The sequence below is a fragment of the Crinia signifera genome, chromosome 19 (genome assembly GCF_055691185.1).
Source record: "Crinia signifera chromosome 19, ASM5569118v1, whole genome shotgun sequence".
Taxonomy (NCBI): Eukaryota; Metazoa; Chordata; class Amphibia; order Anura; family Myobatrachidae; genus Crinia; species Crinia signifera.
The window spans coordinates 126,568,811-126,640,899 of NC_139226.1; the positions used below are offsets into that span (position 1 = coordinate 126,568,811).

The 72,089-nt window shown below is 45.3% G+C and overlaps 1 protein-coding gene across 2 annotated transcripts; it reads right to left on the reverse strand.

Moving 5' to 3' along the window:
* Window positions 1-2,388: 2,388 nt before the first annotated feature.
* GPR157 (G protein-coupled receptor 157) lies at window positions 2,389-34,316 on the reverse strand. Of its 2 annotated transcripts, none has more exons than XM_083163298.1 (5): window positions 34,048-34,316; window positions 31,009-31,409; window positions 17,829-18,042; window positions 4,795-4,992; window positions 2,389-3,169 (listed from the first exon to the last, which is right to left on the reverse strand). In XM_083163298.1, the coding sequence occupies exons 2-5, from the start codon at window positions 31,389-31,391 to the stop codon at window positions 2,951-2,953; spliced, it is 1,014 nt and encodes a 337-aa protein (XP_083019424.1). In that variant the 5' UTR covers window positions 31,392-31,409; window positions 34,048-34,316; the 3' UTR covers window positions 2,389-2,950. The 2 variants fall into 2 exon arrangements, with proteins under 2 accessions (XP_083019424.1, XP_083019423.1); XM_083163297.1 differs by having other exon boundaries at window positions 34,147-34,315.
* Between the last annotated feature and the right edge of the window lie 37,773 nt (window positions 34,317-72,089).

Consider the following 72,089-nt stretch of genomic DNA (forward strand, 5'->3'; position numbering starts at 1 on the left):
GGTTTTGCCCATTTTGAGAACACATTTGTACTGCAATCTGAATAAGGCCCACAGTAAAGCAGTCACTAGTAAAATGTGTGTCACAGCATTTTCTGTGAATCCATGGCTACCGAACATGGTGAACGTAGCAAGCCATGCGAGGGGACGCGGTACACTTCGATGGCGTCTATGTCCATCTACATCACAAAAAAAAACCCATAGAAACATGTTGGCAAGCTGACCTGTCTGCATGGTAAATGTGGGTATTTTGACCATGTATGTCAGTTGACCAGGTCATTATAACCCCTTGGGTGGTATGTCTGGAAACTTTCCACTAATATAGAATAGGTGCAGTGGTGTCCAGGTGTGCACCACTGGCGCAGCACCTCTAGAGCACCCCCCCCGCCCAACCCTTCCAGTCCCCCCGTCACCTTTGGTCCGGCGATCAATACGCCAGAGCTCTTCTGACCCGCCCGCAAGCCAGCCGTCACTCATTTTACAGTGACGTCGGCGGCAGGCTCGGGGGGACTCGGGAGCGTTCAGCTGCCGTGAACATCCCCCAACCTGGAGCGGAGGTGAGGGGCTTCCAACTTTCTGTGGTGGGTTTTGCTGGGGCAGGACAAACCTGCCCTGGTAGGTTTGTCCTGCCCAGCAAAACCCACGACTCAAGGGGTTAATGAATGTCTGTATATTGATCATGTTGGTATTTTGACTTTCGTTATGACAACAAATCGGTAAAACGTCCATTGATAAATCATATTGAACCCTTTTATAGTCACCCAACCCTTCTAAACCTGATCCAGTGCACTAATGATGAGGCAACTTCCCTATACCGCAGCTCATACAATATCAATATAATATAAAGTGCATGAGTAAGTGTAAGTACCGCACGACGGTCAGGTACCTAGAGTAATAGCAGATTAGTCCACTGTTTATGGAGCCCTCATTGAGGATATTGCTTTGCTTTAGTTATTACAGAACACACACACACAATCACTGTACTGTATATAAATATTTGCTTTAATATTGCATAAGTCAGTTCATTGATAATCAAAAGTACAGTACATAACAGGAGGCACTTTTCCTGTCTAAAACACCAGGAGTTATTTAATTCTTAGAATTGTTCTGCTTATCGTATACAAGATTGTCATTTTCTAATCTCACCACCCAACAAATACAGATATGGATTGCCAGAATTCCACCAGGAGAAGCGTTTTGCGCCCTTAATATTTATAAAATTTAAATGAGGTGATTTAGGTTATAAAACGGGGATATACCTCTATCAGCATCTGGTTACCACAGCACAGAAAACCTGGGATTACAACGCGGAAGACGCTGCAGAGCTGAAATTAATGGTCACAATTCACAAATCGGATTGGCTGGCAATTTGTGTACGGTCACTGCTACCGCGTGAACGGAATCCTGCGTACCCCACAAGTGTAATCATAACAACAACTGTGTAAATTGTAAGGGATTCTGGGCCAGATTCTCTAAGCTTCAAAAGTGATAAAATGGAGAGTGATAAACAGCCAGCCAATCATCTCCTACCTGCCATGCCACAGACTGTTTGAAAAATGTCAGACAGGAGCTGATTGGCTGGCTGTTTATCACTGTCCATTTGATCACTTTTGAAGCTTAGAAAATCTGGCCCCAATATTGTTATTATAGCTTAGTCACCTCAGATGCCTGGGACTTGTATATAAGCACTCAGCGTGTAACCTTATGTCTGTACATGGTCACAGAACATTTTGGGCACTGCTACAATATAATTTAGATAAAAGGAATACGCTACCTCATGTATTTCTCTATACATAAATGCCTCACACACAATTGCGGCTAGCAGTGTAAATACAAACTGCGCCACTGAGCTACAAGCAACATTTGAAGGGGCAAAATAATAAAGCCAGATATAATGGACACTTCTATATAACAAATCCCAAAACTATATAATAACGGATCAACATAATAGTAATGTCATTGGTGGCGTGCGCCATCGCGTGGCCGTTTGCAGGCAAAACACTTGCATTCCCCCCCCATAGAGTTGAGGAGCAGCGTTAGTCTTTTATTACATAGGATGAACCAATTTCCAGAATATAAGGGATGACCTTTCTGACCCAAGGATCAGCTGTGACATACGGCGCATGCACTGATGATTTTATACAGGCGCCATCGATGTAAATGAAATATATAATGATAGTATTTTTCATTTGCATTGATAGCTCCCGATATAAGATTATGCACTTGCTTAGCTAGTATTAAGTCACTTTAAATATTCTGGGGGAAATTTAATAGGATGAGAGATTCAGAAAGTGAGAGATTTGTTAAGAAATCTCCAGGGTTTTTTTAAAGCGGCAATCATTTACACTGCAAAATCAAACTGCTGTTGCCGTGTAAAAAATTGCCGCTTTAAAAACCTGGAGATTTCTTACCAAATCTCTCACTTTCTGAATCTCTCATCCTATTAAATTTCAACGTCTGTATGGGCTGCCATCAAGGCACAACTAAGGGGTGCTAGAATCTTATTAAAAGCATGTATTGGTATCCAATCAGTTTCTACCGATTACAATAGATCATCCCTCTTTGTACCGTAGTACTGAATGAGCCCCCTTGCATACAGGAGGAACAAAATGAGACTTAAGTCATCTTGCTCACAGAAGGGTCTATGATGTACTGTAGAACAGGGTTTCCCACGGTGCACACCATCATTCTGTATGTTGATCATTGTATAGAAAATGACAGAAGTGTAACCTCAGGGTATAACACTACCCTGAACACGTTGTACATCTTGCATATTGCTGGCTGCATCTCTACTCGCACAGCAAACTCTTAACCAGCTATTTTGTCTAGGTTACCACAAGCCTTAAGCCAGTGGAAAAGGCAGTCTTCCTGTGCATGATAAAGTCTGAGAAGGCAGGTACACAGGATACCTGCGGAGCCTCGGAATGGGCAGATGGCAGGTACAGGAGCAGGATCAGGTGCTGGGTAGATGTGCAGACCACTTCTGGCTGTCTTGTGTTTCTGTTGTGGAGCCGTAGCCAGGTGTGTAGACCTCAGACGCAGCATTTTCCCTGAAGTCAGAAGACTTGCAGCAGCAGCACCGCAAAGTCGCCAGCAGACGCGACCTGATGACACGTGTGCACAGCACAAACATAATGCAGTTCGCTCCTCCCTGGAAGCTATTTCCAATACCCTGCAACACAGAATGAATTAAATCACTTATTGAAGAATGGAGTCAATGCAGCGCTGTACAGAGAACATGCATCAGTCCCTACTCCACGGGAGCTACATTGTACAGGCGTGGAAGAGAATTTAGATCCTAACGGTCTTATAATAGTTTGATCACAATTTGTAAAATCCCCCATAAAACCCTTTTCTTAAATTTAGACAAAATAAGAACCTCATTGAATTTCTCTTATATTCTTTACAGTTAAACAGATTCCGGGTGGTGCTAGGCCTGGATTTAAGCAGAGGTCACTTAAGCCTGAACGAAGGCAAAAGAACTAAAGTCATGCAAGGTTGATGCATGTATAATCGCCATGATGAGGGTGGCACAACTATTTCATCCTAGGAAAGGAAGTAGTGGGATGCTGCCCATCAGTGGACAGATTATAATTAATGCAGAGATGCTAGGCCAGTGATGGCTAACCTTGACACTCCAGCTGTTGAACTACACATCCCAGCATGCCCTATATCCTTTTCAGCATGTCTAAATAGCAAAACTGTAGCAGAGCATGCTGGGATGTGTAGTTCAACAACAGCTGGGGTGTCAAGGTTAGCCATTATTGTGCTCGGCAGTCATAGAGGACAGTAATTAATAATTATATTAATAAGCAATAATTATGGCAAAGGACACCTCTTGCATTAAGAGCTGTCCTTTGCGGTGAGAGTCAGTGGGTCCCGGCGGCTCCCCCCCTCCCTCCCCCGGTGCTGCTGCTGCTGCTGCACCGGGCTCTCCTCCTCCCTGCACCCGGAAGAGGATCATAGTGCAGGGAGGAGGAGGTCACAGGTCCGGGCAGCACAGCTTTGTACTGCCTGAGCACAGGTGAGGGGGAGTCAGTGCGGGCGGCGGTGGGTCGCGTTAGAAGCCCACCAAATTAACCCTAGAATGTCTGTGTGTACGTGTGCATGTGGTAGGGAATATAGATTGTATATGTGTGCGCTAAATACGAAACTGTTAATAAATAAATTAAATAAATAAGATAGTGGCAAAGAAATGTATTTTGGAGTGTGTGTATACTGTGTGTATACTGTATATATGTATTACACACACAAAATGATGGATGGATGGCATGCCACAGATTTTTAAAAGACCACCCCTACAACAGTTGGATTATGTTAATGTTTCAATTGTCGTCATGAATAAGCCTTGGACAGAGGTAAAGTGGAGAGACAGAAGCACCAATCAGCTCCTAAATGTAATTTCTTGAGCAGTCAGTAAAGTGACAATTAGTAGCTGACTAGCTCTTTATCTCCAAGGCTTTATACATCTCCCTTAAATTCCCTTCCACACACTTCACCTACCAGTATGGTTTTATTCTGGCTTTGTGGGAGGAAAGCAGACCACAGAGAAGCAAACGGGAAAACCCATAGAAGCCCACACAGGGCTTTGGAGAGAACTGCTGTGAGGCAGTAATGCTGCCCATTGTGTGACTATGCTGCCCTACTCTCTAACACTAGTAGGGATGCAGGGTACATGACCGCTCTCGTGTGCCAACATCAGTGTAGCTTTATAGCCATCATTGTATGCTGCCAATCTGTGAGTCAGTATAAACACCGGCCATACTCTATAAGGATGACGTACAGGATCTCACTTACATGCAAGACAACAAGGACGGGGTTGTGAACTGCTGGAGATTCGCAGAGAGTCAGAATGAAACGTATGGTGCTCCAGATACGGAGGAAGATAAAGATGACGGGGATGAAGACCAGCTTCCTGTCTGCTATGGTTCTGGGCTGGTACACAGGAGCAGCAGCAGCGGACAGAATTGGACGGTATTCAGACAGAGCCCGATGCTGTGGAGAAAAGGCAGAGGCCACATCACGGGTGCTGCATGCACACTAACACCCTATTTAGTCATGTGCAGAGACTGGGAACTCCTATCATAAAGAAACTATTTCTTCATCCACAGGTCTGGCACATGCCAATTACAGTACATGCAGTGAGAATGGCTTTCTTGTGTAACACAGTACAGTACGCCTGATTTGTTTTCAGCTCATAGGGGCCAGATGCACTAAGCTTCAAAGGGATCAAATGGAGAGTGATAAAACAGCCGGCCAATCAGCTCCCACCTGCTATGTCACAGGCGGTGTTTGAAAAACGTCAGGCAGGAGCTGATTGGCTGGCTGTTTTATCACTCTCCATTTTATCACTTTTGAAGCTTAGTTTATCTGGCCTAAGAACTAAGTAGTAAAAATACCTATTTCCAGTTACTGGAAAAAAGAAAAAAAAAGGGACATTACTTTATTGAGCAGCTGTTTTGTACTGGTTTTCTCTGTAGATTTATGGTATTTGCCTCTATTTAAATGTACCTTTGCCATGTTTTACTATGCTCACAATTATATTCTATAATCATTTAAACAAACATATTCATTTCATCCCCTTATGAAGCTGAAGTATTGTATTAGCCAGTCCAGGTTTCCTAACCGAGGCTGGGCTGATTAAGCAGAACCTCTGTTCTCCTGATATAAGGGTTTCCAGCTCCCGATGGTGGAATAGCTGTCCAAGTGATAGGCTCAGGTGTGGGCTCCAGTGAGGACCCACTGGAGCTTTCTGAAGGGTTTGTACTATGCTGTGACACCTGTATGCTGCAATGCTGTAATAACCATTCTTGCTGTGCTGGTTTACCTGGTATGCTGTTCACCTAACAAATCACAGGAGGACAGAGTGTCCTGCTTGTGAGAGCTTTCATTGGTGAATATATTTAAATCAATTCAGAAGAACAGACAAGTCAACATTTACTAAAAGGCATAATGCAATTTCACTACACATTGGAAATGCCCTATGTTGTCATCAAAAGGCAGTGTGCTTCTTCATATAAACCAGGGGAGACCCCCACAGGCCAAAATGGGTGTGGGTCAAAGGATAAACAGTGTCTGGGTTGACAGACAATAGGTCGACATTGCCAAAAAGTTGACATGCACTAGGTACACATTGCTAAAGGTAGACACATAAAAAGGTCGACATGCTTTTCACTTTTTTTGGTATTGGTTCCCAGAGTCCACGTGGATGATAAAGCAAGAGAAAACGCCAAAAAATAAGAAAGAATCATGAAAAACTCACATCGACCTGTTCATGTGTCAACATTTTGTCAATGTCGACCTAGACACTTTTGACCCATCACACTGGATACCTGCACTCCTACAAATTCTTTGCTGCTCAATTCTAAATTAACTAGCGCCCCCTAGTGCTACTCCTGGGTATATAAAAGGAGGATTTTAAAAACTTGTTCTGAAAATGGTATGCGGCCCCTGGGTTGACGAGGTCTAGGTCGATCATTAATGGTAGACAGTGACTAGGTTGACACCCAAGAATGGTCAACATTGACAGAAGGTCGACACAAGCTTGAAGCTGACCCACATAAGGGGGGTGATTCTGGTTTGGTTGCAAAAAGCAAACTCCTTTAATGGTCAAAACCATATTCACTGCAGGTGGGGCCGATGTAACATGTGCAGAGAGAGTTAGATTTATGTAAGTTATGTTTCTGTGCAGGGTAAATACTGGCTGCTTTATTCTTACACTGCAGTTTGAACACACCCCACCCAAATGTAACTCTCTCTGCACATGTTACATCTGCCCCACCTGTAGTGCACATGGTTTTTGTTTATTAACCCCTTCCCGACATTTGACGTACATTTACGTCATGGTCGGGAAGTACTTCCCGACACATGGCGTAAATGTACGTCATGGCTTGTAACTGTCACCGCGTCTATAGACGCGGTGACAGTTTCAACATGTCTGCTGTCCCTGACAGCAGACATGTCCCTGCATGCCCAGGGGGGGCTGCGATGCCGCCCCCCCGTCGGCGATCGCTGTGATTGGCTGTTCAGTGTGAACAGCCAATTACAGCGTTTTCTGTGTCACCGGCGAATAACGTTCGCCGGTGACACGCGATCGGAGGTGATTGGTGCTGTAAAGTACAGCACCAATCACCGCGGGGTGTAAGGGAGACACTGGTGTCACCCCACCTCACCCCGCCCGCCCCCAAAGGCCGTGATTGGTTCGTCGGACCGACGGACCAATCACAGCCAAGGAGGGGGATTTAAACTAACGGTGACTGCACTGCAGACGCCATTCCGGTCTGGAATTGCGTGCAGTGCGGTCACCGTGCCTAGCTGCCGCAGTATACTGACCTGAACCGAGCAAAATACTTACCTGATCACTGCTTCATCACTGCTTGTAGTGTGCTGGATGCTTCCTGGATCCTGTACTTGTGACTTCCTGTGTTGTGAACTTGTGCTGCTGCAGTGTAATAGCGTTAGATAGAGAGAGAGATAGATAGAGAGAGATAGAGAGATAGTGTCAGAGAGTGCTATATTTTGTGCTGCTGCAGTGTGATATAGTTATAGATAGAGAGATAGATAGAGAGAGAGAGAGATAGAGAGATAGTGACAGATTGTGCTATATATTTTTTATATAACTGACTGCTGCCCCCCCTTTTGTGCTGATCAGTATAAATTAACTGATCAGCAACTTTTTGGGGGCGCAGGGTTTTTTTTATATATATATATACCTGTCAGTGCTGCTGCTGCAGTGTTATAGAGTGATAGATAGTGAGAGATAGAGAGAGATAGTGACAGAGAGTGATAGAGACTGCTATATTTTGTGTCTGCTGCCCCCATTTTGTGCACCCCCAGCAACTTTTTGGGGGTGCAGGGGTTATTTTTCATATATATAACTGTCAGTGCTGCTGCTGCAGTGTCATAGAGTGATAGATAGTGAGAGATAGAGAGAGATAGTGACAGACATGTGATAGAGAGTGCTAAATTTTGTGTCTGCTGCCCCCGCCTTTTGTGCTGATCACTATATCTGAGGTGATCAGCAACTTTTTGGGGGTGCAGAGGTTTTTTTTTTTTTTATATATACCTGCCAGTTGCTGCCAGTTGCACTGTCAGTTGCACCAAAGGTTGTGCACCTGCTGCCCCTCACTGGTAATCAGTGTCGCATCACTGATCACCTTTTTTTTTTTTTGAGGCTGCTGTGGGGTCTTTTTTAATTTTTTTTTTTTACACACACTGTGATTTTGTGGGTGTCCTGTGGCCACTGTGCGCTGATCAGTGACGTACATCACTGATCAGCTTTTTCGGCACAGGGTTGATCTTTTTTTTTTTTTTTTTTATCAAATTCCTGTTGCCTTTGAGCGCTGTTCAGTGACGGACGTTACTGACCAACATCTGTGCTCAATTTTTGGCGCAGGACCTTTTTTTTTTTTTTTTTTTTTTTAACCCCTTCAATTTTTTGTTTTTTTTAACCCCTTCAATTTTTTTTTTTTTGTATAAAGTATTTTTTTTTTTCTGCACTACATACACACTACACACTACATACCCCCCGGGTTGAAATAAAGTTTGTACCCCCCCCTACACTATACACGTGTTGAAACATTTCACTACCAGTAACACAAAAATAAAAATGGCATCCCAAATGTCATCCCAAATGTCATCCAGAAGAATGCATTCAGCGGAGGAGGCATATGCCATGCTTGCCTCTGACTCTGACACAGCCAGTGATGCAAGCGGGGAATTTGAAGGCTTCGTCTTAAGCTCCTCTTCCTCCTCTAGTGATGAGGGACCCCCTCAAAGACGCCCCCGTAGAGCAGCTGAGACCCCCCCCCCCCAATAATTGATCTCGTATGGACCCCACCACCAGACAATTTTGAGCCCCAGGTTCCTGAGTTTTTGGCCATGCCAGGAATCCAATTTGATTCCACAGGTCTCAGAGAAATTGACTTTCAAATTATTTTTCTCTGATGATTTTATAAATTTAATGGTGGACCAAACTAATTTATATGCCCAGCAGTTTATTGCTCAAAACCCCACGTCATCATTTGCTAGGTGGACCCCTGTAGATGCAGTAGAGATGATGACGTTTTGGGGTCTGGTGTTTCATATGGGCATAGTAAAAAAGCCAGAAATTAGGCAATATTGGAGTACAGATGTTCTGTACAGCACCCCATTTTACCGTATGGCCATGCCCCGGGCTCGATTTGAGACGATCCTTAAATTTTTGCATTACAACGATAATGCACAGTGCCCACCCAGAGATGATCCCACCTTTGACCGGCTATTCAAAGTCAGGCCGGTCATTGATCATTTCAGTGCCAAATTTGAAGAGATGTACATCCCAGATAAATTCATTTGCATAGACGAGTCCCTTATACATTTTAAAGGAAGGGTTAAATTAAGCCAGTACCTTCCCAGTAAGAGGGCAAGGTATGGCATAAAAATGTATAAGCTGTGTGAAAGCACCTCAGGGTACACCCACAGGTTTAGGGTATATGAAGGGAAGGATTCAAGAATTGAACCGCCAGAATGCCCCCCCTCCCTCGTAGGTGTTAGTGGAAAAATTGTCTGGGATTTAGTGCACCCCTCCTGGATAAAGGTTATCACCTCTATGTGGATAACTTTTACACCAGCATCCCCCTGTTTAAGGCCCTTGGTTCAAGAGGTACAGCAGCTTGCGGTACTGTGCGCAAGAACCAAAGAGGCCTCCCAAAAACGCACATTGCCCAAGTAATGAGAAGGGGTGAAAGCAGGGGATTATGCACCGAAAATATGTTGTTGGTCAAATATAAGGACAAGAGGGATGTCCTTATACTGACAACAATTCACGGAGACAGTACCACCTCCGTCCCTGTACGAGGTACCAGTACCCACACCTCAAAACCTAATTGTATCCTGGATTACAATAGGTACATGGGCGGAGTGGATCTTTCAGATCAGGTACTGAAGCCGTACAGTGCCCTGCGGAAAACAAAAATCTGGTACAAGAAGCTGGCCGTGTATATCATCCAGATGGCACTGTATAACGCTTACGTGCTATTCCGTTCTACCGGCCAGAGGGGGACATTTATGCACTTTCAAGAGGAAGTCATAAAGGGCCTAGTATTTGGGAACCAGCAGGCAGAGGGCCCCAGTACTTCTAGTACTGGCCCCCGTATTGTACCAGGGCAGCATTTTCCTGATGAAATCCCCTCCACTGGAAAAAAGGGCAGGACACAAAAAAGGTGCAAAGTTTGCTATAATAATGGAATAAAAAAGCAAACTATTTTCCAGTGTGACACTTGCCCCGACAAACCCGGCCTATGTATAAAGGAGTGTTTTAAAATATACCACACATCTATGGATTTTTAGGTTCATCATTTCACCGTGCTTCGGGGGTCTTGCTAATGCCACATAGCACCCACCATTCATTCCACCAGAATCTGAGCCGCAAAATCCAAAAATCACTCCTTCCCTTCTGAGTCCTGCCATGCACCCAACTGGTATTTTTTGGTCACATGTGAGGCATTGCCGTACTCGGGAGAAATTGGGGCACAGATTTTGGGGTGCTTTTTCTCCTTCATACCTTCTGAAAATGAAAAATTTTGAGCCAGAACTGCATTTTTGTGTAAAAAAATTTAATTTTTCATTTTCACTGCCCAGTTGTATCAAAATTGGTGAAACCCCTGGGGGTTTGAAATGTACACTATACCCCTAGATGAATTCCCTGAGGGGTGTAGTTTGCAAAATGGGGTCACTTGTGGGGGGGTTCCACTGTATTGGTGCTTTGGGGGTCTTGCTAATGCGACATAGCACCCACCAACATTCCACCAGAATTTGTGCTGCAAAATCCAAATATCACTCCTTCCCTTCTGAGTCCTGCCACTTTTTGGTCACACATGAGGCATTGCCGTACTCGGGAGAAATTGGGGCACAGATTTTGGGGTGCTTTTTCTCCTTCATACCTTCTGAAAATGAAAAATTTTGAGCCAGAACTGCATTTTTGTGTAAAAAAATGTAATTTTTCATTTTCACTGCCCAGTTGTATCAAAATTGGTGAAACCCCTGGGGGTTTGAAATGTACACTATACCCCTAGATGAATTCCCTGAGGGGTGTAGTTTGCAAAATGGGGTCACTTGTGGGGGGGGTTCCACTGTATTGGTGCTTGGGGGGTCTTGCTAATGCAACATAGCACCCACCAACATTCCACCAGAATCTGAGCTGCAAAATCCAAAAATCACTCCTTCCTTTCTGAGTCCTGCCATGCACCCAAATGGTATTTTTTGGTCACATGTGAGGCATTGCCGTACTCGGGAGAAATTGGGGCACAGATTTTGGGGTGCTTTGTCTCCTTCATTCCTTGTGAAAATGAAAAATTTTGAGCCAGAACTGCATTTTTGTGTAAAAAATGTAATTTTGCATTTGCACAGCCCAGTTGTATCAAAATTGGTGAAACCCCTGGGGGTTTGAAATGTACACTATACCCCTAGATGAATTCCCTGAGGGGTGTAGTTTGCAAAATGGGGTCACTTGTGGGGGGGTTCCACTGTATTGGTGCTTGGGGGGTCTTGCTAATGCGACATAGCACCCACCAAAATTCCACCAGAATCTGAGCGGCAAAATCCAAAAATCACTCCTTCCCTTCTGAGTCCTGCCATGCGCCCAAATGGTATTTTTTGGTCACATATGAGGCATTGCCATATTCGGGAGAAATTGGGGCACAGATTTTAGGGTGCTTTTTCTCCTTCATACCTTCTGAAAATGAAAAATTTTGAGCCAGAACTGCATTTTTGTGTAAAAAAAATGTAATTTTTCATTTTCACTGCCCAGTTGTATCAAAATTGGTGAAACCCCTGGGGGTTTGAAATGTACACTATACCCCTAGATGAATTCCCTGAGGGGTGTAGTTTGCAAAATGGGGTCACTTGTGGGGGGGTTCCACTGTATTGGTGCTTGGGGGGTCTTGCTAATGCAACATAGCACCCACCAACATTCCACCAGAATCTGAGCTGCAAAATCCAAAAATCACTCCTTCCTTTCTGAGTCCTGCCATGCACCCAAATGGTATTTTTTGGTCACATGTGAGGCATTGCCGTACTCGGGAGAAATTGGGGCACAGATTTTGGGGTGCTTTGTCTCCTTCATTCCTTGTGAAAATGAAAAATTTTGAGCCAGAACTGCATTTTTGTGTAAAAAATGTAATTTTGCATTTGCACAGCCCAGTTGTATCAAAATTGGTGAAACCCCTGGGGGTTTGAAATGTACACTATACCCCTAGATGAATTCCCTGAGGGGTGTAGTTTGCAAAATGGGGTCACTTGTGGGGGGGGTTCTACTGTATTGGTGCTTGGGGGGTCTTGCTAATGCGACATAGCACCCACCAAAATTCCACCAGAATCTGAGCTGCAAAATCCAAAAATCACTCCTTCCCTTCTGAGTCCTGCCATGCGCCCAAATGGTATTTTTTGGTCACATGTGAGGCATTGCCGTACTCGGGAGAAATTGGGGCACAGATTTTGGGGTGCTTTTTCTCCTTCATACCTTCTGAAAATGAAAAATTTTGAGCCAGAACTGCATTTTTGTGTAAAAAAATGTAATTTTTCATTTTCACTGCCCAGTTGTATCAAAATTGGTGAAACCCCTGGGGGTTTGAAATGTACACTATACCCCTAGATGAATTCCCTGAGGGGTGTAGTTTGCAAAATGGGGTCACTTGTGGGGGGGTTCCACTGTATTGGTGCTTGGGGGGTCTTGCTAATGCGACATAGCACCCACCAACATTCCACCACCAAAAATCACTCCTTCCCTTCTGAGTCCTGCCATGCACCCAACTGGTATTTTTTGGTCACATATGAGGCATTGCCATACTCGGGAGAAATTGGGGCACAGATTTTGGGGTGCTTTTTCTCCTTCATACCTTCTGAAAATGAAAAATTTTGAGCCAGAACTGCATTTTTGTGTAAAAAAATGTAATTTTTCATTTTCACTGCCCAGTTGTATCAAAATTGGTGAAACCCCTGGGGGTTTGAAATGTACACTATACCCCTAGATGAATTCCCTGAGGGGTGTAGTTTGCAAAATGGGGTCACTTGTGGGGGGGTTCCACTGTATTGGTGCTTGGGGGGTCTTGCTAATGCAACATAGCACCCACCAACATTCCACCAGAATCTGAGCTGCAAAATCCAAAAATCACTCCTTCCTTTCTGAGTCCTGCCATGCACCCAAATGGTATTTTTTGGTCACATGTGAGGCATTGCCGTACTCGGGAGAAATTGGGGCACAGATTTTGGGGTGCTTTTTCTCCTTCATACCTTCTGAAAATGAAAAATTTTGAGCCAGAACTGCATTTTTGTGTAAAAAATTTAATTTTTCATTTTCACTGCCCAGTTGTACCACAATTGGTGAAACCCCTGGGGGTTTGAAATGTACACTATACCCCTAGATGAATTCCCTGAGGGGTGTAGTTTGCAAAATGGGGTCACTTGTGGGGGGGTTCCTAAATTTTAGCATCTTATGGTGCCTAGAAACCTACATGGTGCCTAAAAAATAATCTCATAAAAAGGAGGCTCCAAAATCAAGTAGGTGCTCCTTCTATTATGAAGCCTGTGGTTTGGTCAACGTGCACACTAGGGCCACATATAGGATATTTATGAAAACAAAAGAATTGGGGGAATCAATTTTTAGTCACATTTCTCTAGTAAAATGTACTGTGTTCCTTAGAAAAATGTATTAAAATTGCAAATCTGCAAAAAAAGTGAAATTTTGAAATTTCACCTACACTTTGTTTTAATTCCTGTGAAACACCTAAAGGGTTAACAAACTTCCAAAATGCTGTTTTGAATACTGTGAGGGGTGCAGTTTTTGAAATGGTATCATTTATGGGGGTGTCTCACATACAAGTCCCTCAAAGTCACATCAGAACTGAACTGGTCCCTAAAAAAATCAGTGTTTGAAATTTTCTTGAAAATTTGAGAATTTGCTATTCATATTGTAAGCCTCCTAGTGTCCAAAAAAATTAAAAGGAAGTTGAAATAATGATGGAAACATAAAGTAGACATATGGTCTATGTTAGTTATTAACTATTTTGAGTGGTATGATTATTTGTCTCACAAGCAGAAAATTTAACATTTTGCAAATTGCAAAATTTTCCATTTTTTCACGACATTTTGGTATTTTTCACAAAAAAACACAGACTGTATCGACCCAAATTTACCACTAATTTGAAGTACAATGTGTCACGAAAAAACAATCTCAAAATCACTGGGATAAGTAAAAGCAAAAAAAAAGTTATCCCCACTTAAGTGATACATGTCAGATTTGAAAAAAAGGGCTCTGTCAGGAACGCAAAAACTGGCTCTGTCAGGAAGGGGTTAAAGATGGAGCTTGCATTTTCAAACCACCAAAAATCACCTCCAATGTCTCAACTTGGTGGGACTATGCCAGCGGTGGCCAACCCGCGGCTCGCGAGCCGCATGCGGCTCGCCGCGCTGTAAATTGCGGCTCCAGCCTCCCGTCTGCAAAGCGGGGTTTTGAATTTGGCGCCAATTCGGCTGCCAAATTTAAAACGCCGCATCGGCGGCCATTAGGAAACGACCGCGGCGAGCCAATCAGCGCTCGCCGCGCCATTTCCGCCCTGCCCCCGGCGTCTGACATCAGACGCCAGCGGGAGGGCGAAAAGTCTTCTCCACACCGGCGGAGCGCAGGAGCGCTCCTGAAGATGCGAGAAGCCGCCGGAGGATGGCGCAGAAGACGGCGGCGGGGAGAAGAGTTCCGGCGCCGCAGAAGACGCCGGGATCAAGACAGAAGATCTCCGGCGCCTTCTGCAAGAAAAAAGAAGATGGCTCCCGGAGAGGCCAGCGGGGGTGGGAAGCAAAAGAGCTGACGAAGCTCCCCCCAGCGGCCTCTCCCAACACCAGGTAGGGGCCTTTGGCCTCCTACCCTCCATCCACCCTAGACCACCGGGTGTCGGGCACTAGGCCCGTGGGCAAATTCAGGCCCTTCTGGCCTGTGTGCGCATTAGTCGGGCCCTCTTGGCCCGTGGCTCATTTGTTTGTTGGGCCCTCCTGGCCCTCTAGGTGGGCCCTTTAGTTAGGAAGCTGGGCCCTCCAGCATAGGTGTTGCACTGTGGGCAACACCTGTGCTGGAGGGCCCAGCTTCCTAACTGTGGGGTCATATGACGTTTGGCACTGTGGGGGGCATATGTTTGGCACTTTGAGGGGCATGTGATGTTTGGCACTTTGAGGGGCATGTGATGTTTGGCACTTTGAGGGGCATGTGATGTTTGGCACTGTGGGGGGCATGTGATGTTTGGCACTGTGGGGGGCATGTGATGTTTGGCACTGTGGGGGGCATGTGATGTTTGGCACTGTGGGGGGCATGTGATGTTTGGCACTGTGGGGGGCATGTGATGTTTGGCACTGTGGGGGGCATGTGATGTTTGGCACTGTGGGGGGCATATCTGGCACTGGGGGCATAAAGTTTTGTCATGTGGCCACTCTCCTTGTGTCATATGACCATGCCCCTGACCACTCCCCCGATCACGCGCGCATGATGTTGGCTCTTTGGCTTGACGACTGATATTTTTCGGCTCTTTACCTCTGACCGGTTGGCCACCCCTGGACTATGCTATTACTGGTGCCTGTCCTTGGGTTTCCCTCCTATATCCCTATAGATTGTAAGAGCGCAGCAGGGCCCTCCTACCTCCACGTCTGTCTGTTACCTACTGAAGTTTGTTCTATTGTAAAGCACAACAGAAGTTGCTGCGCTATATAAAGAACCTGTAAATACATTTATAAATAAAATTCTTATACAGTATTTGACAAGTATAAGTCATCTTTCTTTTCCTTAGAGATGTGAAGTGAGTGATGAAAGTGAGCGTACACACAAAAACGAAATGATCTCATTGTAAGAACAGTCGATGTTCCCATCAATACAGAGATACAAAAACTTGATTTAGTCTTCAGTCTAATACCCCTTTTAGACCAAAACGCCGGGTCGCACCCGGCTTTTTGGACCCTGGTTAAAGCCGGGTGCGACCAGGCGTTTAGGGTCATTTACACCGGACGGGCTTAAACGCCCGCACCCCCCCTCCCGCCCCTTCCCGGCGCTTGAAGATGACAGCGCAATGTCATCTTCAAGCACCGATCGACGACGCCGTATCCGGAACGCTGCTGGGGGCAGCCCAGCACTAAGGTAAGCTGCTAGGCTTCCCCCAGTCCCCACGCGCACCCCCCCGCCATTGGACAGGAGGTGAATGGATGCCACACACAGGCATCCGTTCACCTCCCTCCCCCGCCGCTGTCTGCAGAGTATAGCAGACAGCAGCGCCGGCTGTCAGTGTCAGACTGACAATCCGTCCAACCTGCGGACGCTGCGGTCCGCAGGTTGGACGTTCCCCATTCATGTAAATGGGAGCCGGGTCATCCGACCCGGCGTTCCCATTTACACCGCCCTCTACCCAGGTCAGGACCTGGGTAGAAGTCCCGTGTAAAGGGACACGGCGTTAGGGATTTACACCGCCGAAGATCCGGGTCTGACCCGCCGCTGACCTGGATTTTTCGGCGGTGTAAAAGGGGTATTAGTTAACGGACACTGTTTTGACCTATGTACAATAAAGACATTGGGTGAAATGTAATAGGATGAGAGATTCAAAAAGTGTGAGATTTGGGAAGAAATCTACAGGTTTTTTTTTTAAAGTGGCAATCATTTATACATAACGGCAAAATCTCAGAATTTTCAGGACAATCCCAGGACTAGTGTATGTATGAATGATTCTACCCGGGATTTTAGTCATCTAAAATCCCGGGTCCTGCGTACCTGCAAAAGGACCCGGGATTTTTAAAAACCGGGGATTGAACCAGGTCTAAAATCATGGGTAGTATGTCTAAAAGGGGTATTACACTGCATAATCAAACTGGTTTTGCAGTGTAAATGATTGCGGATTTAAAAAACTGGAGATTTCTTACCAAATCTCTCACTTTCTGAGTCTCTCATCCTATTAAATTTACCCCCTTGTATTAAACACGATTATTCATATTTTGGAAAAATCTGAAAATTGTGGATTGCTCCTCATTTGATACCTTTACGTCTTTATCCCTATTGTTTGTATCAACTGTGATTTGTGAGGATCAATAAAACATATTTTTGAAAAAAAACATGCTTATTCAACAATGTATTTAATTTGTAGTCAGCACCAGATGGCGGGAGGGGAAGTTTTTCAGCAACTGAAAGTTTTCTAGCATGATGTACAGTATGCCATTCTGTGCGTGCAATATTAAGACAATATATAAATATATATCTATCTATACATAAAACATATACAATAAACTAATTCATTCTTATTTCAAATGTCAGCGTCTTCCTATCCACAGTCAGCCTCTGGCTTGTACCAAATACCATTCATGAACAATGAGACATTCAGAAGAAGAAAGAAAAAAAAAAGGATACGGTCACTAGGTCGACACCTGAAATAGGTTGACATGGCTAAGGTCGACATTCAAAAGGTCGTCAAAAGTTTTTCACTTTTTTTTAGCAGACTTCATACCATGCGCTACGGCACGGTGGGAGAATATAATAGTGTGCCAACTTTTGACTGTCGACCTAATGCTTGTGTCGACCCGTGTTTACCCATTTATGGTGTCGACCTAGGCCCTGTCGGTCTAATGTGCCGTTGGAGCGATGCTCACGTGCCCCATTCCCTCCAATGGCTGCGCTGAGCATCCACGTGCGCCAGCTAAGAGCGTCTGGATCGCTGGCGGCAACAACAAAAAGTGCGGCTCCATCTGTAGGTTGACCTTCATTGAGTTGACCCTATGTTCCATACCCCCTAAAAAAACAAAAACCCTCCCCCCAGTAAAATAGAATGGTTTTATACCGCTCTGCCGATGTGCTTCCTTATTCTGATGTACAACACGGGTAGGACCATATAAGCCAGGATCTCCCATGCCTTCCCAGCCAGAAGCATCCACGTAAGCCTATCTTCAGCCTGTATGTTGATCCAGCACCAACCGACTGAAACATAGGATGCATCATAGCCAATCTTCTGCAGGGACACAGCAGTGACAGTAATCAGCAGCGGAACACCCCAGCTGTGGGAAAAGAACAGTGTGAGTCAAAATGGACAAGACAGATACAAAGATATTCCTTTTACAGGCAATGGACCATTTGCAGCACCTAAAATATATCAGAAATTTTAGACCGTCACTATTTACAGCTATATTATTTTATACGTAGCGCTGTTATAGGATAATTTACCTTCTTTAATAGAATTATTTTTCTTTATTTTGCATGGTTAGTCTCTATGAGTAAACACACATACTGTAGAAAAAGGGGAACAAAAGGCTGCTATAAATGGAAAGGAAAACGGACATAAAGTTAAGCGTGACAATAAGCAAAAGGAGAACAAAAGGTCGGGGGTAATGAACATTTTTAAAATAGATTGTATACCGCAATGTGTTGGTAAAATTACCATTGTTTATTTATGCAATACAACCATTACACCCAGCGCTGTTCAGAGAGACTATGTGCCCGATTCAGACCATATTACAGGGCTGCGAATATGCAGCCCTGCTGATTAACATAATAATGACCACGCATGCATATGGTAGCCTGTGCGCATGGTCCCCTTACGAACAAAGCAACCGATGGCTAGCCATCGCTGGCTTTCCCAAGTTGATTGACAGCTTTATAGGTGACATCCCAGCGTTTTCTGGGAGTGCCGCCTAAAAACGCAGGACTTGGCCTTGGGGAGGGACACTGTTGTCAGTAGTGGCCTTCATCTCCCTGCGGCCACCGCAGTGCCAAGTAACACTAGATGAACTTGGCGCTGCGAACAGGAGGAAAACCATTCGATGGTGGGTGATTGTGAATGGTTTTCCACCTGTGTACATGGCTGCAAACGCATTTACTGACAAGCAAAGGGACGGGGGAAAGAAAATGGCATAGTTTACCTTATCGCTGAGTTCCGAAGACTGGCAGCCCAGCAATCAGGCCCCATGGGCGGTATCCTATTACATGCGGTAATTTACTGCATGCAAAAAAATGCATTTTTTAGCCCAATAGTATTAACGTGCTATCCAATTGCATTTTTAAGTTCCCAGACCCATGTGTTATTGGCCTGCATGCCGCGTACAAAAATTTCCGTTAAGTGCCAGCGAATGGGTCTAACTGGATAGAATCCAGTGGATACATTAGCTGCTGTCATTTACCGCAGCTAGTAGGATACCGCTCTGTGTCATTCACATAAGCCCATAAACCCCTGTTCCAGTGGATCAAAATTCCGTAACTTGCACACATACTGGGATCCAAATACACAGAGGAAACCAACACAAAGAGGAGATCATGCACATTCTACACATTAGGTATTATGAATTTTACAATTGTGTCAGGGCAATGAGGCATTTGTATAGGGACAAATTCGGCCCCGACTGAATAAACTAGAATCAGGCCCTAACTTGGGGTGTGAAAAAGAACAGAAATGAAAAGCATAATATGATAAATCACTGGGCCTAGTAGATATACTGTAGCTACAGTAAGTACATCTAGAAACATTGACAACTATGTAAAAAGCATACAATCATTTATATAATCGGTCAACAGTCCTTGGGCCAGATGCACTAAGCTTCAAAAGTGATAAAATAGAGAGTCATAAACCACCAACCAATCAGCTCCCATCTGACATTTTTTAAACGCAGTCTGTGACATGGCAGGTAGAAGCTGATTGGCTGGCTGTTTATCACTCTCTTGAAGCTTAGTGCATCTGCCCCCTTGACTTTGGGCAACCGATGAGGTTTGATTCCGGAAGATATGGGCATGGCTTGCCCCACAGAACAGGGAGTGACCTCCGGTGTCCCGAATTTCAGGACTGCAGGCAGGTATATGGCAGAATATATGAATTCTTCTGTTTTTTTTTTCTATTTTGCATCCAGTGAAATGTATACCTTACTTGCTGTCAGCTTAGCTAATGCTTTACGGATGTCCAATAGACAAAATCCCCCAAAATTAAATAATCCAAAGCAGTAACAAAGAACCAACATCAAGATAGAAGTTTCTGTCTGTTCTCTGGTTATCTATAAATACTCCTCGTTCTGCAGCCAGAGGTTCTCAGATTGCGACTTGTGATGAGCATTACACAATCTGTTTACGTTCTGTCTGCCCTTAAACCATCTGATGTCAGAGACACAGGGACAGCGTTGACCCCAATCTCGAAAGCAAATCACTGGGAACGAACATGGATCAAAATAATGAGACACTTACCCCCTTTACCCCCTACTGGATTCCACTGCTACAAAGTCTCTGACAGTTCTACAGAGGGACGATAACAAGGCCCCATTGTGTGAAGATCTATAAACATCACAGCGTAAAATTATCTGAGCGAGACACATTTTTCCCAGTAGTATAAAACAGTTTGTTTACAAACTTAAACGTCATCGCTGTGCTGGGAATTCTCACTGGTGGAATGACTGTACTGCGTTTCCTGCAATCTCTGCGCTACAAAGTGGGCTATACATGGGCTGGAGCATACAGAAGCCATGCTTGGCAATGAACATATACAGAAGATTTGTCAATATAATCTTGTATAAAAGATAATTCCTCCTTAATATATGTACAGTGACAAAAATATTTTGTCTGCTTCTGTTCAATCTAAAAAATAAATCATCCTTTTGAAGCGTAAGTATATGTTGGCCCCATGTCTGCAGGACTTTCAGGGCTGAGAAAATTGCAACTTATGCTTTGGTACACAACCAACAAGTGTTGGTGGACCCGCAGTCACACCGAATGAGCAGCCGACCAAGTGTACACAGTTAGCGATTGGCCGCAGGTATTGGCATTTGCCTGCCTACCCGTGACCTCCGTTTCCAAAGCAAATGTGGAGGTGATCAGCAGACTGCCTGTACACAAAGCCAGATGCACACACTATATCTCTATCGTCCCGGTGCAACCCTGCATTTTGCGATGTGAAAGTGGTATTAGTGTGTTGTGATCTTCCAGCAGGTGGGGGGGGGGGGATGGCTTTGCATAGCGCTGCCATCCTCAAAGCCGCTCATCTGCTGGTATAATCAGCAGATAAGCGGCTTCCCCGGCGATGATGTTTTGAGCGGCTTGCAGCTCAAAGTCGCCCAGTGTGTATGGGCCTATCAGAGATTTTGGCTAAATCCTTTGATATAAAATATCCTAGTGTGTATGGGCCTTAAAAGGGTCATACACATTGAGCGATTTTTGCCCAGCGTGTATGGACAGCGATGACCGCAGGGGGGAGCAGCTCAGTGCATACACATTGAGCAGCTTTCCCTCCTTCCTGGCGGCCTCATCAGGAAAGCCTGATGCTGCGCTATGTAAAGCCATCCACAAAGCCGCTTATCCGCTGGTAATACCGGCGATGATGCGGGAGTGCGCATCACCGCTCACAGCACACACTGGGCGTCTTTGAGCTGAAAGCTGCTCACAACACCAAGTTTGAGCAGCTTTCAGCTCAAAATTGCGCAGTGTGTATGGGCCTTTACTCTCTCCGCACAGGTTACATTTGTCCCACCTGCTCTGCGATCAGGTCTGTATTAGGCGCATAAATTGAATGCCGATTTACAAACACTGAATTTTGGCATCCTGTGTGCAGAAGACTGTGGAATTACTCTTATCTGGGAGTTACATGTACTTATCACTGTGTATTTACAGAGGACATACAGCTGAGGGTTATCCTAACAACTTCAGTTTGCAGAGGACAGTACTACAAAGTTTGAATTGTATCTTGACCTTTAAAACAAGGTGCACAACATTGTTGCATAATCAAGTAGAATGGAGTCATATTCCCAAGTCAGAGTCATTTATTTAATGTAAAAAGTTGTGCACAGACTAATCTGAATGAAATATAAAGTATTACTGGAGTAACGGAACACAAAACTTTGCTTTGACAAAACATTTACCTTGTTGGCTGGACACAGGTGTTGCTGGTGACTTAAAATTGTGTGTCAGAAGTGTGAGCATCATTGTTAAAATTATTTTCAAATGTCAGTTATTTCACAAGCATGTCTAATTAATATGGTATAATTACAGTGGATATTAAAATAATACACACCTTTATAGGTAGGGGCTCGACAAATTTTGTTAAAATCTAGGAGCCAAGAAGAAAAATGTAGGAGCCAGATATACTAATAACAGGGACAGTGTGCGCCAAAGGCGTGCACCAAAAATGTAAGCACGCCATAATGCTATAAAATATATACCACACACCATAATGTCTGTTACACATTTATACCACACACCATAATGCTCATTACACAATATGCCAAACACTGTAATGTCTATTAGGTATAATACCACATGCCGTAATTACATATTATGCAACATAAGTTCCGCTCACCTACATGCTTGTTGCTATAGGTTTCATGCTTGATGCCAGTGGTTAACATACTCTGCCAGTGGTAAATTCTTGTTGCTATGGGGTTAACCTGCTCATTGCCAAGTTGTTACTATGCCAGGGGTAAGGTAATGGGGGTGAGAGGGGGTGAGGTGGGTAGGGAGGGTGGGCAGAGAAGGCAGGTCTCGGCACCGGGGAGCAGGAGCGGGTGGTACATGCTGAAGGAAAGCCCCAACAGCAGCGGAGGGTGCCCCAGGGAGGAGAGCTCAGACAGCAGCAGCGGATGGTGCGTGAAGCAGGAGAGCACCTGGCAGCAGGCCCCGGGGATCACAGCTCCAGCAGCAGCGGGTCGTCCAGGCAGCAGGCCCTGGGAATCAGAGCTCCAAGAGCAGCAGCAGGTGGTCCGGGGAGCAGGACAGCTCTAGGCAGCAGGCCCCAGGGATCAGTGCTCCGACAGCAGGTGGCCCGAGCAGCAGGCCCCGGGGATCAGAGCTCTGGCAGCAGAAGCGGTTTGCCCAGGGAGGAGAGCTCTGGCAGCGTGGGCGCATATCTCCCAACATGACCCTCTGCAGGAGGGACACAATGCTTTGCTCCTGGACTTTCCTCCTAATGTATGATTGCCATCACCTGTGGTGAAACACTTTTCTTATTGGTAAACCTGTTCAACACCGGTGATGGCAATTATACATTAAGAGGAAAAGTACAGAAGTAGAGTAGTTTGTCCCTCCTGGAGGGGGTCATGTTGGGAGGTATGTGGGTGACCGGCTCTGCGACGCTGCAGATCAGGGCTCGGTCGCCAGGGAGGAAGTTCTGGTCGCCGGGGCGACCTGGCGCCCAGGCTTTGTCGGGCCCTGTTATAGATAAATCACTGGTCTACAGCAATGTTATTTAGACATATCAGCTAAACTTGGCACAAAATAGTCCTTTCCCTTCTAATGTGTTTGTATATAATTTTTGCCAAAGACATGTTGATTAAGTCAGCCAATTAGGGCACTTTGTACCAAACTGGCACATCATCATATGGGGCACACCAACTAAACATTCAGAACTACTTAATTATGACTGCACGTGAAACTGGCTGTGTGGGAAACCAGGTGTGTCGATAAACCCAATTGAATGAGTATGCTGGCTGAAAGCACCTGGCACACGTGTACTGCACCCAAGTGGAACGCTGTTTCCTCCGACTGCTGTATCCTGTTGTACATTAGTTTGATGCAAACATACAGTATGTATGGTCTACAACAAAACACAAACCTCATAACCCTGGGCATTTATTGTCTGGATTTACAATTCTGTTTCAAGTTCTGGTGAGAAAATAAAATCCTATGCTGGTGCGCATCTGTCCTTAGACTTTTCACTGAATTATAAATCAGGCAATTTTTACACCAGATTGAATATCTGAGAACACACCCATACTGTACACAAATGCCCTTATTCTGGTTCACTCACAAAGGCAAATTCCTTCACAAACCATGTGCACTGCAGGTGGGGCAGATGTAACTTGTGCAGAGAGAGTTAGATTTGGATGGGGTTTTACTTCATAGTGAGATCTATGTTGCAGTGTAAAACTTAAGCAGTCAGTATTTTCCCTGCACAGAAACAAAATAACTCACCCAAATCGAATTCTCTCTGCACATGTTACATCTACCCCACCGGCAGTGCACATGGTTTTGTCCATTTGAGAAGGAATTTGCCTTTGCGAATGAACCAGAATAAGAGCCAAAAGCTGGAAAACTGCCAGAGCACCTTGAAAATCATTTTCATAATTTATTATGCTACCACATATAAACAGTACAATGGGCAGAGGGGCTGCCCACAAATATTAATTCTGGGCCTCCTAACCTTAATAGAGGGGTTTAAAAATGGATCTGAATATCTAATTGTACATTTAGATTGATTGAAAAATGTGGTAATTAAATTAACAATTAAATGTACTTGGCTCCACCCTCACCCCCTTTGGGCAGTATAACAAGGGCCATTAATATTTTGTTTTTACTACCGAATAAATAAAACCATTCCAAACACCCTGCTGTGTACAGATCCGTATATTGTTTTTGACCAAGCTCTTTACACAATCAAGTTAAAACGCTTCTGAATCCGTCTAATTAGATTTCATGACTTAAGTGTTTACTGTGATTTTATTACATCTACAAAGACAATAAACAGTTGATCACATGAAAATTGTTGAGAATCAAAACAAAATTAAATAACTTGACTGCTCCCAAATCATTCTATAACCAAAATGTAACTAATCCGTGACATTACAAATGTCAACAAAGTCCACAGTAACCCAATTATATGATTCAATTTGCATGCAGAGAGGTTCTGTAATAGATTACTGTTAATCATACACTACTGACAGACATAGGAGCCGTGTGCGCAGCAGAAGTACACCTACTGCGCAGATCAGAAGCAAACAATTGGCAGGTTTACCAACATCTATTGTAACAGGGCCTTTTAACTCTCTAGGGATAGATCATTATATGCAACTCTTCCATTCTAAACTTATTGGGGCGGCCGATATTGCCCATGCACATTGGGCGGTATTGTATTGGATGGCGAAACGTCACCGGGACCCACAGAACCATAGGCGAATCTAGAATTATGGTAATAATTGGTTCCAGAACTAGACATAACAGCAGGGGGTCCTTTGCGCGGCGTAGCCGCGCATCAAAAAGGGGGCGTGGTCTCAAGGGAAGGAGGTGTGGCATCACAAAAAGGGGTGTGGTATTACACTTTAGACCATACACAGTAACGCCCATTACACATTTTAGCAAACTCCGTAATACCCATTACACATAAGGCCACACACCATAATGCCCATTACACATTGTGCCAATTACACATTGTGCCACACATCATGATGCCCATTACATCCTATATAACAAACCGTAATGCTCATTACATATTTGTCACATAAGTGCTGCTTACCTACGTGCTCATTGCTAGGGGGTTCTTGCTTGATGGCACCATAGTACCCTTTACACATGATGCCGCACACCATAGTACCCATTACACATGATGCCGCGCACCATAGTACCCATTACACATGATGCCGCGCACCACAGTACCCATTACACAGGATGCTGCACACATAATGTCCCATACACATGACTGCACACCGTAATGCCCCTTACACATTAAGCCACACATTATGCGTAATGCCCCCACATACCGCCACTTGTAGCGTCCCTTAAGCATTGCCCCCAAAAGTGCCACTTGCTGTAAATTTTTATATGAGCCTTCGCTGCTGCTGCAGGGAGAGATGGAGAGCGGTGCAGCTGCTTCTATGGGGAGAGGAGCAGAGTGCAGCGCAGAGCACGCTCCCACTCCCCTCCTGGTATCCCCTCTAGCCGAGTGTACATTTGAAATATTGTGCGAGCTGTTGTCGTGCGTGACGTTGGGGCTGCACGCTGGGCGCTGGCACCCCATGATTAAAGGGGGGGGCGGGCTGAGGTGAAAGTGGGGAGAAGAATTGGAGCAGAAGCTGCAGGGGTGACACCAATTGACAGCTGGGCAGAGAGCAGGGGGCTGCCCGGCTGTATTCAGAGCACTGCAGGTCACGGCTGTTTGAAATAATACCCCTTTCACAACAGAAAATGCAGGGATTTACCCAGGAATATGGTCCCAGGATCATGCAGGGACATTCCCAGGCTGACTAGTCCCTGCATTTTCTGGTGTGAGGGGGAGAGACAACCACTCCCCTCTCCCTACCCCCCTTTAACCAACCAGCTATATCTTCGGAACTAACTGACCCATTTACAGTATCATATTGAAGAACTTTTGAGTTGGCTTTGAATGATTTTTGTCCCGTGAAACTGGGCTGTTTGGTTCCAGAGAAATCTTCCCTCAAAGAACATAAACAGTCATGAAATTACATTTAAGAAATGAAAAAAAAAAAAAAAAACAGTTTAACCTCAATATCCCTGGAACCAATTAACCCATATGGATCCAGCCTGGTATCAGATTGAAGGCCCAGCGATTTGGGTTCAACTGAGATCAACCCCGAGCTTCAGTGATGCCGAAGGGAGAACTGGCAGCCGTTGAACTGGGTGGGGGACGGAATTAGCGGGTCCCATGTTATCCTATAGGTAAAACATTCCAGCTTTGCCTGACAGTATCTCCGGGTCCCAGGGGGCTAGAGACACGGGGCTGGGCTCATTGGAAAGCCCCATCCCTCAGCTACAAATGGGCTAATGGGTGGTCCTGTGCACCCCCGGACCACCCCCTAGATTTGCCTATGCACAGAACATGCAGGTCATTTGCCTATATTGCCAAATTGACCTGCATGTTCAGCAGATATCTCTCATCATTAATGACGCGTGGGAGCGCGCATCGTTAACGATATTGTGTCCACACTAGACCAGGTTTGCCTAACCTCCCGAAATGGCTGGGAGGCTCCCGAAAATCAGGTCCCCCTCCCTGATACCTCCAGAATCTCAGACAAGGGGAGGGGGGGTATGGGAAGTAGTTCTGCACAAGAGTATCGTTTTTATATTTTCACTGATGTCCCCACTGATGTTTCTAATTGCCATGTTGCAATTGCAGTTAGTGCATGTATGGGGGTGCTGCCAGAGACAATGGTTATGGTACAAAGAGCAAAGAAAGAAAAGGATTGTCTCTGTTGCTGTGCACCAGCAACAGAGACAATCCTTTTCTTTCTTTGCTCTTTGTACCTCCAGAATCTGCCTGATAGCAACGGTAAATTACAGAGATTCTCGGCTTTTCAAGGGGGAGGGTCTAAATATGCAAATTGTGTCATTTAGCCCCACCCCCTCCTCAATGACCTGCAAATTGGGGACTACAGTACTGGGGACGGGATTGGACTTGAGGGCGTCTACATCAGGCCCCCCCCCCAAAGTGCTGTTGCCAGTCTACTCTCTGAGCTTCTCCCAGAGAGGAGACTGTAAAAGTAGGCAAACTAGACTATATTATGAACAATATCGCCATATTGGTTTTGCTGTGACAGAGCATATTATAGAGAGCCTAAGGGGATTGTTTCATACAGCAATGTAATACAGGGCTGCTCCCTCAGTTTTACTACTGTTGACTTCCATACAACACACACACACACACACATTTAGTAAACAAGGTGCAATTTGCCGTCTTTGCAGACCAATGTGCAACAGTCAAGAAAAAGGGGATGTTGGTTGCGCTGGGTCAACGACAGTATAGAAAAAACTGTAACATAGCAAGAATAGTAAATTTGTTCTCAAAATGGTTTTGACCACAACTTCTGAAGAGTAGTTGGCCTCTCCAATATTCCTTGTGGAAGTGTCAGTCTTGCATTGTAGAAACAGAAGTAGAACAGAGAACAGCTGCAGTCTTATGACTTGCTTCTGTGCACAATGCAGTGCACAATGGAAAAACAGAGCTCACTTTTATAGGTACAAAAGGTCACAGCACTTTTAGGCAGCTTCTTTCAGTATAATCAGTTATAAAGCAGGTCACTCAAAGGTAAAAGGCATTTTTATGTGAAGTCGATGAAATACATCTTCGGTGGTATGCCCAGTGGTATGTTCTCAGGCTGAGCTGCGCTGCAGGGAGCTGAGCGGACTCTCCTGAGTAATTTCCATGCATGTCACCGATTGGTAGGTGTGCGGCAGTGGTGCCTGCCTCCAATTGTGCACACGCATCCCTCGCATGGCTGCCCCATGCACACTTTCTCGGCGATCGTACACGGGATCGCACCTGCGGCTGCCCCCCGCCAACAGCAGGCCCCGCTCCGATAGCTTTCTAAGCGATCTCACTAGATCGCTCAGTAGTGATAGCGATGCGCAGCTTAGAGTGCCGCTACCGCCAGGTGATTAATATCCAGCATGCTGGATAAATCTACTTAATCACTGGTGGCAGGGCCAGTGTTCTCACAGGGGAACACTGCCGCTGACAGGTTGCTCAGGCCCCCATACATTAGGCCGACTTGTCCTAAGGACAAGTCGGACCCGATTCTGGTCCGAGCCACCCGGCAGCCCCCCGGGAGGCTCATACAATTGAGGACTTGATGTGCCATTAAATGTGCAATTTATCACTTGTAAAAAAAAAAAAACGGAGAGATGCAGGGCGGTGCGGAGCAGTGGGGGCGGGCGGCGGCAGCTCTCAAATTAGTAAAACAGTGGGGCGGGCTGTCAGTGTGCAGCGGTGATCAGTGTCCACAGCACCGCAGCGGGCGGGTGCCGGTGATCAGTGTGTCCAGCACCGCAGCGGGCGGGCAGCAGTGGCAATTACAACTTAAAAAAAAAATTTAAAATGACTCTCCGGCTCTTGATTGGCTGAGAGAGCACTCTCAGCCAAATCAGAGGCCGCTGATTGGCTGAGAATGCTCTCTCAGCCAATCAATAGCCGGGCAGTCATTTGACACTTTATTTTAAAGTTGTAATTGCCGCTGCTGCCCGCCCACTGCGGTGCTGGACACACTGATCACCGGCACCCGCCCGCTGCACAGTGACAGCACGCTGATGATCCCCGCCGCAGCTGCACTGCTTCCTCACGGGTACTTGGGGTACCCCCTTCACTTATTCAAGAGCCGCCGCTGCCCGCCCGCTGCAGGAGGTCGGACGTGATCATACATGCTGCACGTCCGACCTCCTGATCCGGTCCGATGCGCACGGGACCACGCATCGGAACGAATCAAATGTCAAACACATGCGATTTTGGTCCGATTTCACGCGATTTATCTGCCCAAGTGCCAAAATCGTGTGGAATCAGTCCAAAATCGCATAGTGTATGGGGGCTTTTACAGAGAGCAGACACTGAGCATACAGGTCGGTTCAAATGGATTCGGTATGAAATCCCAACGGTCAAAATCCCGACATATAGAATGTACAGGTGAAAAAGTCAACATGACTTTCAGTCGACAGGTTGCAAGGTCAACATGGGTTTTTTCACAGTTTTTTTACCCTAATGTCGACACAGTCAACATGGACACAGTTGGAAGTGAACCGCCGCCCCTCGCATCGCTTGCAATGCTTCGGGAACGCTGCGCTCGGCACACTATGTTATTCTCCCAGCACGCCCTAGTGGATGGTAGGGCATGAAATACCGCCTGTCGGCACATGTCGGGTCAAAAAACAGTGAAAAAAACCCATGTCGACCGAAAGTCATGTTGACTGTTTCACCTGTACATTCTATATGTCGGTATTTTGACCTTGTTGGGATTTTAACCTTGTCGGTAATTTGACCCTGTCGGGATTTTGACTGCATCCTGTTCAAATAGCAACTGGAGCTAGAATATAGGGACAAAGACCAAGAATTTTAGGTTAATATCCAGCAGACGGTTTAGGGTATATATTGGATGCCTGAAACAATGGGCCGAATACAGACCAGATCGTAGGGCAATTTTTTTTTTTCCAAAATAGGCAGCGCCATATGCTTGATCAGTTCCTGGGCACCAATGGTGGGCATGATCAGTCACTTGATTACTCTTCATTAAATATTTCTTTCAATCTAAAGAACCCCCAAAATACAGCATTTAAGTCAGTACTCCGCTGGGAATACATGACAACATGCTGACGCTGCTTGTGTATGCCGCACTTTCCCATCACCCATATGCAGACAAGGCTGTAATGCTACTTCCTGCTGTGTACCAATGTCACTAGTGTGACCCTGAACATAATGTTACACAATAAAGGTCATGCAGAGTTTGTTTTGAACCATTGACATCTTTCTGCTACTAACTCTGCATCAGTTCCTTAGTGAAGATTACCAAACTCTACCATTACAGGCTTCACGGAAATTCCTGTTCACGTGGTGCTAAGTCCACTGTGCTCAAGCACAGAGATTGTTAAGACCAGGACTGTAATCGCAGAATTTGGGAAACCTTAAGTGAGCAGAGGAGTCCCTGATATTGGTAATGAAGTGCGATAACCCCTCCCAAATAGAGGGTGTGGCCTATTGCATAGACATATGGCCTCCAGGGCTCATTCAGTACAGTGGGTGTGTCCTAGCTGGGAAGGGGCGTGGCTTTGAGGCAGTCCCTGATTTCATCACTCTGGGAGGCGTGCCCAGCATTCCTGGAGATGCTAGCTGCCTCTGGAGACTTGGCTGTCTGTAGCGCAGACTCTGTGACATGAGCCGGTGCTGCAGGAGAGTCACACCACAGCACCCAGCCTCCGTCACTGAGTCGACAATCTGCTGTCACCTCCACCGAGGTGACACCCGGATGCAGCCCACACACCCCCATCTGACGCCAGTGTTAATGAGCAAGCAGAATACCCCCCCCCCCTCTCCTCCAAATGCAATTAGAGAAGGTGTATGTTACATGCAAATAATTCCCTATAACATTACCAGCTGTGAATTATAAGTTTATCAGAACTTCCACCCTTTCTTATAGTCTAGTAACTCTTTGGTGAATGATTTTTCCAGCCTTCGGTCTGAACAGTTGGCCAATACCTACTTTTCAGATTACTAGTGTAATCCGAATTCGGAGCAGGCGCTGAAGTCACATGACACCAGCCGCCCACCCCCAAGCAGGCATCACCATGTCTATGCTAGTAGGAGAACGCCCAGTGTTTTTACCACAACTAAAATAAATCCTGACTGTTGCCAATTTCTACCCAGCATTTCAGGATGTGGCAAGCAGAAGTCCTGCAATTGCACTCAAAGCAGAAACAATTGAATAGCTACAATGGTTTGATTTTCTCAGAATTTATATAGCCACGATGATATATACCAGAAGTGCTGCCATGTCCCATGTTGTACTTACCTGATTAGATGGAACCAGTAAATCATGTGTTCAGCGAGACTCTGCTGGGAGTGCACAATGGTGATATACAGATACAGGGCAACGGCCATTGTCCAGAAGAAAGAGCTGGTGTTGGAGAAGGTGGAGAGCGCTCCCTGGGCCACGCAATCCCAGCTCGTGGACTGGAAATCTCGCAGGACTCCATAGAAGTAGGAGACAGCAGAGAACAAGTCAGCCACCGATAAAAAGAGCAGCAGCTGCCGTGGACGACTCCTGAGCTCTGGCCAGTGGATGTGGGTGAAGATGATGAGTACAGAGCCAAGGAAAGAAAGTACACAGGATACCAGAACTATCACTTGCTCGGACAGGTAAAGATTTTCTTGTGGAACCTCCAGCCAAGCCATCGGAGTTCGAATCACAACCTACAAGCAGGCACAAACGACAAAAATATCTGTTGGTTCATAAATGTTGTTTTTGATCATAGAAATGTTTTGTTTCCATTTTGGAATGTAATATTTTACATTTAAAGTGTTACTACACCATACGGGTGCAGAGAGAAGTAAGGAATGATCTAAGTTCGCATATGCCTTAAGGGTGCTGTCATAAGGGACCCTGTTATTTCTGATGTCTGCGTGGATTGTTGTATGTCGTTGGAAAGCTTATTACTTTTGGAATACAACATAATAAATAGATTCCCTTAAGTGAACCCTTAAAGGCCTATAAAATGAAAAACATTTTCACTTCATAAAACTATTGACAAACTGAAATGAATAAGTGACTCATCAGCAGAGTGGTCTGTGAATCACTGTAGATATCGTTGTGAAATCCATGTGCATGATCCCCAGTCAGTTATTTTTTTCTCGATTCTTTGCTTTTTCATTGAGGGTTCTCGGGATCTTCTGTATCTTATGTAGCAGCTTCTGTCCTGCTGTGGTTGGGAAGGGAAGGTGGATAGTTGGAGACCTGCTCTGGCTGCTGCAGCAGCTTCTGTCCTGCTGTGGTTGGGAAGGGAAGGTGGATAGTTGGAGACCTGCTCTGGCTGCTGCAGCAGCTCCTGCCCTGCTGTGGTTGGGAAGGGAAGGTGGATAGTTGGAGACCTGCACTGGCTGCTGCAGCAGCTCCTGCCCTGCTGTGGTTGGGAAGGAAAGGTGGATAGTTGGAGACTTGCTCTGGCTGCTGCAGCAGCTCCTGCCCTGCTGTGGTTGGGAAGGGAAGGTGGATAGTTGGAGACCTGCACTGGCTGCTGCAGCAGCTCCTGCCCTGCTGTGGTTGGGAAGAGAAGGATGGTTGGAGACTTGCTCTGGCTGCTGCTGCAGCAGCTCCTGCCCTACTGTGGTTGGGAAGAGAAGGTGGATGGTTGGAGACCTGCTCTGGCTGCTGCTGCTGCTGCTGCTGCTGCAGCAGCTTCTGCTCTGCTGTGGTTGGGTAGGGTAGGTGGAACAAAAATTGCATAAACTCTTGCTCATCTGTCCAATGGGGCTGAAGACTAGAATAAAATATTCTTCTATAAGAGGTTACACAAAATTATATCATTTTCCAGAACCTATAAGTCATTACCCAATTGCAAGTCTTCTAATGAGACATTAAGCCAGATTCAAATGTCATATCACACACATTCTATTTGGGATGACCATCGATGATTTAAAATCATCGATGGTTTGTGGCCAATGTCGAATACTTTTGCCATCGACGTGCGACTACCAGATAGTTTCACTACATCGATGGCAAAGGAGAAACGATGTTTTCTTTTCTCTCTCAAGGTGCCGGGATCACGGAGCATAACTCCGCCTCCGACACCTGGAAATCCCGGCCACGAGTTCTGATTGGCCCACGGGCCATTCAGTCAAATATAATGGATGACCATCGATAGCTAAAATTGGTTAACCATCAAATAGTTTGCCACTATCGATTGCTGGGCAAAGAATTGTCATCGATGGTAACCATTGATGGCCATCCCTACATTCTATAATCTAAAGCAGGGGTAGCCAACTCCGGTCCTCATGAGCTACCTACAGTGCACATTTTCCAGCTCACCTTGCAGGTGCACAGGTGCACTCATTACTCACTGACACATTTTAAAAGATTCGCAGGTGGAGCTTAATACTTCACTTGTGATTCTGTGAGGAAACCTGGAAAACATGCACTGATGGTAGCTCTCGAGGACTGGAGTTGGCTACCCCTGATCTAAAGCGACGCAAGCGGAGAGATATGTAATAGATGTTGGTTTTTGTGCTGATCACACCCATTAAGAAGGTCGGGTTTTGGCACGCATAGCGGCTAAACCCCACCAAACTAATAGGTGCGCCATGAAAAGTCCTGTTTGCAAACAGGTAACTTGTCGCAGCTTTTTAGCTCACCACCCCTGTGGGCTGCGAGCTGGATGGTGCCAAACGGAGCTACATTTTAATAGTAGTTTCTGGCAACGCAAACATTTGAATGTAGACCACAGGAGTAAATTTACTAAAGCTGCTAAAAATGAAGAGAGGAGGTTTCCCATAGCAACCAGATTCCATCTATCATTTTCTAGGATGCGCTATAGAAATGATAGACAGGCTCTGATTAATTGCTATGGTCAACATAATCTCTGTTCCTTTTTAGAAGCATTAGTAATTTTACTCAGTAGTTACATGCGACAATCCTGAGCCAGCAAAAACAAAAGGAAGGAGCAAAGACTGGAACTACTTATAATGTCCAGTGATAATGCTGTCAGCATGTTCTGTACATGATCTACAAAGCCAAGACAGCAGCTCTCCCACATGCTATAATATGGGGAAATGTATCAGGTGTGTAATGTATACTGACATACAGGGCAAGAGATACGTGTAACATTACACCACACCCCAACAACATGCTACACCTGGATATGGCCATTGGGACTTATATGTAACAAAGCTTAGCAGATATATAGGTATAAAAATACATATGCCCCAAATAAAGCCGTACACCCCTGAGTCCATGCTTCTGATATACAGCAGAGGAGATGTGCATAGAATGCGGGGTGTAGAACGCTGGGGAACGGGTCAGCTCAGCAACACTGAAAGTCCCCAGGAGCCGCATTACCTGTAATAAAAGCGCAGTAGCGATCTGTGCCCGGGCAGCAGCCGGAACAGCGATGTACTACTGACCTGCCCTAGGACCGGACGGCGCAGCCTCGCTTACCTGCAGCAGGACCTCTCTCTGCGGCTCCCGGCCACTTGTGTACAAGGAGGAGCCTTGGCCCGGGACATCCGGAAGGGGCAGGAAGAAGCCGCCTGCCTAAGCCCAAACCACAGAGCAGTGACTGAGTGCTGTAGGTGGGAGTCGGAGACCTCGGCACCATCTCCTCTATTCTCTCTCCTAGTCATCAGAGCGTACACAGGGGCAGCCATTGGTAGCTGGGTGCACTACAAGTACCAGAAAGTCTGGTCAGAGTTACAATGTAGGTGTTGACTGTGATAAAGAAGATGTCCCCGTCGGGTAGACGTGTACACACACACACACACACACACACACACACACACACACACACACACACACACACACACACACACACACACACACACACACACACACACACACACACACACACACACACACACACACACACACACACACACACACACACACACACACACACACACTAATATATATCATCATCTATAATTCTATATGGGTTGGGATCATTTGGTCTACAGCATGATGGTCAACACCATATGGTCGGCATGGGCAAAGGTCGACATGGGTCTAGGTAGACATGGTTATAGGTCGAAAGGTCATTAGTTCGACAGGTCATTAGTTCGACAATGTCTAAGTCGACGGTCAAAAGGTTGACATGTGGTTTTTCACTGTTCTTTTAACCTGAATGTCAACACAGTCGACATGGACACAGTGTAAAGTGCACTGCATCAACTCGCTGCGCTCGCAATGCGTCGGGCACAATTTTATTCTCCCACCAAGCCCTAGTGGATGGTAGGGCAGGAAATACCACCTGTTGGCACAAAAAACAGTGAAAAACCCCATGCTGACCTAGACATTGTCTAAAGGCCCCCATACACTAGGGCGACTTGTCCTTAGGACAAGTCGCCCCCGACTTCCCCCTGAACTTCCCCGGCTGCTCCCCGGGGGAGCTTGATTAGATTGGCACTTGATGTGCCATTTTTTACATGTGATAAATCGTCTCGATTTATCACATGTAAAAAACCCGGGGAGCAGGGGGGGGGGGGGGGCTACAGAGGTGGGAGCAGGGGGGCTGGGGACGCTGCGGGCGACACGTCTGTGTCCCCCGCTGCTGGGGACGCTGCGGGGGACAGTGTCTGTGCGAGGCGGTAGAGTGAGCAGGGGGGGCTGGGGACGCTGCGGGGGACACGTCTGTGCGAGGCGGTAGAGGGAGCAGGGGGGGCTGGGGACGCTGCGGGGGACACAGGCGGCATAGAGCCGGGCAGGGGGAGCCGGCCGGGAGCTGTCAGTAATGAATAAAAAAAAAAAAGCCCATACAATGAATGGGCAGCCTGTGATTGGCTGCTGAGCGCTCTCTCAGCCAATTGCTGACTGGCTGAGAGAGCGCTCAGCCAATCACAGGCCGCCCATTCATTGTATGGGCTTTTTTTTTTTTTATTCATTACTGACAGCTCCCGGCCGGCTCCCCCTGCCCGGCTCTATGCCGCCTGTGTCCCTCGCAGCCGCGCCGCGTCCCCAGCCCCCCCTGCTCCCTCCACCGCCGCGCCGCCCCACTAGGTCCCAAGTCGGGTGGTCGGACGTGCAGCAGGTCCGACCACCCGACGCAGATCCGATGCGCACGGGACCGCGCATCGGATCTGAGGGGACATCAAAACTAGCCGATTTTGGTCCGATTTCGGCCAGATCCGACTGATCTGGCTGAAATCTGACCAAAATCGGCTAGTGTATGGGGGCCTTAACCTTTTCCCATGTCTACCTTTTCCCATGTCGACCCGATGCTCATCCCCGGGCCATACACACTGGGAACCAATGTTTTGCCAATCCGCACGTGCATACGCTGGGTGCGAGTGGGCATGACAAACTGCTAGTTCGCCGTCCCATTTGCATCCACCAGTGCGGGCGTGCGGCAGCGGCGAAGGGGACGCACCCACGGGAACACACAGTGTTTCCTTGGTGTTCCCAGAGAAAGCGCTGGGCGTTCCCATGGAAATTAGGCAGTGATGCGGATGACGGGGGTGGGAAGCTGACATCACCGGTTGTCAGCTGCCTGCCCTGTTCCAGTAGAGGGAACATGCCAAAGTAAGGCACCTGAGACTGCCTTAGTTTTGTGTGTACGCTCCAAATCATTCGATGGTCGGCGACAGCAGATGTGATGCGAGCTTGGTCTAGAGCCTGCGAGTTGCACCAGCTGCAGGAGAGATCTGTCAGATGGCAGCTAAACCAAGCAGGCTTGGCTGCGATTACATGCGATATATCATATGCAAAAGCACCGCCTGCGATATATCGCATGTGGTCCTGGTGTTTCAAAGGGGAATCACGAGTGACTTTTCTGCTTGGAATAGTCACCCTAGTGTATGGGGGCCTATAGATGGTAAATTACACTACTCAAAACTAGAACCAATCTTACTGCTCTCCCCAAAATACCAAAACAAATTCAGAAATATGTTACAACCTTTGACCAAAAGGGCAAATTAAGACCCATTCATGAAATTCTGTGATACGCATTGAATATAGAAGAAAAAAACAACAATGGTGGGTCATGCGCTGCTGGGTAAATTATATCTACTGTATTTAAACTCCGATTAGTACTGCTGAGATAGAATGAAAGCCGGACACACTGTTTTATATTTAGTAGCAATTTATAAAAAATAACATAAGATCTAAAATGATACACATTTATAAAAGACACATTACATAAGACGTCTTGAGAAAGTTTCCCGATAACCAAGGAAATGCGTTGATGTCACCACTCCTGGACGTTTGGGTCTCCTGTTGGTATCTCCTGATTTCCCGTACACCGCAGCTGCGTCTATCACCATCTGACGCTCCATTTCTATCTCCCGCTGGCGTGGACATTCACAGCCGCTTCTCTGGACAGCTTTACCGCACGTGGGGAAACAGAGGCTGCCGGCTTATGCTGGGGACACCCCGCTCGGGATTAGCACCAACCAGCACCAACTGAACTGCGGCGGATCAGTAAACAGCACTGGCCGTCATCTAAGTGGTGAGATAAGCGCACTATCACCTCCAAAAATATTCCAGAGTTAAAAGTACCAGTGAGCGTTTTAAGTGAACAAAAAGGATTTCTGAACATAATACTGCATACCGTCTATCTCTGCACTTATACTATTATGGCTGAATATTCTCAAATTGCGTGTCTGCTTACATGCTAAAGGACTGCCATTTATTGTGCACATACTGCAGCTCACTTGCTCACCTGTTATTGGACTTTGTTGCCATATATACACTGACAGCGTGTGGATACGTGTATTAATCATTTACACATACCAATTGGATCCAAAAAAACAAGCTTTATTCAATTTCTATTTCAGGAGACCCCCCCTTAAAAAACGTCCATTGCTATTAATCAAGTTTTTATAACTTACCTTTCAAAATTGTGTCTTTATATCTACTATATATCTACTTATGTAATTCGTCTTTTATAAATGTGTATCATTTTAGATCTTATGTTATTTTTTATAAATTGCTACTATAAAACAGTGTGTCCGGCTTTCATTCTATCTCAGCAGTACTAATCGGAGTTTAAATAGATATAATTTACCCAGCAGCGCATGACCCACCATTGTTGTTTTTTTCTTCTGTGTGTTTAAACGTGGGTATGGCATAACCCACAGGTGGTATCTGCAGCAGCAGGTAATTAGGTTACTAATAAATACCCATTATTTATTTATATATATTAAAAGGAATCAAATTATATATACATTTACATTGAAGCGCCAGGTCTTTTTTTGTAATCTGGAGAAAAGGTTTTATATCTGACTCAAGTGATCAGAAAATTATTTTTTCTTTACGCATTGAATATAGTGCTCCTGTTGTAATGTAGATATTGTGTGGATGTACAATCAGCGGCGTTGAGGGGGTGGGGCAGGCCTACATTTCTAGAAACGCCCATTTTATCCCCGTTTTCTGGGCGGAGAGTGCCAAGGGTCTGTGTCCCCTTGTAGACATACTGGACTCACAGCCTCCACATCCTTTGGCCAGCTGCGTAAGCCACAACTTACTCAGCTTGCCTTCTGTGGGGAACGTCACAACTCATGGTTGTGATGTTGGATCCCAGCGTGCGACATCGACTACAGTGCTGGGATCCCTGTTACACGGAGGAGGCTTCTCTTCATCTGAGGCATGCAGCATTCATTTTTTTTTTAAGTCCATTTCTGAATTAGGCCCTATGGAGGTTACTCAGACCTGATGACTGAGCTGCAAATTCGCAGGCAGGGCAATTATCGAACAATTGTGCATTGCGTACGGATCATAGTGGCATGCGCGAGGCCATCAATCGATAAAATCCAGTGTTTTTTTTTAATTGCATGCTGTTCTCAAGTTAATTGACAGGAAACCAGCATTTAGGTGTGTGACCTGGCTGTTTACTGGGAGTGTCAGAAAAAACACAAGCATGTCCAAGCATTTTCAGGGAGGGTGTGTGACGTCAGATCCAGGCCTCCATCAGCCTGTGTCCATCACACTGACCGAGAAGGTTCTGGGTTAGTCACAGACTGCACACAGTGGGAAAAGTGCCCATCTGCAATAGTTTCGCAACCCTTTTGCAGAGGGTGGGATTTAACTCTGGTTATCTGATCTCAGGGTTCTGCAAATTAGTAGAGAACCGATCAGGTCTGAATGACCCCTATATCATCATACAAACCTACAGACTTTAGTGGTTCATGATCACCCTTGGAGAAAGGTGCCAGATGTACTGTAGGTTACTTGGATGGAAGTCTAGGTAACAGTTTGTTGACACCTGTTTCAAGCAGACGTCCGTATATCTAAATGTATTTATTGGATGAACAAATAATCTTTAAAATGCGACAAGGCCAAGATACAGGACGACATAGTAAATTCCCATTGTAATCCAAGGTTAGGCGGCGGGGAGGAGACAAAGTTAGGTTTAGCCTGTGGGGAGGGAGAGTTAGATTTATTTATTTACAGTTTCTTCTATAGCGCAGCAGATTCCGTTGCAGTTTCTTCTATAGCGCAGCAGATTCCGTTGCGCTTTACAAATGTTGACAACATTGAAAGAACAAACTGGGTAACAACAGACAGACTTGGAGGTAGGAGGGCCCTGCTGCAAGTTTACAATCTATAGGGATATAGGAGGGAAACACAAGGACAAGGCACCAGTAATAGCATAAATTGTAGGTCCAGAAGGGAAGCTATATAATACATAAGTGCCTCAGAGGGTTATGCGTGTGGAACTTAAATATGATAGGCTTGCCTGAAGAGGTGAGTTTTCAGGGAACGCTTGAAAGTTTGGAGGCTAGTGGAGAGTCTTATTGTGCGTGGAAGGGCATTCCATAGGATGGGAGCAGCCCGATGAAAGTCCTGTAATAGTGAGTGGGAGCGAGTGATCCCTGCAGAAGAGAGACGCAGATCTTGTGCAGAGCGGAGAGAGGGAGTTCGGAGATATTTTGTGACGAGAGAATGGATATTGGTTGGTGTGGTTTCGGTTAAGAGCTTTGTATGTGAGTAGAAGTATTTTGTATTGACCATGGTAGAACACATGCAACCAATGGAGGGACTGGCAGAGCGGATCAGCAGACGATGAATGTCTGGCTAGGAAGATCAGCCCCGCAACAGCGATTAAAATAGATTTCAGTGGTGAAAGTCTGTTCTTGGGAAGACCAATGAGGAGACTATTGCAGTAACCAATGCGAGAGATGAGTGCATGGACTAGTGTTTTAGCAGTGTCGTGTATAAGATAGGGTTGTATCTTGGGTATGTTTTTTAGATGCATGTAACATGATTTTGAGACAGACTGAATGTGGGGAACAAAGGACAGTTCAGGGTTGGTCTGTTGATCGCCAGCATTCTAAGCCCTGTGATATTGTATGTATCCCACCATATCAAGCTGTCTGCAATTGATTATTAACACATTTAGTGGTTATTCTTTTTAGGTGTGCACCCTGAATGTTTGCCTGTATATGCTCATTATTCATCTGGAGGCTGGATTCAGTCTGCTGAGTACATGCTTCCCAACTGTCCCGATTACAGGGGGGCAGGTTGGGGGAGCCAGCAGTCAGTGCAGGGAGGGAGCTGTGGGCTGCTCAGGAAGTGCTGGCCATGCCCCTAAATGTCACAATGGGGATCATGGCACCCCCCACGTCTACCTGAGGCCCTTCCCCCTCTGACTGCATCCCTGCACCTTTCTTTACACAGCGGCACCTCTGCTGCGGCAAGTCGCGCTGTTATAGGTGGGGGGTATGTGAGTGTTCCATACACCAATGCAGGTGCAGTTATGACCAACTTGCACTTAGCTGTCTGTTAGCCCCACAGTTTGCTGATTTGGAGCTGGCTTCTTTTAAGCCTTTAATGGGAGATTTTCACTCGTTCTAGTGTTTGATGCTATCCTGCTGCTTAGTATCATCTCTTCTATGGCATTTGCCAAATTAGAGCTGTGTCTCTCACATTACTGCGTTCTACTGCTAAGCTGTGCCTGATGGTTGTCCTTGGAATTGCAGTCATGGGGCCTGGTTCTGTTTGGGAAGTAAAGCAAAATGTATCTGATCTAAACTATGTTGCAATGGCAGTGGGGCAGATGTAACACTTGCAGAGATATTTGGTGTGTTCAAACCAAAATCTTAATTGCAGAGTAAAAAGTTGTCTAGCATTTGTGGGCTGCATGCAGAAGCAGTCAGTACTTACCCTGCATGGAAAAATATAAATATATTTGCTCCTGGTTTGTTCCATTTCTAAAGTTATGAGCTCTTTCTACCTTACTTCCATATCTGATTCTGTTACCTTGATGAAGTGTCTACAACTGGGCTGGCCACACTGGTCATTGAGATCTTCTGCCATGTTCAGGTTTTCCAGACCACCCAGTTATTACTGTCACATATTCAAACATGTGCTGCATTCATTTCTAACTGACACATTCTCATACCTCCCAACTTTTCATCCAAAAGGTTGTGGTCACACGCGCGGCGCAGCCGTGCGCGCGCCCGAAAAGGGGGCATGGCCTGTTGAAAAGGAGGTGTGGTCTTGCAGGATGACGGGTCCTGAGGCTGCGCCCGAAAAAGGGGCATGGCCTGTGAAAAGGGGGCGTGGCCGTGCGGGATGACTCGCCCGGAGACTGCACCCCCGTTTTTCGCCGCACTGCATGCGCACAGCTTCTATTCTTTTCAGATTGGGGGGACTCCCAACTGCACCCCTCCTCTGCGGGACAATGGTGGCCCCAGGCGGGATGTGAGAACGGCCCCAAAAACTGGGACTTTCCTGCGTTTAGCGGGACAGTTGGGAGGTATGCACTCTACAGATCCACAGGGAGCTTGTTAAACATGAACTGTTGGTAGATCTCAAGGACCGGTTTTGCCACCCCTGGTCTACAAGTTTCCGTGGCTCTTTTGCTATTGTCTTTTGTTACAAAACTGTGCTTCAGGGTTCCTTCGATACTACAATCATCTTCTTAGAGTTCTATCTGCAGGTTAGTCACTTATGCACCTGGAGGTAAATTTACTAAAGCTTCTAAAAATGAAAAGAGGTAATGTTGCCCATAGCAACCAATCAAATGCTATCATTTTCTAGGATGCAATAGCAAAATGATAGACTACGGGGGGTATTCAATCCCCTGTCGCTATTTCCGATGGGTGAAATTCCGGCGGGCGCCTATTCAATGCTGTCTTGACCGACAGCATTGAACAACAGACAGATCGACAGAACGGGACCGACTTTAAAAGCTGTTGGGCCAGTTTTGCTGAGAACGGTCACGAAATTGTTGAGATCACAGCCGGTTCTTGACAATTAACAGCTGTTTATGCAGCCCCCCCTTTTCGCCGATCGATAGGTAGGACATAGAATCCCGCCTGGCGATTTGCGGTCAAGCAAAACAAAAACAAACCAGGGTCATGACAGTCGTGACTCAGGATTGAATACCCACATAATCTATTAATTTACCTCCTAGTGTTATACTTTGGTGAAATTACACTCGATAACCTATTACTACTTCTAGTTTAAAGGTGCCCACACACCAGAACGATTTTCTGGCCGATATATCGTCCGATTGTTTTCCGAAAATCGGCCGATTTCGGTCCGATGCGCGCTCCCGTGGATCTTTTGGTAAATCTTCTGATCTTACGTGCTGCATGAAAGATCAGAAGATTTATAAAAAGATCTATAGGAATGCACACGGGATCTTAAGAAAAATCTTTTGTCCAGGACAGGCAGAAGATTTGAAGGCTAATTTATGCACACATCTTACGATCGCAGATCTTTCTAGTGTGTGGGCGCCTTAAGTCCTGGGGACAACATGGGTTCTATAATTTAAAGTTTGTTTGTTTTTTAAGATCAGTTCTGATAACTTATCAAGCGTTGCTGGCCACGTGTGCTTTTACATATTGTGTACTTCTATATACACCTGAAGTTCTTTACATTCCTTTTCGAACACAACACAGTTAAAGTATGTAGGTCACAAGTACTGTAGTCTGATTTCTGGATCGGGTCATATGAATAATTTTCTACTTTCCAGAGTAGTGTAAACAAGTCTGTAATAAGAACAAACACTGCTCTGGGCTCTGTGACTAAGGACACCATAAAAGACTAATTATGCACCACAAATGCTCATTTTAAATCCTGCTCCTCTATTATTTTACTGGATAACATTGATGGCTGTCTATGACCAAGTAGCAAAAAATAAATAAGTGTAATAAACCATTTCTATTAAATTTCTATGGCATCTATTTAATTGTATGGTAAATGCAATGATTTGTGATACTTATTTGAATAAACGAATGTAAAATTGTTCTGAGAAAAAAATCTAAATATGTTATTATTCCTTTTTTGTTTTATTCATCAGCCATTTATACATAGTTGCCTACCCTCCTGCATTCTGCTGGAGACTCCCTGAAATAGCAGCAATCTTCCTCTCTCCCTCATTAGTCTAGCAATCTCCCTCATGTCACCTAGCCCACATTACACTGTTACATCATAGTTACCTCCCGTTCTGCAGGAGACTCCCTGAAATAGCAGCAATCTCCCTCTCTCCCTCATTAGTCTAGCAATCTCCCTCATGTCACCTAGCCCACATTACACTGTTACATCATAGTTACCTCCCGTTCTGCAGGAGACTCCCTGAAATAGCAGCAATCTCCCTCTCTCCCTCATTAGTCTAGCAATCTCCCCCATGTCACCTAGCCCACATTACACTGTTACATCATAGTTACCCCCCGTTCTGCAGGAGACTCCCTGACAAAGCAGCAATCTCCCTCTCTCCCGCATTAGTCTAGTAATCTCCCTCGTTTCACCTAGCCCACATTACACTGTTACATCATAGTTACCTCCCCCCCCCTGCATTCTGCTGGAGACTCCCTGACATAGCAGCAATCTCCCTCTCTCCCTCATTAGTCTAGAAATCTCCCTCATTTCACCTAACCCACATTACACTGTTATATTTTTTTGGGGGGAAAATGAGAGACATATACATTTACATTGACTCATCAGCATCATTTCCCAGCACTTTACCAAGTACAGTATCTCTTAGTAACTGCTTTGGGGCTCATCTACATTTGGATATGTCATTTTAAGATTCCTCTCAGATGTAGCAGTACACACCCACGCATCTAGTTGCCACATTCACAATATATTTTCACAATCTCTCCAATGCCCTTATTCTGGTTGGTGCGGTCGAGCCGCATATGCGGCTCCGACCGCACCAGACGAATCCCCGCCCACCCTACGGATCGCCACGGCCGTCCGTACACGGACGGCTGGCGATCCGCATAAAAATGGTGGAGGCTACGCCTCCACCATGGTGGGAGCTGCCCCCTGCATTCGATGGTCGTCGACCATCGAAGGCAGGTCCGCACGCCGCGGCAGCTCCCGCAAGCTGAGACCACACGGACAATCGTCCGTGTGGTAGCTTGTATGGGGGCTGAAAGCTGACATCCGGCGACGTCAGCTTTCCGCCCCCATGAGTTGCGTCATGGCCTCATTACCATGCGTACGCCCCGCGTTTGCATGGGAACGCCCATGAAACGCGGGGCGTACACATAGGGAAATGAGGGCATGATGCCTCTCACGCCCCTATACGCCCCCTTTGCGGCGGACGAAATACGTCTGCGGCGAAGGGGGCTGCACATGCGCAGATTGACCTCTGCGCATGTGCAGTGTAAAAACATCGGCGGTACGGCCGCACGCGGGCCGTACCGCACGAACAAGAATAAGGGCCCAAATATGGAACTAGACACACCCTTTGGGTGGAGCATGACAAGCCACCTCAATGGGGCACCTTGTAAAATTCTATTACCAACTATAATCACCCTGAAACTAGTTTTCAAAAGTAGGCACGTATGGCTAGATTGCTAGATTACTAGTCTCCAATAGTGTGATGCATGAAAGTGATCAGATCAAAAAGGTTATTTTGCAGTAGGACATAGAAAAAAATCTGGTCAGCAGATTACTGCAATTAGCCCGTGTACTGTCCCCAATCAGGGACGTCATTTTATATAGTGAACAAGGAGCGCACTGATTATGTTATTTCGAGTGACACCTGTGAAAAAAGATTTTTTTTTGTTAAAAGTAATGTTTAAAGTAATTAGTTTTAACAAAAAAAAATAAAAAATTCTTTTTTCACAGGTGTCACTCGAAATAGCATAATCAGTGCGCTCCTTGTTCACTATATATAATTATCCCCTTTAATAGGAGCTGCCCAAACCCTGAGTGCGGTGAATTCCACATTTTATAAGGGACGTCATTTTGTTGCTTACTGATCAGATCTGTTCAGTGTGTCTATGGATGTGTGTGTGGGTAGATTGGGACTGGATGGATGCTCAGCATAAATGATGGCTGTGGTGTTTAAATAAACAACATGATAATGGTTAATTAGAATAGAAAATGTATTTTTACTAAGCAATACCTAAAGGTTATTCTTTATATAATAAAACCACAGGCGGCTGAACTATGAAAATTGTTACATTTTATGAACGGCCAGTAGATGGCAGTTGTGGTTTAATGCAAAAAAGTGTGTATTGAACTATAGGGGATTCAGCGCTGTAGGTCTGCTGGAGGAATATGGAACACTTGTGGTAACCCCGTACCACAAAAGAAGATACAAACAGAAATGGGGGGAGATGTGTCAGAAACACATCTATTTTGTTCTTATCCCTCCTGCGACCTAAAAATGAAATATAAACTAGCACGTTCCTGTATTACATAGAACGTTCCTCTTCTCCGCCTCTGGTAATATGCACAGATCTCACTGAACGATAAATAATGCAGTAGGCCCTTCACCAAGGTTCAGTCTCCCTTAAAAGTGACACAAAACACCAAATACACCCCTTATCTGGGATAGGCGTCTCCTCTTCTCCGACTGGTGTAAGCTTTCAAATACAAAGATTCCACGGGATCCTTAATGAATTCCCACAAACAGGCTCCGTGCAGTGGTATGTCATATGAAAATAAACAATGGAACCAATATAGTGTAACACTGTATTTAATTTATAAAAGCATAGAAAATGAACACAGGTGAAAATCCATAAAATCTTTTTAAAAACAATTCATGACGCTGGAAGGGGGATAACACAATTACCGGAGTCGGTGGAGAACTCGTTGGAATGGAGCTCTCAAACAAGCGCTAGTGAAAAGACGTCCCGGGCACTCTCCGACTAGGCAAGCTACAAGCGGATCGCTTGTAGCTTGCCTAGTCGGAGAGTGCCCGGGACGTCTTTTCACTAGCGCTTGTTTGAGAGCTCCATTCCAACGAGTTCTCCACCGACTCCGGTAATTGTGTTATCCCCCTTCCAGCGTCATGAATTGTTTTTAAAAAGATTTTATGGATTTTCACCTGTGTTCATTTTCTATGCTTTTATAAATTAAATACAGTGTTACACTATATTGGTTCCATTGTTTATTTTCATATGACATACCACTGCACGGAGCCTGTTTGTGGGAATTCATTAAGGATCCCGTGGAATCTTTGTATTTGAAAGCTTACACCAGTCGGAGAAGAGGAGACGCCTATCCCAGATAAGGGGTGTATTTGGTGTTTTGTGTCACTTTTAAGGGAGACTGAACCTTGGTGAAGGGCCTACTGCATTATTTATCGTTCAGTGAGATCTGTGCATATTACCAGAGGCGGAGAAGAGGAACGTTCTATGTAATACAGGAACGTGCTAGTTTATATTTCATTTTTAGGTCGCAGGAGGGATAAGAACAAACCAGTTGTGGTTTAATGCTTCAAGAATCTTCAAATACAGTTTATGTTTTCTATGTGATTTATAAGACTAGTTAAGCCATGTGCACACTAGACCAGTAGTTCCCAACTTGGGGTACTTGTACTCCTGGGGGGTACACTGCAGATCGGTTGGGGGTACTTGAAAATAATATTGGTAATGGTGTAAGAAGTCTCCCATTTCGGTGGAGATGAACCACCTTTGGGCCAGACTTGCCACTAGGTCTGCGAAGAACAAGCCTAGGCGGCGGCACATTTTACAGGCGGCAGGCAGTTTTTATCTGCCACCATGGGGGAGGCAAGCGCGCCTGGTGCCATCTCCCTTAACTAGTTCCCCAGCACCTCTGACTTCTCCCCCCGTGTAAACCAGCTGACCCCAAGGTCAGCAGTCCAGTGTCCTGTTCCGGAGCTCCAAGTGGATTCTCAGGCTCTGCGCTTGGCGGGTCCTGCGCTGCATCGTGGTGTGCAGGTCACTAACCTGCTGGCTCAGGGATGGCGGGAACTTTTGCTGTGAGTGACACTTTGTTTGCAGAGGCGTAGCTATGTTTTGGGTGTCCCCCCCCCCCCCCGCCGCCCCGCCAAGCACCCCTACCCCGCCGCCCATGCAACCCCCCCCCTCAATCCCCCACAGCCTTACCTATCGCGCTGGTCCCTGCAGCTCTGTTCTTCTGCTGAGGACCACCAGAAAAGTTTCAGAGAACTGTGTGCTATATGGGGGCGGCCATTTTGTGGTGGTCCTCAGCAGAAGAACGGAGCCGCCGGGACCAGCGAGATAGGTAAGTCTGCGGGGGATTGGGGGGGGTTTAACTATAGCACCGCAGCCCCCCACATGCAAAGCGCCCCCCCCCCCCCCCGCGGTGACGGGGGCTGCGGTGCTATAGTTACGCCGCTGTTTGTTTGCCCATGCATAGCCAATCGCTGTGCACTGCCTGGCATCTTAGAGATGGAAGAGGTGCTCGGGGCCACACAGAGCTGCTGGGGTGGGGGTAAAAGGCACGCACTGAGGGGAAGAGGATGGCTAGCGCCTGCGACAGCACAGCCCCATTGCCCGGCTATAGCCATCGCCCCCCTGTTTGCCAGATATGGGCGTCTCACACATGCAGCAAGGAACCCAGCAGACACAGAACCACCGACATCTTCCCACTGCCAGCAGCACCATGGACCCAGCGCCAGCAGCGGTAAGCACGTTGGGAGGTCACTGAGCCGGGTCCAAGAGGCGGCCAAAAATATTGTGCCTAGTGGCAGCATGACCCCTACATCTTGCCCTGTGCAGCATCATCAATGTCTCCTCATGCTATTGCCCAATCAGCAATACACTAGGAGCTACCCCCGCTGACATCAGCGATCATCTGCCCTGCGCTGGGAAGCAGTGGCATTGATCCTACAGGCATTAGCGGGAACCCTTGAGACAGTACACAGCCAACGGCCAGACATAGAGACAGCTGATTCCTGACCGCACACTACTCCTCCGCTACTCCTTAATATAAGGACACACATACCGCTCACTTACACTCCACTCATAAGTACTGTGGATATTTCAAATTGAGAGGAAGGGGCATTAATTCATTTTTTCACTGTATTCCTTCAAATGTGCTCGGGTGCATGTAGTGATCGTCTCCCCTCCCTACCTCACTGGGGGCTAGATACACTAAGCTTGAAAAGTGATAAAAGGGAGAGTGATAACCAGCCAATTAGCTCTTGCCTGACATTTTCCAAACACAGTCTGTGACATGGCAGGTAGGAGCTGATTGGCTGGCTGTTTATCGCTCTCCATTTGATCACTTTGGAAGCTTAGTGCATCTGCTGTTGGGTCTCTCTATACCTTCTCTACCTCCCACGCCTTGCTATTCTCTCCCTGCAGACCTGTGTCTCCCTATTCCCTCCCTGCTCCTCTCTATCTCCTCCCTACCGCCCTGCGACTATCCCCTCCCTACCACTCTGCATCTCTCTCTATCACCCCTCTACCACCCTGCTTCTCTCTATCTCCTCTCTAACACCCTGCATCTCTCTCTATCCCATCCCTACCACCGTGCATCTCTCTATCCCCTCCATACAATCCTGCATCTCTCTCTATCCCCTCCCTACCACCCTGCTCCTCTCTATCTCCTCCCTACCGCCCTGCGACTATCCCCTCCCTACCACCCTGCATCTCTCTCTATCACCTCTCTACCACCCTGCTTCTCTCTCTATCCCATCCCTACCACCCTGCGCCTCTATATCTTCTCACTTTTACCCTTTGCCTCTCTATCCCCTCCCTACTGCCCCACACTTCTCTTTATCCCCTCTCTACCACCCTTTTTCTCTTTATTTCCTCTCTATTGCCCCGTGCTACTCTTTATCCCATCTCTACCACAATGCTGGTCTTCGGCAGGGAGACTGTGCAAATGGAACACTCCTCTCCCCTTCGCCGCTCCCAGTGCAAAACCTCCAAGTCCACTGTGCCTAACCTTGCACAGGGAGCACAGTGGAGCGTCCAGCAACACAGGACTCCTATACCCAGCTGCTGTCTTCCATAGGTGCCCAGCTAGGTAACCCAGACAATGGCGTCACTCCCATAGTATGGACTGCTGACTACCCATGACCTCAGTCTAACAGGGAGCCTCATACTATTTCAGTCCATCCAGCCTGTCTTTCCATTACTTCAGTTTTGGTAGCAATTGGTGGCTCAAGGGATGTGGCTAGGATTCTGTTCCACACCCAAAATTGTTCTGTTTTTGGAATGTGAACAATACACAGACTTGCTTCACCCTCACTGTCTTAAAGGAGTTAACATTGAGGGGCTAGTTTACAAGCCATCAAATGCCTGTATAGTTCCGACCCTGTGTGGTACAGCTGAGGTAGGAACCATTGCCAGTTGCTAGATTAACCAGTGGCTATTTCATAGTAATTAGTCCCAGGCTGGGTGGGCTGCACCAAGTTGGTTGCAGCCACTGCCCCCCCCCCCTGCACCCTCCCCCTCAGCTACAACTCCATTCCAATGCCACAAAAAAATCCCATCCAATTGCACATAGTGAATCCAAATGGGCAAGTTCCGACTGTTCACATAACTGCAGATTTGGGAGAAGCACTGAACTCCCACAGAACCAGCACTCAATGAGGCACTGCCCCTTCTACCTTTCACACACACCCAAGAAAGTACCCTTCCCCACAGACCCAGGAAATAGCCACCAGACCCATTACGGCGCCGTCATACCCCCACAGGACCTTCATGTCCTTGCACAATTAAACCAGTAGCCCTGCTTGGTGTGGGGTGACTTACCTTGGCCCAAAGTGGGAGGGAGATAAGAAGCTAGGAGTATGGACTGGAGACTTTCTGTGCTCCTAGTTATTGCATTGATCTCTCTGTTCCGAGCTGCCCTGCCGGTGCCACCTTCGCCTCCCTGGATGTGCCGTTGCTGCCTTTGCCCAACCTTTCTGACACTCCAAAATCTCTAGACCACTGGCCTCTGCTAGCCTGCTGGAGAGCTTGTGGCTCCACCCACATGTTAATGTCCTCTCGCGAGGCAGACAGGGGGTCTGCTACCTCCTGCTGCATGCGGAGTTGCCGGCAGACAGACCAGACCCACCATTCAGGTGCTCCTGAACTCTGCCGGCCCTAGGCTTGGGATGCCCTAGACACTTGCCTAGCTCTGTTCTTGGGTCAACCCTGGTTAACACCGAGCTATTAGCCAGGTTCCCCAGGCAATAACCTGGGTTAAAGCGAAGGTGTAAATGGGTGCATTGTTACTTTTATTTTATTTTTTTGCTTCCAACTCATAAATCAACCCTAAAATGTGAAACATAGCCATCTCTACTGCTAAATTTAAATATAGCCCAGGCTTCTACAGACCGACCCATGATCACACAGCATCAGCTTACGCTAAAGGGTTCAATGAACCAGAGTTTGTGCAGAGCCCATGTGTATGCAGATGCTTCTGAGAACAACATTCTAGGATTTAGAAAAAAATAGCAATTAAGTCATTTTAAGTTTAGCCTTTAATTGGAGCTCTTGAAAGTATTTTGACTCAGTAGCTCAGTCATTCTGACTCATAAACCTATAAAAAAAGTTGGAAATCTGCACAAACAACCCTGTCCTCTTTGGCTCGATGTAAGTAACCTGATCCATTGTATCACATGGAAAATAACGTAAGGCTTTAGGTCTTCCAATATTGGTCACTGTATCATTAAACTAACTCAGGTTTCTATATTCTAAGCCTTAATCCCCCATGAACTACTGTGACATCTCCCCTGGAGAAGTCACAGCCGATTCCCCTTGAATCGCCCGGCAGCTTACCAGGCCGCAGAACCTGTTTTTTCTTTGAAATATTACATATTGACTTATATGTAAAAATAAAGATCTTTGTATTCTACAATTTTCCCAATGCACTATAATTCTGTAATGGACTAAACCATGAGTACTGCAGGTGGGGCAGATGTAACATATGCAGAGAGTTAGATTTGGGAAGGGGGGTGTGTTCAAACAAATCTAAATTGCAGTGTAAGAATAAAGCAGATAGTATTTACTCTGCACAGAAACAAAATAACTCGGTACTTGTGAGTTATCCGGGCTGCCGATTTTTTTCATCGCGCCCGAAATCGTGGGCATCGCGTCGGTCGTGGCCGTTATAAGGAGCCGCGACGCGATGCCCGCGATTTCCCATAGACAGTAATGTTAAAAGACACGATGGACCCGATTTCCGACCCGATTTCCCATAGACAGTAATGTTAAAAGACGCGATGGACCCGATTTCCCATAGACAACAATGTTAAAATAAAATGACAATGTGAAATTGGCCAATATGGGCATTTCACATTGGATATGTTTTAAAAAAAAATGTTTCATGGCCCCCCACCACCGTTAACGCCACCCCGCTATTGACGCCAACCCGAAGCGTGGCGGTACGCGTCCTCCGACCTTTTCATACCCCTACTATCCACTAGGGCGTGGAGTGAGAATAGAATAGTGTGGCGAGCGCAGCGAGCCACCGAGCCCAAAGCGTGGCGAGCGCAGCGAGCCCCGCGGACACCTGTGAAGCCCGCAAGGGCACGCGGATACCTGTGAAGGTATCCGCGTCCCCTCGCTGCGCTCGCCACACTATTCTATTCTCACTCCACGCCCTAGTGGATAGTAGGGGTATGAAAAGGTCGGAGGACGCGTACCGCCGCCCCTCGCGGGCTCGCTGCGCTCGCCACGCTTCGGGTTGGCGTCAATAGCAGGGTGGCGTTAACGGTGGTGGGGGGCCATGAAACATTTTTTTTTAAAACATATCCAATGTGAAATGCCCATATTGGCCAATTTCACATTGTCATTTTATTTTAACATTGCTGTCTATGGGAAATCGGGTCCATCGCGTCTTTTAACATTACTGTCTATGGGAAATTGGGTCCATCGTGTCTTTTAACATTACTGTCTATGGGAAATCGTGGCCCCTTATAACGGCCACGACCGACGCGATGCCCCCGATTTGGGGCTAAATCGCGGGCATCGCGTCGGTCGGGTGTCCTTAAATTAACTAAACTTAAGGACAAAATCGGCAGCCTGGATAATTCATAAGTACCAATAACTCACCCAAATCTAATTCTCTCTGCACATGTTACATCTGCCCCACCTGCAATGCACATGGTTTTGTCCATTATAGAAGGCGTTTTGGTTTTGCAAACCAACCCGAATCACCCTCAACGTATGTTAGTGCTGCACTCCAACTCTTGTTTTCTGCAGTTAATGGAGAAAAGAATTGGATTTGAAATAAATGAATGAAGTTTGGACAGTCGGTTCATCAGATGAAATGGCTGTCCAAACAATTTTTGAAAATTGCTATTTGCTTTGCATTGTGCTTTATTTGTGTACATGAGCAGTAAATGTTTCTAACCTACCAGAGTATATCTGCATATTTTGTTACTGGTTTTCTATTTAAAGACACAACATATTTAACAGGTATTTATATAGCGCACACATATTCTGCAGCGCTTTACAGAGAATATTTGAACATTCACATCATTCCCTTCCCCAGTGGAGCTTACAATCTGTATTCCCTACCACATGTACACACGCACACAGACATTCATTCTATTGTTCACTTTATTGGGAGCAAATTAGCCTTCCAGTATAGTTTTGGATTGTGTGCGGAATCTGGAGTACCCGGAGTAAACCCATGCAAGTACGGGGAGAATATACAAACTCCGCAGTTAGGGCCATACCGCTTTGCTGCACTCTGCTTCCCCTGACAGCACTCCGCTGAGCCCATCTCACTTTGCTAGAGTTACAGGCCGCAGCCACGCCTCCAGCATGGCGAGTTTCCCTCCAATTCCCAAACATGGGTGTCGCCATCTGGCCTGCAGTCACATGACATTCAGCAGCCAACCTAAAAAATTCTACTCTGACATCATTTCTCTCCAGCCAATCAACAAGATCCTATCCTTATAAGGATGCTGGGAGAAATTCTGCAAATACTCAGTGCAATGGTGTCTACATCCTAGTAGCATCTTAAGACCTGCTCTTGTGATATCTAGTCTCCAGACCAGTGCTTTACCATCCTCAGCACAGCCGGATTACCAGCAGTGTACACTGCATCTGCTCCATCGGTGTCCCAGCCGATCTCCTGTGTGTGTTCCATTGGCTTCTCAGCGAATCTCCTGTTGGTTCCCAAACATCACCATCGGGTTTGATTAACATATAACTCAAGTTCAACCGTGTGGCAACTATATTATTCCTAGGTCGCCATTAACAGCAGAGAACAAGAGGTAGAGCACGGCACTAAAGGGGCCTACACACAGGGAGATGGTGAAGCTTTTTGAGTGATGCTAGACTGCTCAGAACGACTTCAGCAAGATCACCCAGCACACATCAATGTGTCACCGCTGTGTGCCGAGCGATCTGTCCGGGCCATGAGAACACTGGCCCTGACACCAGCGATTAATATCCAGAATGCTGGATAAATCTATAATCACTGGGCTATAGTGACGCACGGGGTCGCGCATTGATATGGCCACTACACACAGTGCGATGTAGGGGTATTTTTGAAGCAATCTAGCGAGATTGCTTCGAAAATGCCCCCAAATCCTTGTGTGTGTAGGCCCCATTACATACATTATGCCAGATTTATTAAGATTTGTGGGGTGGGTGGTTGGTCGCACAAGACCAGATGGTTCTTGAGTATGTTAGGATATAATATATATAGGCCCCCTTTAATGACCTAGTTCTAATTAGTCACAATATTAGGGGCTATTGGGGTGTGCTACCACAGAACAGGATTAGTCAATAATCAAGAAGAAGAGGAGAGAGAAAGATTTGTCACTGTGTGGTGCACCAAATTTAATGTGAGGTACTCCTAAAATGTCACTTTTATGAATTAATCTAAAATGCGAAAATATAAAAACACACGTACATAGATGAAACCGATACAATACATAGATTAATAAAAAGCTGATGGGTGTTTCAATGCACTGTTTATTTGTTGTACTTTTATTCCAATTGTTTGTGTCTCCTTATATATGTATCAATAGTGATTATTTTATGCCTTCCGGCCAAGTCACAGTTACATGTAAAGAATAAATATGTTTATGGAAAAATCCTTTATATTTTGTGTATAACTGCCTGTTTATTATTTTGTTTAAACTCGGTCTAATGTTAATATCAGCTTCAGCATGAGAACTGTATCTTTTATCCTTCTGATTAGACGTTGATGTTGTGTATTACCCTATACACACACAGACTATGTTGCACCACTGGTTAAACTGCCAGTGACTACATTTGCCTCAAAGGAGACCAATATGGCTGCTTGCCCCATGTATATAAATGAAAATATACAGAAATAAGAGTGTTTTACAAAACTATTAAGGAACACTGCCATTCTATCAGGTAATAAAACTTTATTGATTACATTTGAAACACTTTTTTTTTTTACAATGCTTTATTAAACTGAAATGTAAAGTAAAAATACATTTTAATGAAACATGAAAAAAAGATATTTGATATAAACAGAAGTGTTCTTGTGCACAAGAAGCAAAATAAAACAGCCGATAGCTTTTCTCCGAAAGGATAAATGTAGTTGTAGTTTGTTGGAGCAGAGTGAATTGCTAATAGGCATACTATATGTTTATAGAAGATTATTTTTAGGATTAAAAAGGGGTTATTTCAGTATGATCAGGCACCCCCCCCCCCCCCGCTAATGGTCTTCTGCAAGCCTATCATATTTAAGTTCTACACTCATAACCCTCTGAGGCACTTATGTATTATATAGCTTCCCTTCTGGACTTGTAACTTGGTGGGACTGCTATGCTATTACTGGTGCCTGTCCTTGTGTTTCCTTCCTATATCCCTATAGATTGTAAGCTTGCAGCAGGGCCCTCCTACCTCCAAGTCTGTCTGTTGTTACCCAGTTTGTTTTATCACTGTCTACTATAGTAAAGCGCAACGGAATCTGCTGCGCTATATAAGACGCTGTAACGGAATCTGCTGCGCTATATAAGAAACTGTAACGGAATCTGTTGCGCTATATAAGATGCTGTAACGGAATGTGCTGCACTATATAAGACACTGTAACGGAATCTGCTGCGCTATATAAGACACTGTAACGGAATCTGCTGCGATATATAAGAAACTGTAACGGAATCTGCTGCGCTATATAAGACACTGTAACAGAATCTGCTGCGATATATAAGAAACTGTAACGGAATCTGCTGCGCTATATAAGACACTGTAAAGGAATCTGCTGCGCTATATAAGACCCTGTAACGGAATATGCTGCGCTATATAAGACACTGTAACGGAATCTGCTGCGCTATATAAGACGCTGTAACGGAATCTGCTGCGCTATATAAGAAACTGTAACGGAATCTGTTGCACTATATAAGACACTGTAACGGAATCTGCTGCGCTATATAAGACACTGTAACGGAATCTGCTGAGCTATATAAGACACTTTAAATAAATAAATAAATTAGCTGCTTTCTAGCACCACTTCCTTCTCTGCGGAACCAAAGCAGAATGTCTAAACAGCTTTAGCATTAATAATCTCAGCACTAATCATATTACATAGATTTGTACAGAGATTATACCTTTGTTCTTGAGTAGAAATAATGTTATTTATATAGTATTTTTCTCCCAATAGGACTAAAGAACTTTACATTTGCTTTTCAAAAAACATGATTTGATATGAATTAAAATAAGGGAGGAATTCAATTAGCGGTGGTAATTTATCGCAAATCAATTGAAGCAGTTGGGCTAATTAGACCCAGGTTGCATTTAACAAGGCATTTTTTCAAGCCAGAGTAAGCTCCAAAATAAATCCATGTTAGCCTGTTTTAGGGTGCAGTGACTGTATTATACCAGATAATATGGGTTAACGCCCATTAACAAGCTAATTTAGCGGGTGAGGAAAAAGGAGCTGTAATTAAATAGCCTCGGGCGGTAAATAACCAAAACTGACTGAATCTACCCCCAAGTATTGGTAGACTACAGGAATGAAAGCAAAGCACTTAGGATGAAAATAATAAATAATCATTTGTGTTCTATCGTATTCTGTCTCCAATCGAATGCAAGGCGCTTATAGTCTTGAGCAGGCATTCCCAACCATGGTACTCAAGGCACACCAACAGTGCAGGTTTTAGTGATATCCAGGCTTCAGCACAGATGGTTTAATCAGAATCCCTCAGATACTAATTAAGTAACCTGTGCTCAAGCCTGGATATCTACAAAACCTGTACTGTTGGTGTGCCTTGAGGACCGTGGTTGGGAATGCCTGGTCTTGAGGATTGTAAAGTGGAGGCCTTAAGAACCGAGGAAGCGATTTCCATAGAGTTGGAGATACAAAGCTAAGAGTTTAACCCCCAAATGATGGAGATTCTATGTACAGCTCTTCATTTGCTGATTGTAAGAGCATAGGGGTTTTAGCAATCATGATCTTCTTCAGGTACATTGGATCCTGTTGTGTTGGGCTTTTAAAGTCAGTAAGAACAATATCCATTGCACATGCATTTCCCTAATTATTACCTGAGAGCTGGTGTTCCACTATTTCACATGGAGACGTTATTCTATTTATCACATACATTAATTTCTCCGGTACTCTCCGCCTAACAATGTGCAGAACTTCTAGGGCGGTATATTTGCTGATTGCTACTTCAATGTCACAACAACCAGCTAAGACACTGCCAAAGAAACACTCACAGACAGTGGCCAAGGTTGGGATCTCTTGCTGACGAGTTTCTTCTTTCCAAAGAGTCACCTCTACAAATAGAAACAAACAACTAATAAAATAGACTTGTCCAATGCCACCGACCTCCACGATAGAACCGGAAAATGAGTCACATCCAACTGTGGTTTCCGAGGGAAGACTCAACGGCTGATCATTGTTCGTTCTGAAATGAAGACAAATGAATAGTGAGCAAAGCATGTCATACAAGATCAGTGTGGTATTTGTATTAAATCAATGTGTTTTTGATATCATAGGTTTGGCTCAGTGTTGAGTCAGCTATCCACACATCCTCCGCTCAACTGGACACAATTAACATTTTTCATGTGAATGTAAAGAATATACACAAATAGTAAGTGATCTCTTTTTGAAAATATTTAGATATCTCTCTTGTGATTTAGCAGAGATGGAATTTGGTGGAGCTGTGACAACAGTATTATTTTATCCACCCAGAGTCACACGTACAAATTTTTTTTAGCTTGTGCTTTTGGCAATTCCAAAAATGTCACCAAATAGAAAAGTGTTTTCCATAAATAAAATCAACAGATATAGATAAACTAGTAATACTGCTCGAAGCAAAGGCTTCGAAAGCTAGGCTCCTACCTTCCGTGTTTGTGCATGTGTGAGAAAGAGATGTAGTTTCACTCTCTGCCAGCAGATGGTAGTGTTTTAGAGACTCACGAACACTAGACATTTTATATATATCTATATGTATATAGATATATATCTATATAGATATATAGATGTGTCCAATTACATATAGCCTTTCGTGTTAAACAACCTTTGCCACGAACACTGTAACGTTACAATTCTTATACAGATACAATGGCAGTCACACAATGAATATAGATAGGCTGCATATCATTTTAATCAGCAGAAGCTGCCTATGTACTTTATTTGCTTAGTATTGGAAATAAGATGTCAGTTACCAGACCAAGATGTAAAAAAGATGGCCAGCACTACAGTTACATGTAGCTCACACTTTATGTATTCTCTCTCTCATCAGAAATGCTTGGTACCAGAAACATTTTGGATTTTTCCATATTTTGGAATACTTGCATACCATACTGTATGTTGGGGATGGGACCCAAGTCTAAACATGAAATATATTTATATTTCAATATAACTTACACACACACACACACAGCCTGAAGATCATTATATACTATAGTTTTGATACTTTTGTGCATGAAACAAAGTTTGCGTACATTGAACCATCAGAAAGCAAATAGCCGATGTTCATGCAACAGAACGATTATCGTCAGACTGTGCATGTGCTGTGATTGCCCAGCGATCCCACTCGCAATCAAGATTTCATGGTAAAGTGATGGACCGGAAGGGATCGTAACAGGGAGTGGGGGGGGGGGGGGACGACAAAATCAAAGGTGGAGATACAAAGGTAAGAAGCATAATCAACTAGCCAATCAGCTCCTACCTGCCATGTCACATGATGTGTTTGAAAAATGTAAGTCAGGAGCTGATTGGTTGGTTGTTTATCAGTCTCCATTTTATCACTTTTGAAGCTTAGTGCATCTGGCCCTATATATTTACATTGAACTCTGAAAATCTAGTTGTTACAAGCCTGGTTATCAGGTAACGCCGTCTATAGACATGGGAAGTTTCAGGTTTTGTAAAATTAAGTGATATTAAAATGGTTGTATGAAATAAAATCAGTATCTTTAAATTAATATCAGCAAATGCTCCTAACTCACACAGTTATTTGTCAACAGTCAATGTCCGATTCCTTAGTTCACGGTCATCATAGGATCACACGTACACTGCGGGCACCTCATCATCATCAACCCAATGCCAGGAAATATCCGAGCTGCAGATACAAAGAAGACAAATCTCATTAGGCAGAATTGTTTTAGTTAAAGCATAGCAGGTTAAAATAGACGGTGTATCGCTCAAAGTTCTGGAACTACATGTACCAGCATGCCGCATCAACAATGTAATAGGGTGGCAGGACATGCCAGTAACGCTGGCAAGCCACAATTCGCGCACCTTAAATATGCACCATTCCTAAGTGCTCCTCTGAACTACAGATGGGTTGTCATTAGGTCACTGCCATACTTAGCACAATGACACATTTAAAATTGAAGCCTTCACACCCAGGGCGGGCGTGCATTTTACTTTTAATTGTTTCTATAGTGAGAAATGAGATTCATCCACCTCCCTTCTTTTATTTACTCTTTATTCTGATGAATCACATATCTGTATTTGAAATATTTCAAACACAGCCATTAGCATCACATAACAAATCCGGCCCTCTGGAAGGGCAGCGAGCTTCGGTACAAATGATGGAGTCTGTCATACATAATATTGTGACAGATCATAAAACCTTTACAATACAGATCACATACATTTAAACCTGCAACTCTAATCTGGGATTGACAATAAACTGCCCTCCAACTGCTGTGGGACCACATGTACCACAGCTCTTTATTAGGACATGATAAATCTGTGGCAGGGCATGCTGGCATGCGTAGCTCAACGGGTGTGGATCGTTTTATCGACCACAGTTAGGTCGACAGTCATAAGGTCAACACCGTTGGGTCGACAGGGTTGTAGGTCGACAGGTGCCTAGGTTGACATGGGACAAGGTCGACATGGGTAAGGTCGTTAGTTTGACATGGGTGTTTTCACAGTTTTTTGACCCGAATGTTGACACAGTTGGAAGTCAATCGCATCCCCTCGCATCCCTCGCAATGCTTCGGGCGCGGTGCCTCGCTACGCTTGGCACACTATTTTATTCTCACACCACACCCTAGTGGATGGTAGGGCATGAAATACCGCCTGTCGGCACGTCGGCTCAACAAACAGTGAAAAAAACCCATGTCAACCTAACCTATGTCGACCCAACACATGTGTCGACCTAAACTCATGTCGACCTTGCCCCATGTCGACCTAGACACCTGTCGACCCAACGGTGTCCACCTAAGTGCTGTCGACAATACGACCGTATCCCAGCTCAACAGCAGCTGGACAGGTATCGTCCACCTTGTTTTTCTTCAAATTTTCAGTTACCGTATACTGTATATCTACCAGCAGGTTTTTATTTAATATACATGGTAGACACAATATTGAGGTAACACCGACAGAATGGTAAAACACTTGGATTTACTTTATAACATTGCACGTCAGACATGGAAGTGCACTTATGTTATTCAGGCATAACTAGATCCACAGAATGTTTCAGTGATATATTTAACGTTACTCAGATCAATGATAAGTAGAGAAATCTGGTAATAAAAAGCTTTTAACTGAATGAGAACTAAAGTGTGAGCGAGCTGCTGTTCAGTGCAACCCTGTTCTATGGAGCTTTTTACCCTTACGATGATTTTCTTTTAAGTATTAATCTGCAGGGGGATTAGGGGTGATTCAGGTTGGTTTGCAAAGCACATTTGATTTGCTAATGGACAAAACCATGCTGCACCGCAGGTGGGGCAGATGTAACATGTGCAGAGAGCGTTAGATTTGGGTGAGTTATTTTGTTTCTGTGCAGGGTAAATACTGGCAGCTTTATTTTTACACTGCAATATAGATATCAGTTTAAAATACACACCCCACCCAAATGTAACTCTCTCTGCACATGTTACATCTGCCCCACCTGCAGTGCAGTATGGTTTAGTCCATAAGCAAACCAAAGGAGCTTTGCAAACCAACCTGAATCACCCCGTTAGTTTAGGGAAAATAATATGTGATTCTGTAAAGATATGTAATGAAAGTGTTAAATCTCATGCTAGGGAAAACTCCATCCTGGAGGGCTGATGTCCCTAGTAACCCAGCACCTTTACTTTATTTACAGTATACATTTTTAACAGTAGTAGTAAGAGACTGTCCAGAGGCAATGGAGACACCTGCCTCCAGGCTCCAAACCCTGAAGGGGCACCTGCATATAAAGCAGCACCTGTGTGGTTCACTGCGGGAAGTGTGATCGCTGCTCTTCAAACGGAGATCTGCGGTGCTCCCGCTGCTGGTGTATAGTAAGTTGGTTCTATCCCTGGAGACCCACTCAGCCTGTCCTGTACCAAGTGACTGTGCACCCCCACTGCTGCTGCTGGACTGCGGGATGGGACCCACTTGCGAACGTGGATTCTGCAAGCTGCAGGTGGCTGAATCTCGTGAGTCACAGTCTGACCCACCGGCCATTGTCACTCAGCGTAACTGGAGCCCTGACAATTCCCTGTGGGCATTGGTCCTTGTATACTGTCTGAGAGTGATTTCTATAATATTTTGTAACTCCTGTTTGTTTTAAATATACAATGTATGCATAATATATATATATATATATATATATATATATATATATATATATATATATATAGAAGCAAAGAGGACCGCACTCTCACTGTCAATGTAGTAACTTCAGGGGTGTTCAAAGGGGGTTAGACGTGGATCAACACGTGCCCCAAATTTAATCCAAAGGATCCCTTCCTTTTTGGGGGGGAATTGAACACTCGCCTCAATATAGCAATTAAATAAAGTCACTGGTGTTGGTAACAATAATATAAATAGTTTATTCCAGAAAAGACATTTCCATCATTGCCCCACATACATACATACATACATACATACATACATACATACATACACACACACACACACACACACACACACACACACACACACACATTATATTTGTTGTCCCTTTTCTTTGCAAGTCAAATCGCAGCAGAATAGAGATATGTTAGTATGCAGCCCCACAGAGCTGTAAAAAATAATCCATAAATCCTGTAAGTGGGCATATGCCGCTCCTGCATATAAAATGCAGCCATGTTGATTGATCTCGTAACCATACTGCTAGCATTCCTACGTGACCAAGGCCCAGTTCTCGGAGCAGGACGCCGCAAGTCTTATAGAGGGTACACACGGTGAGATATGCACTATTTTTCTATTCAATTTCGCTTATAGAAGTAAAATCGAATAGAAAATTGAATGGGCATCAAATGGTTTTTCTACATTCGATGTAGATTGAATCCCAATGCTTGCTCCTTCTTGGCAGGCAAGCAGGGCCGGTGCCACCACTAGGCAGGACTAGGCATTTGCCTAGGGCGCCGGCCACTGGAGGGCGGTAATGAGCCACCGAGGAGAGGTACCATAGAAAGTAGGGAGCGGGGAGCAGGTAAGAGAGGGCTTCCCTCTTTCCCCACCCCACATCCCGCCTGTAAATCAACGCTGCCCTACCCCCCCTGGACGCAGGGGCTGCGGCAGCAGTATTGCCTGCACCACAACCCAACCACACACCCCCCCCCCCGGAGTGTGGGCGCCCGCTGCAGTATCGCCCGCGGCGGGTATATTCGCCGGGTGGGTATTCGCACGCCCGGCAGCGTTACAAGGCTCGCTAGGCAACGAAATACCGATCCTTAGCGAGCCAATCAGAATCAGGTGCAATGTTTTAATTCTAGGATTATGTAGGGCTAAGCCACCTAAGCAGGGCCTGCAACAGAAATCTTTGGGCCCGGAACACTGACATATCTGGGGCGCCTCCAACACCGCATGCAGATTTTTATTACATATTGAATGTATTTTTTTATTATTAGAAATAAACAGATAATTAATATTTACTATGCAATATAATAGGGAAGGGCAGATGGGAGGGCACAGCATTGTGCATTGTGTGGTTTGCTGCATTGCGTGATGTCACTGAACTTATTAGTACGGGTAGCTAGACAGGTGACTAGTCAGCCATGCCAAGCCTTGGGGCCCCTCAACTGGTTGGGGGCCAGTACGAGTGTCCCCCTTGACCCCACCTGTCGCCTGCCCTGCACCTAAGCCTTTGTGCTGTGGCACCCTGGGGTGCCTTGGGACACTTGTAGGGGTGCCTCGGGTTGATGGTCCAGAAAAAAAATTTAATTGGTCAGTGTAATAGGCAAAACTAGTGCTTGTGGTTTTTGTGGTTTCCCCATCAGAAAATATGTGGACAAACAGAATCAAATTCGGTCTCTCACTACCTATTGGTGGAGTTCTCATAAATATAAGTTTTGGCTCACAGTGACATCATTCACTGTGTGTGTGGTTTTGCAACAGCATTTACCAAAAACATACCAGCTGCAATAAAAATTACCCTGTTAAATGTTGCACTTAATTTCCAGGTAGATCAGTATGCAAATATTTTTAGATTAAAGGTTCAGGGTTTAATGTCCAACGTTCAGCGTATAATTTGTCGCTGTGGTGAAAAAAAAAATGGTTTCTTGGTTCTATTTGGAATAGAGGTGAAACAGAAAGGCAAACTGCTGGGGATGTTATGTCAACAGAGAAGTGCGCTGAGCAGCATTTAGGGGAGATGTACCAGCTAATATATTACTGGCCATGGAAAGAATCAGCCTGTGCGCTGACCTCAACATGTAATTAGGGAGATTCCTGCAGCACAAGGGAACATTGCAATGAGCTACAGCGAGTTAGAGGAAAGATCATCATTACACATTCTCCATATCCAATATAAAATGCGCCAAGACTGATCCTAAAAGCAAACAGCTAAGATTTGTTTTAGGATACAGTGTATTCAAAGTACATGCCATGGAAGGCAGGTAGTTTGTACACACACTCAAGCATAAGGTTAATGTATTTACCACATGTCATTTCCTTACTTATCGGGGTTATGTGTGTATTCCAGTCAGATTTTCCATTTGCAACATGCTAACACTAGAGGGCCCGTCTGACAGATTTTATACGTGACAGAATGATTTTGTTTCCTTGTCCTACAGTCTCAACATATATATTCACGGAAACGTCATAGTCTTGTAAAAAAGACAAGATATAAATGGTGTGGCTACGGAATAAACAAATTGACCAAATTAAGCTCAGCACAATGGTGAGAAAAACCTCAGTGTTGGAAGGGTTTATTAGGATTAAATGTATACATTTAATGTAATTTTTTAAGTGGTCTTTAACAGGCTGAAGAACCCCTTAGATACTGTATATTTGAGGTGACCATTTAGTGCAGTGGTTCCTGAACTTTTTTTGAATCGGGGCACGCTAGCGTATCCGATTTTATAAGGGCACCCCTAGCATAAATAATAAAATTATTTATGAATAAATTTAAATACAATATTGAATGAAGTAATTGGTGCCTTTTCTGTCATCCTGAGGTTTAGTTTTGTGCTGGTGTATATTTAGGCCTCTGATTATCCACAGGTGTTATGATTGGCAGCCACTAGCATTTGTTTTGCCCATCATTTTAACCCTAAAAAAATGTAAATTAGTCCTGGACCACCTACCCGAGGCACCCCTGGAAGAGACTTGCGGCACCTAAGGGTGCTTAGGCACACAGTTTTGGACCCACTACTGTCACACACCGTCAATGTATCCAGCACACAGGTTTTTTTTTTGTAAGCAACACCAATTCCTGGAATTACTTATATTTAAATCTGTCACACAGTACTGACTTAATTAGATAAACCTTCAGGAGTGACAAGTGGATAACATTATGGGTGGAAATTTAATAGGATGAGACATTCAGGGTTTGTTTTTTTTAAGCGGCAATCATTTACACTGCAAAACCAGTTTGATTTTGCAGTGTAAATGATTGTCGCTTTAATTTTTTTTTAGATTTCTTACCAAATCTCTCATCCCATTAATGCCCCTTTCAGACCGCACTTTTTTACCTGTTATTTTGCCGTTTTTTTACCGTTTTAAACCGGTAATTTGTGCAGTCTGAAAGGTGCAGTATGAATTTACCGGTTCTATTGAACTGGTATTTCGAAACGGTAATAAAGCAGGGTCCTACCCGTTTCAGACCCGTTTTTTTTTCATCCACTGTTTTCTATGGGTTTAAACGGGTTCAGTGTTGTGAAGGAACAAAAACTGCACTGAAATACAAGACATGCGGTGTGAAAGGGGTTTTAGCTGGCAGACCCATTTTTAGAAACGTTTTAAAATACCCGGTCAAAGCCAGTTTTGCAGCATTAATTTCACCCTAAAACTCTTCTTTACGGCAACATAAACCTAAACAAACACCTTATCTTAACGCGTATTATGTATTTCGAAACAAGCCAATTCCTCAAATTATCAGACGTAACATAAAAAAGTACAATTAATTCATAACAAAAGCTTATATGAAAACTAATCCTTTATAGAGCAAACATTTCACTGTTTTATTTATTGCACATGGATGTAAAAAAAAAATATGTACAGTAGGGTCCAATATTCACATATCAAATACGTCTAATAAACCACAAAACATTACCTGGGTCACTGGGCCTTGCACGGGTCTGTGTTTACTTCCTGATGCCTGGTTGTTTCTGTCACCGATCGTGTCTGATCACACGCTGTATGCTCACAACAACTGTGTCAACTCATATATATAAGCTAATTGTACACATTCATACAGGCATGTCTCCTAGCCTAGACCACGCCTAGGTGCAAGCTTTACACCCACAGGTGAATGGTAAAATCAGCTGCTTGAGTCACAAGCAAACTGAAAGCAAAGAGCTGATGCTTATCAGCAGGTGCAGAGTGATTGATGTTCAATAAAACGAGTGACACACAGAGATCCGACAGGTGGGAATTCTCGATCAGCATTTCCACGTTTCCTCATTCACCTCTGTGGCCTCTGTATGACAAGGCACCATCGGTTTTTATTCTCCTCCCCACAATAAGCTATTTTTGCCCTCATGTGTCTGGCGCTTTGGCTATGCAGATTTTTATTATGCATTTTCATTAATAAGTAATGCTATATTACCTGACTAATATGGGACATCTATTCAAAAGTCACTTGCCAGGATTGCCCATATAAAAGCTGATTATATTCACAGGTCATCGCTTCCTAGAGTCAAGTCACACAAAAGAGTCTATTTACTAAGCCTAGGAAATAGATAAAGTGGACGGAGATGAAAAAAAAACAGCCAACCAGCCCCTAACTGTCATTTTCAATCACAACCTGTAACATGGAAGATACTTTAAACTATCGCTTTGCAAGGCTTAATGACTTGACCCCTTGGTGATAAATAAAATGGATGGGGAGTGGGGGGGGGTCACAGGGGGTGCTGACGCTACAGCCGGGGGGTGGCAGAGGTGGTATAGCAACTGCCCGGGGGAGGAACGGACACTACTTACGCTTTGGTCCGCTCGGTGGGGATGTCATCCGAGAGCGACCAGCGGCCGCAGCCTGGTCGCAGCATTCAGTGCAGCATAACCCAAAACAAATATGGCCGGCGCATATGTGCATATTTTAATATATCATACCTCCCAACATGACCCTCTCCAGGAGGGACACAATGCTCTGTTTCTGGACTTTTCTCTTCATTTATGATTACCATCACCTGTGTTGAAACACCTTGGTTATTATTTAACCTGTTCAACACAGGAGATGGCAATCATGAATTAAGAGGGAAGTCCAGGAGCAGAGCAATGTGTCCCTCCTGGAGAGGGTCATGTTGGGAGGTATGATATATGCATATATGCGGCGGCCATATTTGTTTTGGGCTATGTTGCCGTTTGTGACCAGGCTGTGGCCGCTTGCATATAAAGGATGATGCAAGCCCTGGAATAACGGTCCGCGGCCTTGCCAGAGCCGGCCCACCGGGAAATGACCCGGTTTCCCGGTGGGGCAATCCACCTCTGGTGCGTACACATAATATCGTTTCAAGGGAAATTGTTCAACAGTATCTTTCACTGGACACATCGCCTAGGTTGTATGGGCCTTTAGCTTGGCAGATTCCTTTCCCAGAAGCATGACGCTCTTGTCCGCTTTCATAAATTCCTTTGTTGTGCATAGGAAATAACAGGAAAAAGCAATATTTCTAAAGAGACGAGAAAAAGCGCAAGAGAAAAACAAAGCTGTGAGCAGACGTGAGAAAGGTCTGTAGAGTAATATTACCTGAGGAGAAAGAAACCATGTAGTAGTGATAAAAGTAAGGCAGTATTACACGGTCGGTCAGCTGAGGTAACGTGTGGGTTGGAGAGGAGTGTGAGAGGGTCAGACCTGTACTGATTAGAGTGCCGTTACTATGTGTCAGTAGGGTAAAAGAGCAGGGAGAGGCAGCGAAAGTGCCTAAACCTTTTTTGTTAAGCAAGGATAAACAGGGTCAGATTCCACCGCTGTCACATGACATCCCCTCCCTGTGGCTATTTTCAGGAGTTTGCATCATTGCAGAGTCACAAACACCAAGGTATGAGGAAGCTTTGCACTGTCCTATTCTGGCGTGGGTGTGTGCATATTATCGTCAGGTACATTTGTATCTACAGGGTACAGCCCAGGGCCTTCATGTCTAGAAAACTGCAGCAGGTGTACAGAATGTAAAGCTTACCGAAGAGATAGACTGCATAGAAAATATTTATATGACAATTGCATGTTCCCATAGTCCCTGTGATGTTCTTTGATTGGATAATGTGTGTAGAGTAAAGTGGCCAGGCAGGATCAGAGAACCTCAAAAGGGACTTTGGGAGCATGGGCAGGTCCTGGTATTGAAATAAGAAGGCCTGGTTCTCTGGGATGCAGCTCAGCAATCAGTGTCATGGGTTTCACATACAGTAGGAAAATGAAACAAAGGTGTTCAGCGCTTCCAGGGTTCCCCAAAAAATGAAAAAACTTAATTATCACTGTAGTCAGTAGTCACACAATGCTCCTCTGGGAACCTGCTGGGCCCCAGGCAGGCGCCTAGGTTGCCTGGAAAAATGCATCAATGTCTGGAACAGTCAGCAACCCAACAAAGAAGTCAGCAGTAACTGAGCATCAGTGAGCTCGGTGCTTCTCTCTTCCATGCATGCCTGATCTCCTGTCCCATGTCCCCCTCCACAGCAGGCTATTCCACACATCCCACCTTTGTTCCCTAGATACCTGCAGCTTCCCCCTCACATGCCTATCTGACATGGAGCAGATTTAAGAAGCCTGAAGTGATAGAGTGGCCAGTGATAAGGCACCAGCCAATCAGCTCCAAACTAAGCTTCAAAAGTGATAAAATGGAGAGTGATAAACAGCCAGCCAATCAGCTCCTACCTGCCAAGTCACAGACTGTGTTTGAAAAATGTCAGTCAGGTGCTGATTGGCTGTTAGGGGTATTGATGTTCCTATCTCCAAAGGGAGATAGGAGTACACCAATTGGTGGGGGGTGCAACGGGTGAGCGGATTCACTCTGGGTGGCTGCTGCAAAAAACAACAGGTTTAGTCGAACGATTGGATTGACTGTACATCAATTTTTATGTATGAACCATAATTAATACAATTTTAATCACTAGACAACATGTATAAAAACATTCAGTATATAAAAAAATCACCACACTAGATTATTTAAAAATCTCTCTCCTTTGAAAAAGCTATTTTCTATCGAAACGCGTCAGGGACACAGCAGCAGCAGCCACAATTCAAGTGGACACTATCCTGACCAGCCTGGACGGACAGAACCCTCTCTTTGGCCTCACAGCTCTTGGGCGCAGCAAGTGACCCCTTTAGCATGCCATCTCCTTGATCCACATTGATCGGATTACAAACAAAGGACTCTGGTAACCTCCCATATCCCCGAAGCACTTTGGTAATTCAGGGAAGGAATCCACATGTGCCAGTGACCATACAGGAAATTTCAAGCCCAAATCTGAGAGGTGGATGGTACTGTAACTATATTACATCTTGAGCCAGTCCCTACAAACTGTCCCAGGTATACATAGGAACGGATGGTGCCCGTCAGTGCTGCCGATGCTAAACAGCTTTTTTAAATAATCTAGTATCCACTTCCCCAGGACCCCTGGCCAGCCACCGGACCGGACCCTGGGACCTACCTACGGGATCAAAATAGGTAAGTATCAGTGTGTTTGTGTAATGTATGTATTAAACTTTTATTTTTCTAATGTGTCAGTGTGTGTTTATTTACTAATTTTTTTTACTGTGGAACTACAAGACCCAGCGGGCCCTTTAATGCCCCGCAGGCTGGGACTTGCGGGAAGGCTTGCTGGGACTCATAGTTCCACAGTTTAAAACAATAGTTTTTTCATCTATTTTTTTTACACTGAATCAGCCCGGTGGCCACCGCACAGGGCCATCGGGGACAGCACCAGGCTTCAGCCTGGTCAGGTAAATCCTGGAGGGGGAGGACCCCTTAATTGGGGGGGGGGTCCCCACTCCCCCAGGACCCCTGGCCAGGCTGACCGGTCAGAGGGCTGAATGCTTTGGCCGGGGGGACTTGTATAAAAAGTCTCCCCCCGGCTGTGGCATTACCCTGCTGGCTGGTTTGGCCTGGGGCTGGTTCTTAAAATACGGGGGACCCCTGGTCATTTTGTCCCCCGTATTTTGGGAACCAGCCCCGGACCTGGAGCCTGGGGCTGGTTTTAAAAAATCAGTGAGGCCCTATTTGTCGGGTTTCCTGATTCTTTTAATACCAGCCCCGGCTCTTCAGCCTGGTGCTGGTTACAGCAGTGGGGGGGGGGACCCCACGCCGTTTTTTTTTTTTAGTCACCCTGCCAGAGATGATGCAGCTATGGAACGCCCACATAGGCTTTCCAGCTTTGGCAGTATAGTCGCAAGGACGGCAGCATATCGGTCGAACGTGCGTACACACTGCACTTTTGTACCGATATGGGGCCGTCCTGATGAAAAGAACCGTCGACCAACCGAGTATGGACGGTCAAGACAGTTTTTTGACATTTATAGCTCGTACGGGACAGCGTACACACATATACAATTGAACGGCTGTCCGACCCAGAACAGAAGAACGGCCCGACAATTGTATATATGTGTACCCAGCTTTACTTTCCATCTAACATGTACAGTCACTTCTGGTTCTGCCGGATGGAATGCACATGGTTACTTCCGATTCCACCAGATATTGCGAGTATCTTCGGTATCTCCGCCAAAAGTCCAAGAAAAAGGCGCCAAACTGAATTGCTGGAGGGAGGGTTATGTCTGGACCTCATTTTCTCTTCAGAGGTATAAAAACCCTGACATTTTGGCAATGTCAGTTGCGTTGGTGCTGAACTGTCGGGACCCCACATTACTTCTCCAAAGTTGAAACTCTACTATATAAATGCCTTGTTCGTGCTATTAGACTCCCAGCACATTCAAAGTTCTAAAGTCTAAGTTCTTAAAAGGATATGTCTGGGGCGTCAGAATCTCCGGATAGGACATTAGACACATGCGCAAAATCTTACCATATTTTACGCCCCACTGCAGCAAATCTGCAAGGTCTATGATCTCTATGTAAAGCAGATATGCAGAAGTTTTAAGGCAACAGAATTTGACGGGTAACGCAGCACGCGCTATTTTTTGTTACTATTGATCCATCATTCGTTTCCATAAAAACCTGTGCGCAGATCTATTTTCAACAATTATTTATGTTCGCATTTTTCGGGTTTCTGTAAGTGTCCAGGATAATGGGTTTACAGATAAAAAGAAAAAAATCAGAAGCCAGAAACTAGCAGAAAAAGCTCAACGTAAAACACATTTATCAGATATGAAAATACACATTTAAAAATAAAATTAAATCAAACTCTCAACCACGCTTGCATACTGCGGGTTGAGTATTTACTATCAGTATACTTTATCCCCCACTTATCTATGGCATAATCAGCCGTGCCAAAGTAATCCCGGCACCTTTTGCCGTTTGCGTGTCATCTAGAGGCACAACACTTCCGCATTTGCGGTTCACGACCAACAGAGACAGAGCCGTGCTGACGCACTTCTGGCTCATGCGTTCCAGAAGCCGGATGTTCACGTCCGGTATTGCGTTCCAGCTCAGGGCAATTTTAATAGCGATCGGCTGATACAGCTTCACAGACTATGTACATTGCTTTACATTAGCGGCACATATATTATTATGTCCCGCCTGAACATCCCCTTTATGTAGAGGAGTCTGTTCAGTGTATTTTTAAACTTTATAAAGTTTACCCCCGTGACCCGGAAGTATAACCTCTATATGGTATATATACCTCTCTCCTCTCATTCACTCCTTAGCCTTGAGAAAGACGGCAGCAGCCGTTGAAACATGTTGGCCAGGAGTGATTGAGGACTTTGTTGTGAGCTATCTTCCTGCATATGCGGTCATTGGCCAATGTGACCGTTGCATACCTCCCAACTTCTGTCCGTATGAAATAGGGACACTAAAGGGGGCGGGGCGTATGCAAATGAGGGCACGGCTTATGCTAATTAGCCGCGACCTCATTTTCATACGAGAATAGACGCTGTGCGCATGCGCACAGCGTCTATTCTACTAGATTGGGGGTCTCCCAACTGCCACCCCCCCGCAGCGGGACAATGCCTGCCGCGGGTGGGACAGCGGGACAGGACCCGAAAATCGGGACTGTCCCTCTAAAATCGTGACAGTTGGGAGGTATGCCGTTGTTTCAGGTGATTGGTTTACTCCATTTTTTATCTTTTTTATTGTGTGGTATATTAAACCTTTTGTTGAACTACGTATGAGACCATTGTTCTTTCCTTCCTCCCTCAATTACACCACTGCTTGTGGATATTGAGACGAGGTGTGAAAGGGATCGGAGGTCTCCTCAAACAAAAGATACCTTTATGTGCTTCTAGCAACACTTTGCTTTAGTGAGTACGGTACGCATCTACACGAGTGACACCCCGTATTTTGGTATGATGAGAATTGTACTTCACTGAGTGGTGACCCCTTTAAACAAAGAAACCGTTACGTGCTTTATTCCACTGCTCCTGAGAAGTGAGTACGGTACGCACCTTTCCTTATCCACTACCACCATTGTCGAGTTCCAAACAGCACGTGGTGACTTCAAGGGTTAAACCAGTGAAAAAGATACCTTTATAGGTGTATTATTCTTTTCCCTTCTGTGAGTTGGGTACAGACCCCTTCCCTGAAGTCACTGAGATATTCCCTTAGTGAATTATTTTCTCTGACCCATTGCATTTCTATTTATTCTTGCATATACACTGAATTTTGACGGAGAAGACTGTCAAATAAATCTGTGACAACAAATTCAGCGCCAACAAGTGTATTCTTCTTCTGCCAAAATTAAATCATGTTTACCTACAGTAAATAATACAAGTTGTGTATTTTTGTGTGTAATTATCCTTTCTCATTAACACACAGGAAATTATACTTATGCCAGGAGTCACAACCTGGCCAAAGTATACCCAGCGATACAACCGGTACCCAGAGCATTGGTGAGTGATGAGAGTCTCTGCAGCATCTTCTAATGCCTCATATTTATTGGAACATTCTAATACCCCTTTTACACCACCGCAAAAACCCGGGGTTTTGCCTCATTGACCTAGGTCAGCGGGGGTGTAAATGGGGTACTGGGTGGTTGGGCAGTGTAAACGGGTATCCCGGGTCAAAACTTTACACCAATGGGGGAGCCCAACTTCCTGACCACAGCGTTCTGCCGTCAGTATGGAGGTTGGGTGGGGGGCGCACACAGCCTCTGCTGCTCTCTGCTGTACTGCGCAGACAGCAGCGGAGTCAGGGAGGAGGTGAATGGATGCCTGTGTGCGGCATCCAATCACCTTGTGGACAGGAGCTAGGGTGCACGGAGGCTGGGGCAGCCCAGCAGCTTACCTTTCCAGCTGCGTGGCGATCGACGGTTCTGTCGCTTGGAGTTGTCATCTCCAAGCGCAGCAGTGTAAATAGTGACGACCCGAGAATATTCCGGGTCGGAGCCGCAGTGTAAATGGGGCAAATCCCGGATCTGAAACGTGT

Bases quoted from the DNA above. Each gene is read 5' to 3' on its own strand.
- GPR157 (XM_083163298.1), bottom strand. From the start codon at position 31,391: ATGGCTTGGCTGGAGGTTCCACAAGAAAATCTTTACCTGTCCGAGCAA. The intron at 18,043-31,008 runs GTAAGTACAACA...CTTTTCCCACAG, and splicing joins TACTGGTTCCATCTAATCAG to CTGGGGTGTTCCGCTGCTGA. The intron at 4,993-17,828 runs GTATAAAACCAT...TTTTCTCCACAG, and splicing joins GGAAGCACATCGGCAGAGCG to CATCGGGCTCTGTCTGAATA.